At 38.4% G+C, this 72089-nt stretch overlaps 2 pseudogenes; both read right to left on the reverse strand.

Moving 5' to 3' along the window:
• Positions 1-14780: 14780 nt before the first annotated feature.
• LOC143533550 (putative carboxylesterase 18 pseudogene) lies at positions 14781-16158 on the reverse strand (annotated as a pseudogene).
• A 24141-nt stretch (positions 16159-40299) lies between these two features.
• LOC143533552 (putative carboxylesterase 18 pseudogene) lies at positions 40300-41677 on the reverse strand (annotated as a pseudogene).
• Positions 41678-72089: the final 30412 nt, after the last annotated feature.

Here is a 72089-nt window from a genome sequence, read left to right on the forward strand (position 1 = left end):
TCATTCCGATTGGTGAGGTTGCCGACATGTTTATTCGCGAAGTGGGAATATTCATGGGGAGGAACATCGCCTTTGACAAGGAAAGTTGGGCGAATGTGTCTGAAGCGGAGAAAAATGCTTTGTTCGAGCATCTTGGTGTAAGTGATTTGTTAATTTGAATATTCTTCATTTAATTATTTGTCTTTTATTTAATTAACTAATTTCTTTTAATTGCTTCTAGCGATACTTCAATTTACAAGAGATAGAGCAAGATCCACAAAAAAATCGGTTAAGGGGTGGCATTGACTTTGTGATCTCAAAGCGATATAGAGATCGAAAAAGCAAAGCAAAAGGCCATTATACGGCTGTGGGTGGAAAGGCTAATATAGACTTAACAAAGAGCAAACCCCCCACGGAGATGAGTGACGAAAACTGGAAGAAATCTATCAACCTTTTCCAGACCGTGTCACATGAAAACTGGTCGTCAGTCAACACAGCAAACCGACAAAAGCAGCAATACACAAACAGGGGGGGACGGCATCCTATAGCAGCTATGGCTACAAAAATGTAATGATTTATATTTTTACACTCACATACAAAAATTATATATATATATATATATTTATTGTCTGCATATTAATATTTAATGTTATACGGCGCCGCCTGAACGAGCTCCAAGTTTTTAAGAAAGCTCATTGTCGACGGGATGGCACTTTTGATAGTGAGGTGGCGGAGCGTCAATATGTATGTATTTATTAAAGTATATTTTTCACATATATTTATTAAAGTATATTTTTCAAATATATTAATCATATTTTGTGTTGTTATAAAATATAGAATGAATTAAGGAGAGAGATCGAGGAGCAAACTAAGCCTAATAGCGAAGGCGAATTTGAAGAAACTGATGAGCCGATTTCAAATGCGGTCGGAATATTTGAAAAGGTGTTGGGTCGTCGACGCGGGTGTACGAGAGGTATCGGGCCTAAGCCTTCTATAGCCGCATCTTCGAGTGTCGCGGATCAATATGATAAGGAGCCGACATCACAGCCATTCTTTACACTAGTAAATATATATATATATATATATATATATTTTTTTATTTTGGTAATTTGGATTAGGTAATTTTGACCCATACATGTTAGTAATTAATTATTCTTTTTACTTATAGGCTCAACTAGATCGAATTTTTAGCGACCCGGAGTTTCTAGCTCTTATGTCACAACATAATGCTTCGTCCTCATCGAACAAGGTATCAAGGAATCATGATGACCTATTCGACCAAGACGACATGGATGAGGAAGAGTGAGAGTGTAGGTTCCCAGCCGAATCTACACGGAATATCTCGTTCTACGTAGGTGCGGAATCCCTACGTAAGACGATACGAGCGTAGAAGACGATACACGATAACACGATTAAACACACGTTACAATAAACAAAGACACGTTGTATTGCAACCGGAAACACGTGATTCACTGATCACCGATTACACAAACTCAATAACTCGTAAACTGAAAACTATCTCTGATCCATAAACTCAGCCGTAACCTAACAGCTTATAAAGCACGACAACTTCGCCTAGCATGTTTAGGCGAAGTTGTTCCTAACTTCGCTTGTTCCACAAGTTCGCCTATAACAAGCTAACTTGTGAGAACTTCGCTTAATACAAAACACAAATCCAACTAACTCGATTACAGACACTATATACTGAACTACTGACATCATGTACCAACAGACTCCCCCTTGGCAGTAGCTTCATATCTCTATCTTCAAGCACGTGTCTTGTAATCTTCAACAATCTTGTATCTTCATCTTTAAGCATGAACTCCTTCTCGTACACAAACCGAAACTATTCTTTGATATTTCTTCGCTTCTTCTTTCCAAGCAGGAATATAAAATATCTTCTTCTCGTTCAGCACCTGCAGATCGGCTTGAGACAAGTTCACTAGATGCATTGGATCATACACTCTCAGCAGCTCTTGTTCATCTTCATCCTCCATTACTGCCTCAGCTGTTTCACAATCAACATACCACCACTTCAGATCTTTGAGCACATCCTTGGGCATTTGTTTCATCGGCACTTCTTTTAGACACCGGATCGGCTTATACTTCATGATCATCCAAGGCTTGCCATCTGCTCTCATTCCTCTATCTTTGTCTTCAATAAGTTTTCCCTTTTGTGGTTTCAACAGCTCGAACTTCTTTTCCTTTATACTTTCCTTCCATACTATCTTCCCAATGACTCTAGCCATGTTATCATCACTTCTGTTTATCAACCCCAATCTGGCTAAGTCCTTCACTTCATACTCAGGCAATGTATTCAACGATCTCAACAGCCTCTTGAAGTACTGAACACCATCATACCTTTTAATCACAAAGAGCCTCAAATGCTCATCATATAACCAACATATAATCCCCTTTTTCAATTCAGCATAACCTCTAATGTTGTAACTTTTCTTGGACATAGTAGGGACCGCCGGTTTCTTCATTTTTACAAACCACTGAGCGTAGCCTTCTTTCCATCTTGGCTGCTCTTCCCATTCAGTCTCATCACTTCCCATATCTTGACTCATATCTGCCTTATCAACATCCGAAATCTCATGCTCAACATTCTCCTCTACAATCTCTCCCTCTTCAATCTCACTATCAATAACAATCTCTGCACCAATCTTCTCTATCTCTTCAACCGGTAATACATCATCATCACCTATAAACTCATCATCCATCATCTCCTCATCCACGACCACCACATCATCACCCGATCCGCCAGCTGCACTTGTTGACTCCCCCTAAGATGTAGAAGTCCCAAAAGCTTGTTCAGTTCTTGGCAACTCTCCACTTGCACCTTTCGATGCATTGGGATCATCGTCTCGATCATTACGCCTCTTAGTCCTCAGCTCATCACCCTTACAGCTCGTCTCCCCCTGAGATGCCAAGAACTGTTTCAAAGCATCAATTATTTTTCCATGTTCGATCAGCTGGGACGACTGTATCTGATTCTCTGCAACGAGGCGCTGAATAGCATGGGTCTGGATAAGATTTACCCTTGATTGTTCTGCTACGACCCTTTCAAGCGCTGCTATTCGTTCCGAGTCAGATAAGGTTGCATCAAAATCAAACCTCAGATGTGATATATCTTGAGTGTACTGAGGAGGGATTTCCAATGTAACTGGGACCTCAGAAGTAGGCGTAAACGTAACCGCAGGTGGTATCGTAACCGACAACCCTGCAGTAGCTACAACCGTCGACTCAATAAATCTTACCACAACCTCCGTTGGAGTAAGAGTTGGAGGTGGCAAGGATACAATCTCAGGAGTCAATAGCTGGAATGAAGTGGGTGGGAGGCCGAATGAAGATGAGGTAGCCACCACGGGAACGTCCGTGGCGCTTGGCCTTGTAACTGGCAACGATGAAGGGACTATAGTCATACCGGACAGTGCGGGTGGAGTGAAACGAATCACTCTTGAGCTCTCACCAGCTCCCGAACCTGCACCTGTCCTCTCCCTTCTTGATCTACGAACCAACTGATGAACTTCTTCCTCAAAATCTGAATCATTGTCATCATCGGCTCTCTTTCTTTTCCCATGAATTCTTTCCTGTGTTACTAAAATCCGTCTCGCTTCAGCCACATCTTCATCTGAAGAATCTGAATCAGCCACCGTTGTAGCTGCCCTAGTAACATTCACACTAGAAACCCTTTCAACCAAGACTTGCACATTCTCTTCAGAATCAACCCGCTCCATTCAAAGAATCCTTGACCGCCAAACTCTGCATCAAGGTCTACATTCTCCTGCGGTGACACAACAGGAGCAGCAGGTATAGCTTGAGGTGCTCCAGCCTGTTGTGGTTGAGGATCCCGAAACTCGTCCCCACGAGCTGGAACATACTCTGGGTTGATCAAGTACCCGAATAATGGAGTATGTCGAGGACGGAGCTTAGGTTTGCTCCTCGCACTGGATGATCTGCACTGAGCGAAGATCCTTTTACTTACACTTTCCACATATCTGATTGGGCGGCGTTGAGGTAGCGTGGGAGCAACATGATTCAAGATCATTTTGAGGAATCTTGGATACATGAGAAATCTCTCACGCGCCACCGCTCGTCTTTGACGATCTATCTCGTAGAATACCATCTGACTAAAGCTGTAACGCTTATTGTAAGTCAGTGCAGTCATCGCCGACTGCATGGTCGCGCCCATACCATCTGTACCAGCCTTTCTCCCAGACATGCACACAATCATCATGTGCATGAGAAAGCGCCACTGGTCTAGCAAGAACCCCTTGCGTCTCTGAGTATCCCCCAAGGGACCAGAATATCCCATTCTCAGAAACGCACCATCTCGGAATGGAGCTACAAAGTCGGTAGGATCGTCTCTCGTTTCATCTCCAAACCGCAAAGCCACCCTGATCTGTTCAGATGAGAACTGTACTATCTGATTGTTGACCGTTGCACGCATAACCGGGGGCTCGACTCGACAGTCATATTCCACTGTCTGCTAGAAATCTTCAATGTTTGGCAAAGATTTCGGCAGTGTTGTGGTAATCGCGTGGAATATACGCGAGCGGAGTAGGAACGTGATGATCTCGCGGAAATCATCAACACCGCTCGCATCCGGGTCCAAGGTGATGTACATGTTATGCCCTGGGAAAAACTGTCGGTTATTGTCTCCACCTTCATCACCACCTGCACCGCCTGCTCCAGCTACAGCTGCCATTTCTGCAACAAACAAACTAAGTTAGAGAATCGTCGAAGCAAATCACAAGTTCGCCTTTTACCATGAGCGAAGTTATGATTTATTCTGTATAGGCGAAGTTAGAGGTGGGGCGAAGTTGGGAACAACTTCGCCTCAACTTGAACTTCGCCTAATAAATATTAAATAAAAAGGGCCAGACGAAGTTAATGATAACTTCGCCTAACCACAACTTCGCCTCATATACTGTTACATAATTAAATATCAGGCGAAGTTAAACCTTAGGCGAAGTTGAGGATAACTTCGCCTAAACTGTAACTTCGCCGAATATGAATAAGCGACAGATTAGACTTTCAAACGAACTGATTTGGATCAATTTGGAGAATGTTCGGTGATAAACACATGATATTATGAAGATCTAGACGATCACTATGATTACGACCACGTAATAACAAGTTTGAAAATCGGGTGGTGAGGTTTCGAAAGACCGAGGTCACGAAACGGGTCAAAATACACTTTGATTTACATCAATGACAGTGAATATTCGATACAATAACCCTACACACCTTTAATCAGAGTTGAAATCGATAAAAAATTAACACAGAGGATTCGATTCGATAAGTTCGCTTAGGGTTACGGAAGTAAGTTCGCTGGTTTATGAAAATAATAAACAGTTTGACCTTAAAAATCCTTTATATAGGGTCAAGGTTATACAGGCGAAGTTATGGATAACTTCGCCTATTGCAGGCGAAGTTATGGATAAGTTCGCCTGTATTAAAATTTACAAAACAAACCCCTATAATTTGAACAATTTGCAATTAAGTTTTAAAACATCCTTTAAAGAATTAAATGATACAATCAAGACCAAGTAACCAGGTATAAAATCATACAACTACATAAGTAGAAAAACTTTTTAAAAATAAAGTACACGGGATCAAATTTCAGTCTCGACAGGGACTACCACGTTTTAGAAAATATCCGAACAGGAATCATACTAATTACGTGACTGTCACATAGATCCATGTTCAGCTGTATTATGACATAAAGAAACAGGTTGTAAGCAGGTAAATAACTTAAAATGGTTTTCATCGTTTCTGTGATACGAATTTGGTTCAATTAAGCTCAAAACTTAAATGGGCAACAACTCAGAGATTATGATGCCTCCTATCTATTCTCAAAGCGTATTTGGCTTTCCCCAAGTCACCCCGAGTTGACCTCGACCCGTAGTGTCTGATTAAGTAGTATGTACTCTTCGATCTTTAGACTCTTCTTCCCGTTGTCTTTCTTGCATCTTGATTGAGAAGTATTAACATTATTAACTCTAGAATGTCTCAATAACACAATTTTTATTTTTATTTTTTATTTTTTTTTATTTTTTTTAAATAAATATTTACACAACTTCAGAGTAGGAAACAACTGCAAGTCCCGAATCTGGATCACTGCAGTTTCTTGACACGCTGTCTTCATGGGAATTAGAACACTCACGGGCTCGTGTATGACTGGGTAATCGCTTTTCTGCCTATCATTCGGAAAGATATATATGGAGACATGCGCAACTCTTAAGATGTTTCCACGTAAAATCGAGTAGATTTAGTTAGTATCACTTCTACTTTTACGCACCACAAAAAGCTACCATGACATACAATGACTATTCTAATGTCTTTTATAGGCCTAATAACTTCACTAGTTAAGCACACAGAATCAATATATCTATCACTTTCCAAGGTTGGATCAATTTTCTGATAAACATAGTAAAGGAACTTCTTACGAAGTAGTAGACTTGAAAAATAATTTCATCTCCCAAAAAAAATTTTAACTTCTATCGCCCCGATCAAGTCGAAGTCTTCAGGTAAATGGCTATCCTGAAGATCCTATGGATCAGCTGGACCGACCACATACGAGTATGTGTCCTTCTAACTAAGTATGAACGACTAATTTTCAGCGAAAGAATTTAAAAACACATCATAAACCGCCCCGGTCACTTTCAGTCATCTAGTTAATGGCTATCCTCATATTCTACAAGTAGAGATGAGGATCAAACAGATCCGAAGATATGTCCTTCAAACTGAGGCAACCGACATAATTCTAAGCGATAGTGATATTTTTTTTTTTAAACAAAAATGAAAAACACGGTTACTCGGGATTGATCATCCCATTCAGCTCAACAAGGTTTTGAAAACGCGTTTTGTCAAACGCTTTAGTAAACAAATCAGCGAAATTATCTAACGTATCAACCTTTTCGAGCACAATCAGTTTCTTCTCAGCACAATCCCGTATAAAATGATGACGGATGTCAATGTGTTTAGTTTTGCTATGCTTTACGGGATTGTTAGTTACTGAGATAGCAGCAGTGTTATCAATGCAAATAGGAGTATGAGTGAAATTTAGACCATAAACGCGCAATTGCTGTTGTATCCAAAGAACCTGGGAGCAGCAGTTCGATGCTGCCATGTATTCTGCTTCACAGGTTGAAATGGCAACTGAGGTCTGCTTCTTGCACTGCCATGACACTAATCTGCCTCCAAGAAACTGACATCTACCTTTTGTTGACTTCCGACTCTGATTGCATCCTCCATTATCAGAATCTGTGTAGGCGACCAACTCCAAGTCTCCTCCTCTCGTGTACCACAACCCCAGCTTAGGCTTGCCTTTGAGATATCGCAATATCCTCTTCACACCCTTTAAGTGAGATTCCTTTGGGTTTGCCTGAAAGCGTGCACAAAGACAAACTGCAAACATAATATCAGGTCTAGAAGCAGTTAAGTAGATTAAAGAACCTATGATTGCCCGATATTGGGTTGGGTCCACGTCTGCATCACTGTCTGAATCAGCACCCAGTTTATGGTTGACGCAAACTGGAGTATCAAATGGAGTGCTGTCCTCTATCTTGAAGCGTTTGAGAACGTCATGGACTAAGTATGATGAATGAACATCCCATCTTTCTTCTGATCAACCTGCAGTCCTAAAAAGAAAGTTAGTTCACCCATAGCACTCATTTTAAACCTCTGTTTCATGATGGCTTCAAACTCCTGACACATGGCGACTTTTGATGCAGCGAAGATGATGTCGTCCACATAGACTTGAACCCGAAGAAAGTCTCTTCCATTTCTCTTAACGAACAGTATACTATCTATCCTTCCCCTTTCAAATTCATTCTCAAACAAGTAATCGGATAAAGTTGAGTACCAGGCACGAGGGGCCTGATGTAGCCCATATATAACGCTTTACTTAGCTTGTACACATGATCAGGAAAGTCTGGGTCAGTAAAACCCGGAGGTTGCTCAACGTACACTACATCATCGACTTTACCGTTAAGAAACGCACTTTTCACGTCTAACTGGAACACCTTCATCTCCTTGTGTGCAGCAAATGCCAAAAACAATCAAATCGCTTCTAGTCTCGCCACAGGAGCAAACACTTCATTGTAGTCGATCCCCTCTTGCTGATTAAAACCTTTTACAACCAGCCTCGCCTTGTTCCTGATAATAATCCCTTTTTCATCTCTCTTGCATTTGAAAACCCATTTGGTGCCAATCGCATGCACATTCTTCGGTTTTACAACCAAATTCCATACCTCCATTTTCTTGAACTGGGCTAACTCTTCTTGCATGGCTTCGACCCACGAGCTGTCCTTGAGAGCCATTTGATAGTTCTTTGGTTCAATCTGGCTGATGAAGCAGGTGTACAAGCATTCGTTGATTATGCCCGTATCTTTAATGCTTGTGTAAACACAGGTGTGCTCATTCAAGCTTTATCTTGTTTATACACCGTCGGACAGATCACTTATCACGTTCTCCAAATGATGATTTTTGTGAACTCTCGTAGTCGGAACCGAACTGACTTGCAGATTGTCTTCCAAGTTCGAAGGTTGCTCATCAATGGGTGATTGTTGTTGAAAGTGAAACGGATTGAAGAATTCCTCTTCTGTAGAGGCAGCAGGGGTATCGACAGCATTTGACGAGGAAGGTTGACATTCATCATACTGCGGTCATTGCACAAAATTGTCTTCCTCATCGTAAAGCATCTTCGTAGCAATCCTCTCATCTACTTCTGCACAATCCAAGTAAGAAATGTTAAAAGATTTAAAAAGCCTATCATAGTCGAAAACCCCAGCGGGTCCCGTGCTTGGTTTTGGTGATTTGTAACTTGTGATATCAGTGTTACACACCACCTCAACCTTGCTGGTCGATGTATTAAAGACTCGTCTGTTGAGAGTCCCAACAACATATCCGACTAAAATACCTTCGTCGGCTATTTCACCAAATTTAAAATTTGTCTTTAATATCGAACACGGAGACCCAAATGGTTCGAGACCACTCAAGTTGGGCTTTCTCCCATGCATAAGTTCATAACATGTTTTATTCAATCTTTTAACAGTTAACACTCTATTAATGATATAACAGGCTGTTGCAACAGCTTCAGCCCAGAACACCACAAGAAGTTTCGAATCAGCCAGCATGGTTCTGGCTCCTTCAATTAACGTTCTGTTCTTCCTCTCAGCCACCCCATTTTGTTGCGGAGTATACGGGCGCTGTACTGGTGGTCTATTCCTTTCTGTAAGCAGAAGATCTCCATCTGATAGTTTTTGAACTCTGTCCCATTGTCACTCCTGATGTATTTAACCTTTTTTCCCATAATATTCTCAACCTTGGTAATCAAATTTATTACCATCTGAATAGTTTCATCCTTTGACTTCAGGAAATATACCCAAGAATATCGAGAGAAATCATCAGTTATCACCAAGCAGTATGATGTTCCACCTAGGCTTTTTACATTCACGGGACCGAAGAGATCCATGTGAAGTAGGTCTAGGGTACTGACGATTGAATTAACATTCTTGGTGTGATGGGATTTCTTGTGTTGCTTTCCCTTTCTGCACGATAAGCATTGGTCTTCAAAGTTGAAATTCTTCAAGGAACACCCAGCACCAGCCCATTCTTGACAATGTAGTTCATTTTCCGAAGATGAATATGCCCCATTCTTCGATGCCATAACTCGGACTCCGATTCAGTTGCTTTTGACAGAAGACAAGATTCTTCTGTTGCCATCTCAGTCGACCTCATGTCCATAACATACGTATTCTTTTCTCTTGGAGCCCTCATTACTATCCAATCCTCTGGTATCTTGAAACCAGGATACATTACGATCGCTTCATTCTTGGTAAAGTGCACTGTGTAATCTTTGTCACAGATCTGCGATACACTCAGCAGATTATGCTTTAGTTCTTCAACGAAATTCACTTTCTCTAACGTCATTTTACCATTAGTCACCGTCCCAATTCCAGTAATCCTTCCACCGCTCTCTCCAGCAAAACTTACTCTTCCTCCCTGAACAGGTTTCCATTCGTGTAACAAATTCTTGTTACCCGTCATGTGTCAGGAACAGCCGCTATCCACAACCCATAGATTGTTTGCAGCCCTGTTCAACTGTTCCTGCACGATTAAAGCAAAGGATTAAAATCTGGGACCCAACATGTTGAGAGATACATGACCTTCATGTGTTGAGTTAGCGCCCAAGTCTCCCTTTGAGTAGTAAGCAGATGATTCAGACTTCGAACTTGAACTTGAATTAACTTTCGCACCATACATTCCCGGATCCTGAACCTGATCAGTTGGTGTCTCTTTTCGAACCATGTTAAGTTCAAAAGTTCGTAGTTTGTTGACTGCGGTTTCTAAGTCATAGTCGGCAAACTCTTTATCTTCTCTCATCAAGACAGTGTACATCTCCCATTTTGGTGGGAGAGCATCAAGAAGCTTTTCAACGATCTCATCTTCTTTGTAAGCAATGGAATAATTGCTGAGTTCGGTCATCAGATGATAATATCTCGTGATGATATCATCAAGTGATTCATTCTTCAGATACTTGAACATCGAGAATTGGGTTTTGAGTAGTTTAATCTTGGATGCACGAATCCCCACATTACCCTCAAATCGGTTTTCAAGCTCTTCCCATAGCTCTCTAGCGGTTTTATACTTCCTGAAGGTGTGAAGAATCTCTTGTGGAAGAGCCATTGTAATCGCAGCATGAGCTTTGCTTTCAGCCTCATACATCTTCTTTTCTTCCTCTTCCATCTTGTTGTATTTCTTAATCTGTTCACGACCCTCATACAAAGCAGTTGGTGGAATGTATCCATCTTGAATGCACACCCACATCTTGGTATTTAACATATTGCTCAAACCGATCTTTCCACGCCACGAAATCGGTACCCTTAAGCATCTTTGGTGCCTTAGTAGCTGAACCCGCTTCCACTTCCATCTTCACCAGTTCCGTAATATTTATCGAAGTCATCTTTTACGAAACAAAAACACAAAGAAACTCGAAAAATAAAAATTTTATTCTTAACAGTACTGTAGGCGAAGTTGTGGATAACTTCGCTTAAGTCTTAACTTCGCTTGAATTCTTAACTTCGCTCCCTTTTTAAATTCGCCTGAATCGGCGAAGTTGTAGATAACTTCGCTTAAGTTAAGCGAACTTGTGAGGTAGACGAAGTTGTAGATAACTTCGCTTAACCTTATATCTTCACCTAAACCCTACAAACAGTAGCGGCAACTTCGCCTGATAAACACGATGATTTTGCAGGTTTGATTTCTGGATTTTGCGAGGTATGCGAAGATGTAATGGGTTGTTTATGATGGTGGGAGGTGAGTAGGACACAAAAACTCGGTAAACTCGTCCCGCGAATAGTCGAACGGAACGATTTCTACACCCGCGTGATAATCCCGAACCACACAATCACGAGCAAATGCTCTGATACCATTTGTAGGTTCCCAGCCGGATCTACACGGAATATCTCGTTCTACGTAGGTGCGGAATCCCTACGTAAGACGATACGAGCGTAGAAGACGATACACGATAACACGATTAAACACACGTTACAATAAACAAAGACACGTTGTATTGCAACTGGAAACACGTGATTCACTGATCACCGATTACACAAACTCAATAACTCGTAAACTGAAAACTATCTCTGATCCATAAACTCAGCCGTAACCTAACAGCTTATAAAGCACGACAACTTCGCCTAGCATGTTTAGGCGAAGTTGTCCCTAACTTCGCTTGTTCCACAAGTTCGCCTATAACAAACGAACTTGTGAGAACTTCGCTTAATACAAAACACAAATCCAACTAACTCGATTACAGACACTATATACTGAACTACTGACATCATGTATTTTGGACGATGTTTTATCTAGACGATTGTTATGTTTAATACTGTTGTTTTCGTGTTTTATCTTATTAGACGATGTTTTATGTTTATGATATATATGCGTATGAAATTTTTTGGATTTGTGTTGTTTTGAAAATCTGGAAATTATCATGAAATGTAGGAGAACGGGTCAGGAAAGGAACCGAAAATAGAGCAGTGCTGGACAGCATGCCTGCTACTATTAGCGGCGACATGTGACTATTAGCGGCGACACATGTCGCGGCTAAAACCCTGTATATTAGCGGCGAAATATATTATTAGCGGCGACAAAGTATTAGCGGCAACCGTGACTTGTTAGCGGTGACTTGTGACTATTAGTGACAAGCTATTAGCGGCGATTTTGGTAGCTATTAGCGGCGACATGTGTCACCACTAATACGCAGTTTTCTTGTAGTGAATCACGAAAGAGGATGGTTAGAGATCATGGTCTAGTTGAATTATTTCTGTCAAATTAAATAAACTTTCACCTATTATTGGATTTAGTAATGTTTTTCAAATGACGATACTATATTTCAACTTGCGCTCGGCTTTCAACTATGATAGGTTCTTTAAAAACCTAGTATTCAACTTTGTTATATTAAAAGTGACAAATTGCACTTGGGCAATTGCCAAGAAAGATAGGTCACGACTAGTTGCATACAAAACTTTTGTGTAAATAACTAATAATGCCTTTACAGTTATTAAGTGCGTAATATAAAGGCCTGTTGGCTTCCAATATTTAGCAATTTGAGTTATTTTGTCCAATATTAAATATAAATAGCTGTTACATGAAATATCTAAAAATGTTAAATGTTTATGTGTTCTCATACTCGTTAATTCATATGAATTGTAATCAAGAACGAGTGTTAACCCAAGAATATTATCCTTGCTCAGTTCCCTAAGTCAGCTTCATTCGCTTGCATGCTCAATTTATTCATTGGTGTCTTGTTTTTGCAAGCAAAAAATATCCTATATCAAACCCATTCCACTAAGCTGAATTAGGTAACTGTTTCTAACTATTTTGTTTTATTTATAATATGGGTGGTTATTTTTGTTGCATCTTCTTCCCTTGAAATGGATGTTCTTTTCGCTAGCAACAAATTAGTAATGTTCAAATGGTTGGTTGGGACATGCAGGGCTGGTTCAAGGAGTTACTTCAAAATAGGAGTTGACCCTTTTGAAAATAGTAAAACTCTACCAAGAAAGTTTATCCCGCACCACATTTGCACTTGAGAAATACTCCACTACCTCCTTTTCATGCTCGAGCCCTGCCATTTTGGCAAAATAAATAAATAAATAAATAAGCCCACACACTCTCGAATACCACTAGGACATAGCCCATTGTCTTTTGCTCACATTAATCTGATAGCGGCAAAACAATTGATTCACATAATTAAGCAAACTTGTTAAAGTAATCCCACGGCCAAAGTTGTCGCTTAAACCCCAAAACTTAGATGAAAAATGTGTTATGCTATAACTATATCCTTGCGGTAACTATATATCTATGCGATACCTATACCGTCCGACACAATACATTGCATGAACTATATCAATTCAACTACTACCATGCATGTGATTACTTAATAACATGCGAAGACTTACTTCAGTTTTTGAGAAACCATAATTCAATTTGTTACGGGTGCTCGAACCGTTTAGTCTTGTAAATAAATTAGCATCGTTACTATATTCCACACACCTCGATTATCAATCCTTTGTGGTCCTATGCAAAACCGTTAATAAAGCTTTTTAGTCGACAAGTACCTTATACCGAACCGAACCAAACCAAACCTTGTGGTTGAGATTCGATGATGTTTGGAATTAACATAAACCTTTGATATAGTTAATCTTTGCCAAACATAATCCTTAATTCTTTACTAATGAGTTTGGATACAAGAAGGGTGTTTCTAGTTTTCCTCTGAGTTTCTCTTTCTACTCTTTTTCCATAGCTTGTAGAACCGTTTTTGTTCTAACAAAGGAGATGAGGTTGGGTTGATTATTAGTAAAGTATTAGGATAGTTCCACATTACCCTCTTTAACTACCAAATCTCATTATTTTCTTTATATTTAATATAAATCAGTTGCCTCAATTAAATACTTAAAGTTTATCAAACGAAATCTCGGGATGTTACGGTTGCACACATTCATGTGATAATGATATGTAATATAAATATATACGTAAATCCTAAATATTGTCAATTATGTTAACCGGTTGTTTCAACAAATTTGTTGTAGTAAATAACTAAATGTGCCGTTTATATATTCGCATAACTGGATGGTTTTAGCCAAGAGTCAAAGCGGATCAAAGGTATTGCAAAATGTGTATAATCATACGGAGCTTATCTGGAATCTATCCAAAAGAAACATGCAAAAAACCAAATTTATGAGCTTTGAGTTGTTTGGTTGCTTACAACCTAGTTTTCCAAGTGTTTTGAGTTATGCGAATTAAAACCCGTCAAGTTGATTTATTGGAATATACGTTTTAATTTTTGAACATAGAAGTTAGAAATAATTACAACACATATATAAAATCAAATATATTCAATTTTCTTGTGATTTTAATATTTTTAAAATCAGAATAATAAATGAATTCGTTCTTAATTGTTTGTATTCAAGCTGGATTGTTCACACACACATATGAATGCCAAAAAACATAATAAAACATAATAAATAAACCAGCATGTAAATAATACTAATACAATGGAGGATTAAAGAGCGTTTATAATTCAGTTACGTACAATATACATTAACTCAAATGCACAGAAGAAGAAGGTAAATATGATACTACATATTTACAAATATTTTAGCATAAAAGCTACTTGTGTTTATTTAAAAAATGAAAAGATAATCAAAGGAAATAACATACAAATGAATAAAAGTTCATAATATTATTAGTCTTTTCATAAACCCCATGTCAATGTAAATCTTCTAAACCTGAAAGCAAGCAATATACAAAGGATAATTGAGCATGTGAAATGAATATTATGAAATACATGAACAAATTAACAGAAACAAAATATTTAGTGTTTGGAGGCTTTTCGTCAATACCTTATTTAAGACCTTGTTAATGAAGTCCTTCATATCTAACATAAGTTGATCGGATTCTGGCAACTCCGAGAAGAGAAAGAACTCATGAAATGTGTTTGGGTAGTCAATCAAGTACGCTTCCTTCCCGGACTTCTTGAGCCACTGGTAGTACCTTATATGTCGGTCCCGGAGGGTATCAAACCCAGCCGCGACCAACATTGTCGCGGGAAAATCCATTTTGGATATGTCCACGGCATTGGGCCCCGTAACATTGATGATAGGATGGTCTCGGTTGAAGGGTTCACCTAGGGGCATGAACGCGTTCCAAAACCAATCTGTCCGCTTCATTGTCACGAGAGGTACTGATCCATCCATCCGTATTTCAGAATCTGTTCGCTCCTCCCCGCCGAGAAACGGTTGGATCGCCACTAGCCCAATTACCTACAAGCCATCATACTGTTCATCAGCAATCATGCGGGTGGTATTTGTTGTTGGATTTTAGATCACTCATTTCTTCTTAATTTCTTACAAAATACAACTTACGTGTGTACGATGCTTCAATTAGAAAGATACGAAGTTGTTGATTTTTCAAACTAGGAAATTAGATATGTTTATATACGGATAATAATGCATGAATCCAGTAGCATATGTATACATATATATAGTTAAGTCGTACCTGGAGTTGCTGGAATTTGAATTGGGAGGCTCTTAGAGTCACATGATGAGCTAGGTGTCCGCCAGCGCTATCACCGACGATAAAGCACCGTGAAATGCTGGAATTCTCCGGCAGCCATTTTGACCGGTTATCTTCATTGTCCAGAAATTTCAGCACATCAAACCCATCGTCATGTTGGGAAGGGTGTCGGTTCTCTGGTGCAAGACGGTAGTCGACAGAAACAACAATGGCACGCAATTCGCTCGCGAACTTGCGGCCCACATAGTCTAATATCGCCACATCCGGGGAGAGGAAAATATATCCACCGCCGTGAAAGTACACCATCACCGGGAGATCTTCTTCAGCGTATTGCGTGGGGAAAAATACACGGAACCAGAGATTGCGAGTTGGATCCACCATGACATCGTGTGTCTTGACACCGTTGACGGGTATGGACAATGCCGGGATCTGAAAGTCCACGAGATTGAGAAGACCGCGGGGCACCGTGCCGTCATCCCGGAGAAGTGGGTCGATTGCAAGGTCTATTGCCGATAGTACAATTCGTGTTCTCAAGGGCAAGGATAGCTGAGATTTCGGAGTTTCCGCTGCTGCTGATGATTCCATAATTAATTGAAAGACTTTTGTGATCAGAGAGGTACGTATTCAAAATTCAGGTTGTGTGACAAATGCTAAACACATCAACTCTATTTATACTGCAAAATATGCGACGTTATATCACACCATCTTTGATTATTTCAATATTTCAGTCAAATGAAACCTTCACCTGCATGTTCACACCAAAAAGGTTGGTCATGGTCAGGGTCTAGTTGAATTAAAAAATTCATCTTCAGTCAATAACTAATGTCTATTACAACTTTTTAGTTTTGTCAAAAATAAAAGGCTCTATTCATGATTTTCCCCTTCGTTAACTTGTTTTACATTGAATGTTTGTCCGTCACTTTTTATTTCAGATAAGCCGTCACTTTTTTAAAAAAACTTTCAACGTTTTAGTTTTACAAATGGCAAACATTTTGTACTAAATAAATGAAAATTAATATTGACAAATGTAGATGGGCAACTGTCACGAAAGAGGATGGTTGGAAACCATGGCCAAGTTGAATTATTTCTTTCAAATTAAATAAACTTTCACCAAATATTGTCTTCAGTAGTGTTTTTCAAATGACGATAACATATTTCAACTTGGCGCTCGGCTTTCAACTATGATGGGTTCTTTTAAATTAAACCTAGTATTCAACTTCTGATATATGTATAAGTGACAAATCACATTTTGGCAATTGCCAAGAAAGATAGGTCATAACTAGTTACTTACAAAGCTCTTGTGCCAATTACTAATAATGCCGTTACGGTTATTAAATAATATAAAGGCTAGTTGGATTCCAATATTTAACAAATTGAGTTATTTTGTCCAATGTTAAATATAGGTAAAAATGTTAAATGTTCTTGTATTCCCTTAATTTTCAATTCATATGTAAAAATAGCATGCTGATTTAGTCGCTAATTTAGGTAATTTTATGAGTAGGAAGATTCATTTTTGTGACCCATTTGCGGTTTGTTATCGCTATTTTTATCTTAAGTAGGGTTCTTATTAGTTGAAGCAAAAGGCAAATGCTCTAATTAGATTTAACGAAGAAAGAAATATAATGATTGTCAAACATGGATATTATTGTATCAAATTTGAAAACGAAATTTATAATTGCTCGATTATTATGATTATTTATATACCAGTCATGCTTGCTTTTGGAATTTTCTTATGGTATTATGGGTATTACATGGAGCAAGGGTGCTAGTAGTAAGATCGTATAGTTAACGAACTAGTTTTGTTTGTATCACTTAGACTGTGAAAAAATGGAATTTTTTGTTTGTGTTCATTCATTAATAGTACAAAACAAATGGTTCATGAACATAACAACCGAACATAATTGAACATAGTTGAACGTACATAATTGAGCTAAAATCAGTTTAAAGTAATTTAAAAAATTATGTGTTGGACGTAAAGGTTTTATTAAAGCTAATATAAAATATATTAACGGACGTAAACTAACGAACTTAACAAACGTAAACTAGCGAGCGTTAATGGACGTAAGGGTCTTTAAAAAGATATATTGGTAATTCAGGCAACAAGCATATTGTTAACATATTCAATTTGGGCTTAATTTGCAGCAGATTAATTTTGGTCAAACTTAATCAGTAGCAGCCCCAGATTGGCAATTTGATATATGTGTGAAAGGGTAATTTTGTCTCAAAATTCAATGCGTTAGGTTCATTTGACTACAAATCAAAGATTAGTGTGCTATTGACTTTTATTTTAGTAAAAAGTCAGCTAGGTTTTAAGTTGTTATTTTGATTTCGTGTTAGTTTGAGAACAAAGGACTAATTTGGAATGTTTTAAAATTCAAAAAAGTTTTTTGTTAAAAGGTTCTAGCCTAATACTTGGTTTTGGTTCGACTTTTGAGAGTCAAAGCTCAAGTAAAGGTAATCTGAGAACTAACTTAAAAATTTTAATAGTATAAATCTTAATGCTAAATTTATGAACTTTTGTAATGTTTCTTTCTTTTTTCCGTTCCAACATTATCTTGATTTTTCCTACTAAGTATGCAAATTTATATATTTATAGTAATTGTAATTTTTAGTCACATTATCTGCATATAGTAAAAAAAAAGTTTTTGACTCAATAATATTAACTTCTCAAAACCGAAGTGTAACAAATTAAACTAAAATATTATACATTCATTCAGGTGTCAAATCATCCTTGGGCACTCTACCATTCGCGGATCAGTAATCTTGGGATGGGGGCGACAAGAACCTAATTCACAATGTGGTAGACTACAAGCTTTTAACGATCATTGGGTCAATTCTTTAACAATTTTTATATACTTTTTAAACGCTTCTATATCAATTTTTTTATAATATATACATTTTATAAAATTTTGGACAGAGTAACAAACAGGTGATCATGCTTCTGACTGGTTAAAGCCGAGGTCCCATGGTCTTTTCGAAGGAGCGCTCTTTTTGAAAATTAATACTAACAAATGTAGATGGGCAATCACTACAAAAAAAAAGCGTATTAGCGGCGACTTTATTAGCGGCGACGGGTTATTAGCGACGACGCCCTTGATACGCGTCTTAACGGATATGGGCCGTTGATTGTTGTGTTGATCCAAGGCTAGGGTTTTATACGAAGTTGTCGCCGCTAATAAGTGTTATAACATTGCCGGGAATATCTATCTTCTTTCCCTCTCTTTTTCAGCTCTCACACATCTCTCTTCTCTCCCAATTGTCGTCTCCAGCCACCACTTGCCGGGAATCGCCACTGCCAGCCATCACTTGCCGGGAATCGCCGCTGCTGGCCACCACTCCGTGCCCACTCCGACGCTGCCCCCCCCCCCCCCCCCGCCCCGCCGGCCACCACTCTGACACCCGGAAAATCGCCAGCCACCTCTCCGTCCACCACTCCGACGCTACCACCACTTGCCGGCCACCACTCCGACACCCGGGAAATGTATGTATTCATCTTTGTTTGTTTATAATTTTAGGTTTATTGCTGATTTTTTTATTTTATAAATAGCAAAGTGAACCGATCGGTTTATTTTAACATGTTAATTAGGACTGATGTTTGTGTTTGAACAATGGTGTTAATTAGACTGATATGTGGTGTTAATTAGTAGGGTCTTCATGGTTCGGTTTGAAACCGTAGCAAACGGTTTATCTCGCAAACCGGCTGTAAAAAACCGGACCGAACTGTAATGAATTTAGATCTATATTAGTTGGGATAAAATATTAAAGTTATATTAGTACATTATTAGTCACTTTTTTTCAATTGTGAAGTAGGATGTTTAAGTATATTAATGCACTATAATATAAAAATTAGATATCATTCGTTTTTTTATCTCACCTATCATTTGAATCAACATATAAATGTTTCTAAAAAATGCACATGTCTTTTAGTTACAAATATTTTTAGTTTTGAATTCTAATCAAAAAAGCAAACTACAAATTGAAAAACCGTGAAACCAAACCGAAAACGGTTTGGTTCGGTTTCGGTTTTTATAATAAAAAACTGTGATTAGTGGTTTGGTTCACATTTTGATCTAGAAACCGTCAAAACCGGACCACGAACACCGCTGTTAATTAGAACTGAATTGTGTTTATAAACAACGGTGATGATTATTTAAATATTATTCAAATATTATTATTTTATTATTCAAATATTATTTTATAAACAAAGGTGCCGATTATTTAAATATTATTCAAGTATTCAAAGTTTACTTATTATTTTAATATTCAAATATACTAGTGTAATGAAATTATTATAAAGTCCACCATGTAAATCATAACTTATCAAAGAACCATGAGAATCTCATGCTGCGGGCCACTCATTTTACTCATCACAAACTTAGAATACCCGCCCAAAATTGATTTAGAAATCAATTTTGGGTTGTCTTCGTTTTGGGACTGCCTTTTGAATGCTTTATCTCATTTAGGATGTGAATGTGTATTATATGATTGTTCATTTAAGAAAGATTCGGTTGTCATTTTCCTTTTGCTCCTCGGGTATATATATATATATATATATACTTGGGAGCTGCCGAATTTTTCATAAACAAACAATCGTATAACACATATTCATATATGAGATAAAGTATTAAAAAGGTGGGTTTAGCAGCCTACCCTTGTAAATACTCAATCGCCGTCTAAACAATCTTCCAATATATTCCCGTAGCCTGAAACCCTAAATTATGTTTCAGTTGTATGATCATGTCCGCCGATAAAAATTGGATTACCCCAATCCAAGCATTAGATCAAATGAGTATGGCAAATACTCCAGTCTTTTATCGAGATGTGCAAAAAGCAAGTTGATAGCAGAGGCTTTGTAAGATGTGCGTGTTAAAAATGTCGGAATTCTTTAGTAATACCTTACAAAACTATGAAAGGTCATATACGTGCATATGGATTTTGTCGGACGTATACTGAGTGGATCTATCATGGCGAAAGTTTAATTCCTCCAGTTGTGATTGTAGACGAGATTACGTAAACTAACGATATGGCTGACGTTATCGAAGACGTAATGAATGAGCGTAGGGAAGAGGATACCAACGTTGATGATAGGGACTCGGTAGCGATGTCCGTGATGATTTTGAAGAGTTGTTAAAAGAAGCCCAGTCAGAATTATATCCTGGTTGTACCAAGTTTTCTTCCCTCAACTTTTTAACAAAGCTTATGCATATAAAGGTGAAAAACAAATGGACTAATAGTTCGCTTGATGAGCACTTCGAGCTATTGCAATCTTCACACCCAGAAGGCAACAAGATTCCCGCTTCTCATTATGAAGCGAAAAAGACATTAAAGAAGATTGGCATGGGGTATGAGTCGATAGAAGGCGTACGTACTAAAGACGCGGCGACAAACACATTCTTCACAATGAAGGCGGTGCTATTATGAACCGTAAATGACTTTCCAGCTCGTAGTAGTCTATCTGGTTGGAGCGGGCAGGGCTACAAGGCATGCCCGACTTGTAATGAAGACACTCCTTCAATGCATGTAACAAATAAAGTCGTATATGTTAGTCACCGCTGATTCTTGCATGCTAACCATGCGTGGAGAAAAAGTTTGGACTTTAACGGTGAGCCCGAGACAAGATCCCCCGAAACAATTTAGTGCTGCTGACATAGAAGATCAACTCAGTCGTCTACTCTATCGTGTACCGGGCAAGCATCCCGATTATGGAGGTGTTAAGATAAAGCGAGAGGATTTCGAGTTGAACTGGAACAAATGAAGCATATTTTTTGAACTTGAGTATTGGTCCTCTCTCCAGCTGAAGCACAACTTAGATGTAATGCATATCGAAAAAATTTGTGTGATAGTTTACTGGGTACTCTTCTAATGAACGATAAAACCAAAGACACGGCAAATGCACGAGTCGAGTTGAAAAATCTAAATATTCGAAGAACACAATGGTTGGAACGAAAGGGTAACAAGTTTTATAGGCCCCACCCAAAATACTCACTAAAGGTCGGTGATCGAAAGCTTTTCTGTCAATTTATAAAAGATGTTAAACTGCCGGATGGGTTTGGATCTAATATGAGCAAGAGAGTCACAGATAACAACTCTAACATTACTGGATTGAAATCTCATGATTGTCATATTCTCATGCAACGCTTGTTACTGATTGGTTTTTGAGGGTTTTTGACCAAAGATATTTATACGCCTATAGTAGACCTTTACACGTTCTTTAAGCAGCTTTGTTCAAGAACACTATTGGTAGATGATATGAAGAAAGCAAAGAAAGCCATTCTTTTGATATTATGCAAGTTAGGTTGACATATCCTCCGGCGTTTTTTGACATTATGGTTCATTTAGTTTTGCATTTACCAGATGAAGCACTTCGTGGAGGTCCAGTCTGTATGAGATGGATGTATCCATTTGAAAGGTATATGAAAAAACTAAAACATTATGTTAGAAACAAGGCAAGGCCAGAAGGTTCTATAGCTGAAGGTTATGTTGCTGAAGAGGCTCTATCATTTTGTTCGATGTATCTTCGAGATGTTCAAACTCGGTTCAATCGCCCCGACAGAAACGAAGATGCCATTGTCAAAAAAACTAAGTTGTGGGTGTTTGAGTCTAAATGTCGCCTGGCTAGCCAAGAAGATCAAATATCTTACTATCAATGAGAAGGTCAATTTCGAATGGTTTGTCCTCGATAGCTGTCAAGAAGTTAGGGACTATATGAAGTAAGCACTCATCTCTTTAACTTTTTATAATCAACTAAGTATTTTCTCTTTCCTTATTGGGTCTATATTTTTGTCGTCGACTTAGTGAATTCAGATATGAACATCCCCAAAATGACGTTAAAACTAAATTTCCAAAGTGGTTTCTCGAGAAGGTAAACCATATAATCTATTAGGTATTTCCCTTTTCATTTAATTATGCATTTACCTGATGAAGTAATGCATTATTCTATATTTGTTAGTTATATTCAATGAATGTACAAAATTCTCCTGAATTCCACCCAGAGTTGTATGCTCTGTCAATGGATGCGGAAATAAATGCCTTACTTACAGGGCTTGCATAGTCAACGGTGTTCGGTTTATAGTGCGTGGTCATGACGTAGAACGAACAACGCAAAACTCCGGGGTTCTAGCAGGAGGAGTGAACCATGAGGAATACTATGGCCAAGTAGAAGAGATCATTGAGTTGTGTTATGGAAATGGGTATTCAACTGTCCTATTTCGGTGCAAGTGGTATGATACTCGAAGGGGTGTTAGACATGATAATAATATCACCAGTATCAACATAGAGCACGAATAGGACAAAGAAGATCAACTCATATTTGCTTCACAAGTCAAACAAGTGTTTTACATTCAAGAACCTTGTCGAGGAAACCAAAATAATAACCACCGATGGGTTGTCGAGAATGTTAATCATCGAAAAATTTGGGATCCACCTACATTAAACGATGGCCGCGTTGAAAATGCTAAAAATGTTGACAATGACTTAGTAGAAGATCTTGACGTTGTTCATAACAATTCTTCATCTAATTGTTTACTTTCCATTGCCTTTACTCAATACTTGTTAAACACGTCTTCTCATGTCACTGTGGGTGAGAAGTCAACTGAAGTTAATCCACCAACGGTTACCGCTAATACATTGTCTGATGACGAGAGTGATAATGACAAGGATGATTTTGAGTACGACACGGAGGGATAGGAGGCAGAGGGATCGGAGGCAGACACTGAAGAATTCGAGGGAGAGTTTGATTAAAATAATAGTTGTAATTTGTATTTGTATGTGGTTATAAGAAAACTTTGTATTTTTATGTAGCAATAGAAAACTTGAATCGTATTATATATTTGTATTGCATATCTTATAACTTTTCAGATCATGGCGGACGTCATGCCTCGAGGACATGGCGGCGATGGTGCTGAGGATCTGCCACCTCCAGGTGGTTTTCGGCGAGGTGTACACGAGGAGGATGGTAAGGGTTACTATAATTTATTTATTTACTATATTTTATTCATTTATTATAAATACATATATTGTTATATTTATACATGTTGTGACCAATAAATTTTAATTGTATTTGTAGCTTTACCTCCTCGACGTAAGGGACGAGGTCCTGCCAAAAATAAGAAATTGGCAGCTGCATACAAGAAAAATGGGGGGCCTTTGTCCCTCATATTTGACAGGAGTGCTACATTCATTCCGATTGGTGAGGTTGCCGACATGTTTATTCGCGAAGTGGGAATATACATGGGGAGGAACATCGCCTTTGACAAGGAAAGTTGGGCGAATGTGTCTGAAGCGGAGAAAAATGCTTTGTTCGAGCATCTTGGTGTAAGTGATTTGTTAATTTGAATATTCTTCATTTAATTATTTGTCTTTTATTTAATTAACTAATTTCTTTTAATTGCTTCTAGCGATACTTCAATTTACAAGAGATAGAGCAAGATCCACAAAAAAATCTGTTAAGGGGTGGCATTGACTTTGTGATCTCAAAGCGATATAGAGATCGAAAAAGCAAAGCAAAAGGCCATTATACGGCTGTGGGTGGAAAGGCTAATATAGACTTAACAAAGAGCAAACCCCCCACGGAGATGAGTGACGAAAACTGGAAGAAATCTATCAACCTTTTCCAGACCGTGTCACATGAAAACTGGTCGTCAGTCAACACAGCAAACCGACAAAAGCAGCAATACACAAACAGGGGGGGACGGCATCCTATAGCAGCTATGGCTACAAAAATGTAATGATTTATATTTTTACACACACATACAAAAATTATATATATATATATATATTTATTGTCTGCATATTAATATTTAATGTTATACGGCGCCGCCTGAACGAGCTCCAAGTTTTTAAGAAAGCTCATTGTCGACGGGATGGCACTTTTGATAGTGAGGTGGCGGAGCGTCAATATGTATGTATTTATTAAAGTATATTTTTCACATATATTTATTGAAGTATATTTTTCAAATATATTAATCATATTTTGTGTTGTTATAAAATATAGAATGAATTAAGGAGAGAGATCGAGGAGCAAACTGAGCCTAATAGCGAAGGCGAATTTGAAGAAACTGATGAGCCGATTTCAAATGCGGTCGGAATATTTGAAAAGGTGTTGGGTCGTCGACGCGGGTGTACGAGAGGTATCGGGCCTAAGCCTTCTATAGCCGCATCTTCGAGTGTCACGGATCAATATGATAAGGAGCCGACATCACAGCCATTCTTTACACCAGTAAAAATATATATATATATATTTTTATTTTGGTAATTTGGATTAGGTAATTTTGACCCATACATGTTAGTAATTAATTATTCTTTTTACTTATAGGCTCAACTAGATCGAATTTTTAGCGACCCGGAGTTTCTAGCTCTTATGTCACAACATAATGCTTCGTCCTCATCGAACAAGGTATCAAGGAATCATGATGACATATTCGACCAAGACGACATGGATGAGGAAGAGTGAGAGTGTAGGTTCCCAGCCGGATCTACACGGAATATCTCGTTCTACGTAGGTGCGGAATCCCTACGTAAGACGATACGAGCGTAGAAGACGATACACGATAACACGATTAAACACACGTTACAATAAACAAAGACACGTTGTATTGCAACTGGAAACACGTGATTCACTGATCACCGATTACACAAACTCAATAACTCGTAAACTGAAAACTATCTCTGATCCATAAACTCAGCCGTAACCTAACAGCTTATAAAGCACGACAACTTCGCCTAGCATGTTTAGGCGAAGTTGTTCCTAACTTCGCTTGTTCCACAAGTTCGCCTATAACAAGCTAACTTGTGAGAACTTCGCTTAATACAAAACACAAATCCAACTAACTCGATTACAGACACTATATACTGAACTACTGACATCATGTACCAACAGACTCCCCCTTGGTAGTAGCTTCATATCTCAATCTTCAAGTACGTGTCTTGTAATCTTCAACAATCTTGTATCTTCATCTTTAAGCATGAACTCCTTCTCGTACACAAACCGAAACTATTCTTTGATATTTCTTCGCTTCTTCTTTCCAAGCAGGAATATAAAATATCTTCTTCTCGTTCAGCACCTGCAGATCGGCTTGAGACAAGTTCACTAGATGCATTGGATCATACACTCTCAGCAGCTCTTGTTCATCTTCATCCTCCATTACTGCCTCAGCTGTTTCACAATCAACATACCACCACTTCAGATCTTTGAGCACATCCTTGGGCATTTGTTTCATCGGCACTTCTTTTAGACACCGGAACGGCTTATACTTCATGATCATCCAAGGCTTGCCATCTGCACTCATTCCTCTATCTTTGTCTTCAATAAGTTTTCCCTTTTGTGGTTTCAACAGCTCGAACTTCTTTTCCTTTATACTTTCCTTCCATACTATCTTCCCAATGACTCTAGCCATGTTATCATCACTTCTGTTTATCAACCCCAATCTGGCTAAGTCCTTCACTTCATACTCAGGCAATGTATTCAACGATCTCAACAGCCTCTTGAAGTACTGAACACCATCATACCTTTTAATCACAAAGAGCCTCAAATGCTCATCATATAACCAACATATAATCCCCTTTTTCAATTCAGCATAACCTCTAATGTTGTAACTTTTCTTGGACATAGTAGGGACCGCCGGTTTCTTCGTTTTTACAAACCACTGAGCGTAGCCTTCTTTCCATCTTGGCTGCTCTTCCCATTCAGTCTCATCACTTCCCATATCTTGACTCATATCTGCCTTATCAACATCCGGAATCTCATGCTCAACATTCTCCTCTACAATCTCTCCCTCTTCAATCTCACTATCAATAACAATCTCTGCACCAATCTTCTCTATCTCTTCAACCGGTAATACATCATCATCACCTATAAACTCATCATCCATCATCTCCTCATCCACGACCACCACATCATCACCCGATCCGCCAGCTGCACTTGTTGACTCCCCCTAAAATGTAGAAGTCCCAAGAGCTTATTCAGTTCTTGGCAACTCTCCACCTGCACCTTTCGATGCATTGGGATCATCGTCTCGATCATTACGCCTCTTAGTCCTCAGCTCATCACCCTTACAGCTCGTCTCCCCCTGAGATGCCAAGAACTGTTTCAAAGCATCAATTATTTTTCCATGTTCGATCAGCTGGGACGACTGTATCTGATTCTCTGCAACGAGGCGCTGAATAGCATGGGTCTGGATAAGATTTACCCTTGATTGTTCTGCCACGACCCTTTCAAGCGCTGCTATTCGTTCCGAGTCAGATAAGGTTGCATCAAAATCAAACCTCAGATGTGATATATCTTGAGTGTACTGAGGAGGGATTTCCAATGTAACTGGGACCTCAGAAGTAGGCGTAAACGTAACCGCAGGTGGTATCGTAACCGACAACCCTGCAGTAGCTACAACCGTCGACTCAATAAATCTTGCCACGACCTCCGTTGGAGTAAGAGTTGGAGGTGGCAAGGATACAATCTCAGGAGTCAATAGCTGGAATGAAGTGGGAGGGAGGCCGAATGAAGATGAGGTAGCCACCACGGGAACGTCCGTGGCGCTTGGCCTTGTAACTGGCAACGATGAAGGGACTATAGTCATACCGGACAGTGCGGGTGGAGTGAAACGAATCATTCTTGAGCTCTCACCAGCTCCCGAACCTGCACCTGTCCTCTCCCTTCTTGATCTACGAACCAACTGATGAACTTCTTCCTCAAAATCTGAATCACTGTCATCATCGGCTCTCTTTCTTTTCCCATGAATTCTTTCCTGTGTTACTAAAATCCGTCTCGCTTCAGCCACATCTTCATCTGAAGAATCTGAATCAGCCACCGTTGTAGCTGCCCTAGTAACATTCACACTAGAAACCCTTTCAACCAAGACTTGCACATTCTCTTCAGAATCAACCCGCTCAATTCAAAGAATCCTTGACCGCCAAACTCTGCATCAAGGTCTACATTCTCCTCCGGTGACACAATAGGAGCAGCAGGTATAGCTTGAGGTGCTCCAGCCTGTTGTGGTTGAGGATCCCGAAACTCGTCCCCACGAGCTGGAACATACTCTGGGTTGATCAAGTACCCGAATAATGGAGTATGTCGAGGACGGAGCTTAGGTTTGCTCCTCGCACTGGATGATCTGCACTGAGCGAAGATCCTTTTACTTACACTTTCCACATATCTGATTGGGCGGCGTTGAGGTAGCGTGGGAGCAACATGATTCAAGATCATTTTGAGGAATCTTGGATACATGAGAAATCTCTCACGCGCCACCGCTCGTCTTTGACGATCTATCTCGTAGAATACCATCTGACTAAAGCTGTAACGCTTATTGTAAGTCAGTGCAGTCATCGCCGACTGCATGGTCGCGCCCATACCATCTGTACCAGCCTTTCTCCCAGACATGCACACAATCATCATGTGCATGAGAAAGCGCCACTGGTCTAGCAAGAACCCCTTGCGTCTCTGAGTATCCCCCAAGGGACCAGAATATCCCATTCTCAGAAACGCACCATCTCGGAATGGAGCTACAAAGTCGGTAGGATCGTCTCTCGTTTCATCTCCAAACCGCAAAGCCACCCTGATCTGTTCAGATGAGAACTGTACTATCTGATTGTTGACCGTTGCACGCATAACCGGGGGCTCGACTCGACAGTCATATTCCACTGTCTGCTAGAAATCTTCAATGTTTGGCAAAGATTTCGGCAGTGTTGTGGTAATCGCGTGGAATATACGCGAGCGGAGTAGGAACGTGATGATCTCGCGGAAATCATCAACACCGCTCGCATCCGGGTCCAAGGTGATGTACATGTTATGCCCCGGGAAAAACTGTCGGTTATTGTCTCCACCTTCATCACCACCTGCACCGCCTGCTCCAGCTACAGCTGCCATTTCTGCAACAAACAAACTAAGTTAGAGAATCGTCGAGGCAAATCACAAGTTCGCCTTTTACCATGAGCGAAGTTATGATTTATTCTGTATAGGCGAAGTTAGAGGTGGGGCGAAGTTGGGAACAACTTCGCCTCAACTTGAACTTCGCCTAATAAATATTAAATAAAAAGGGCTAGACGAAGTTAATGATAACTTCGCCTAACCACAACTTCGCCTCATATACTGTTACATAATTAAATATCAGGCGAAGTTAAACCTTAGGCGAAGTTGAGGATAACTTCGCCTAAACTGTAACTTCGCCGAATATGAATAAGCGACAGATTAGACTTTCAAACGAACTGATTTGGATCAATTTGGAGAATGTTCGGTGATAAACACATGATATTATGAAGATCTAGACGATCACTATGATTACGACCACGTAATAACAAGTTTGAAAATCGGGTGGTGAGGTTTCGAAAGACCGAGGTCACGAAACGGGTCAAAATACACTTTGATTTACATCAATGACAGTGAATATTTGATACAATAACCCTACACACCTTTAATCAGAGTTGAAATCGAGAAAAAATTAACACAGAGGATTCGATTCGATAAGTTCGCTTAGGGTTACGGAAGTAAGTTCGCTGGTTTATGAAAATAATAAACAGTTTGACCTTAAAAATCCTTTATATAGGGTCAAGGTTATACAGGCGAAGTTATGGATAACTTCGCCTATTGCAGGCGAAGTTATGGATAAATTCGCCTGTATTAAACTTTACAAAACAAACCCCTATAATTTGAACAATTTGCAATTAAGTTTTAAAACATCCTTTAAAGAATTAAATGATACAATCAAGACAAAGTAACCAGGTATAAAATCATACAACTACATAAGTAGAAAAACTTTTTAAAAATAAAGTACACGGGATCAAATTTCAGTCTCGACAGGGACTACCACGTTTTAGAAAATATCCGAACAGGAATCATACTAATTACGTGACTGTCACATAGATCCATGTTCAGCTGTATTATGACATAAAGAAACAGGTTGTAAGCAGGTAAATAACTTAAAATGGTTTTCATCGTTTCTGTGATACGAATTTGGTTCAATTAAGCTCAAAACTTAAATGGGCAACAACTCAGAGATTATGATGCCTCCTATCTATTCTCAAAGCGTATTTGGCTTTCCCCAAGTCACCCCGAGTTGACCTCGACCCGTAGTGTCTGATTAAGTAGTATGTACTCTTCGATCTTTAGACTCTTCTTCCCGTTGTCTTTCTTGCATCTTGATTGAGAAGTATTAACATTATTAACTCTAGAATGTCTCAATAACACAATTTTTATTTTTTATTTTTTATTTTTTTTTTATTTTTTTTAAATAAATATTTACACAACTTCAGTGTAGGAAACAACTGCAAGTCCCGAATCTGGATCACTGCAGTTTCTTGACACGCTGTCTTCATGGGAATCAGAACACTCACGGGCTCGTGTATGACTGGGTAATCGCTTTTCTGCCTATCATTCGGAAAGATATATATGGAGACATGCACAACTCTTAAGATGTTTCCACGTAAAATCGAGTAGATTTAGTTAGTATCACTTCTACTTTTACGCACCACAAAAAGCTACCATGACATACAATGACTGTTCTAATGTCTTTTAGGCCTAATAACTTCACTAGTTAAGCACACAGAATCAATATATCTATCACTTTCCAAGGTTGGATCAATTTTCTGATAAACATAGTAAAGGAACTTCTTACGAAGTAGTAGACTTGAAAAATAATTTCATCTCCCAAAAAAAATTTTAACTTCTATCGCCCCGATCAAGTCGAAGTCTTCAGGTAAACGGCTATCCTGAAGATCCTATGGGTCAGCTGGACCGACCACATACGAGTATGTGTCCTTCTAACTAAGTATGAACGACTAATTTTCAGCGAAAGAATTTAAAAACACATCATAAACCGCCCCGGTCACTTTCAGTCATCTAGTTAATGGCTATCCTCATATTCTACAAGTAGAGATGAGGATCAAACATATCCGAAGATATGTCCTTCAAACTGAGGCAACCGACATAATTCTAAGCGATAGTGACGTTTTTTTTTTTTTAAACAAAAATGAAAAACACGGTTACTCGGGATTGATCATCCCATTCAGCTCAACAAGGTTTTGAAAACGCGTTTTGTCAAACGCTTTAGTAAACAAATCAGCGAAATTATCTAACGTATCAACCTTTTCGAGCACAATCAGTTTCTTCTCAGCACAATCCCGTATAAAATGATGACGGATGTCAATGTGTTTAGTTTTGCTATGCTTTACGGGATTGTTAGTTACTGAGATAGCAGCAGTGTTATCAATGCAAATAGGAGTATGAGTGAAATTTAGACCATAAACGCGCAATTGATGTTGTATCCAAAGAACCTGGGAGCAGCAGTTCGATGCTGCCATGTATTCTACTTCACAGGTTGAAATGGCGACTGAGGTCTGCTTCTTGCACTGCCATGACACTAATCTGCCTCCTAGAAACTGACATCCACCTTTTGTTGACTTCCGACTCTGATTGCATCCTCCATTATCAGAATCTGTGTAGGCGACCAACTCCAAGTCTCCTCCTCTCGTGTACCACAACCCCAGCTTAGGCTTGCCTTTGAGATATCGCAATATCCTCTTCACACCCTTCAAGTGAGATTCCTTTGGGTTTGCCTGAAAGCGTGCACAAAGACAAACTGCAAACATAATATCAGGTCTAGAAGCAGTTAAGTACATTAAAGAACCTATGATTGCCCGATATTGGGTTGGGTCCACGTCTGCATCACTGTCTGAATCAGCACCCAGTTTATGGTTGACGCAAACTGGAGTATCAAATGGAGTGCTGTCCTCTATCTTGAAGCGTTTGAGAACGTCATGGACTAAGTATGATGAATGAACATCCCATCTTTCTTCTGATCAACCTGCAGTCCTAAAAAGAAAGTTAGTTCACCCATAGCACTCATTTTAAACCTCTGTTTCATGATGGCTTCAAACTCCTGACACATGGCGACTTTTGATGCAGCGAAGATGATGTCGTCCACATAGACTTGAACCAGAAGAAAGTCTCTTCCATTTCTCTTAACGAACAGTATACTATCTATCCTTCCCCTTTCAAATTCATTCTTAAACAAGTAATCGGATAAAGTTGAGTACCAGGCACGAGGGGCCTGATGTAGCCCATATAGCGCTTTACTTAGCTTGTACACATGATCAGAAAAGTCTGGGTCAGTAAAACCCGGAGGTTGCTCAACGTACACTACCTCATCGACTTTACCGTTAAGAAACGCACTTTTCACGTCTAACTGGAACACCTTCATCTCCTTGTGTGCAGCAAATGCCAAAAACAATCGAATCGCTTCTAGTCTCGCCACAGGAGCAAACACTTCATTGTAGTCGATCCCCTCTTGCTGATTAAAACCTTTTACAACCAGCCTCGCCTTGTTCCTGATAATAATCCCTTTTTCATCTCTCTTGCATTTGAAAACCCATTTGGTGCCAATCGCATGCACATTCTTCGGTTTTGCAACCAAATTCCATACCTCCATTTTCTTGAACTGGGCTAACTCTTCTTGCATGGCTTCGACCCACGAGCTGTCCTTGAGAGCCATTTGATAGTTCTTTGGTTCAATCTGGCTGATGAAGCAGGTGTACAAGCATTCGTTGATTATGCCCGTATCTTTAATGCTTGTGTAAACACAGGTGTGCTCATTCAAGCTTTATCTTGTTTATACACCGTCGGACAGATCACTTATCACGTTCTCCAAAGGGTGATTTTTGTGAACTCTCGTAGTCTGAACCGAACTGACTTGCAGATTGTCTTCTAAGTTCGAAGGTTGCTCATCAATGGGTGATTGTTGTTGAAAGTGAAACGGATTGAAGAATTCCTCTTCTGTAGAGGCAGCAGGGGTATCGACAGCATTTGACGAGGAAGGTTGACATTCATCATACTGCGGTCATTGCACAAAATTGTCTTCCTCATCGTAAAGCATCTTCGTAGCAATCCTCTCATCTACTTCTGCACAATCCAAGTAAGAAATGTTAAAAGATTTAAAAAGCCTATCATAGTCGAAAACCCCAGCGGGTCCCGTGCTTGGTTTTGGTGATTTGTAACTTGTGATATCAGTGTTACACACCACCTCAACCTTGCTGGTCGATGTATTAAAGACTCGTCTGTTGGGAGTCCCAACAACATATCCGACTAAAATACCTTCGTCGGCTATTTCACCAAATTTAGAATTTGTCTTTAATATCGAACACGGAGACCCAAATGGTTCGAGACCACTCAAGTTGGGCTTTCTCCCATGCATAAGTTCATAACATGTTTTATTCAATCTTTTAACAGTTAACACTCTATTAATGATATAACAGGCTGTTGCAACAGCTTCAGCCCAGAACACCACAAGAAGTTTCGAATCAGCCAGCATGGTTCTGGCTCCTTCAATTAACATTCTGTTCTTCCTCTCAGCCACCCCATTTTGTTGCGGAGTATACGGGGCGCTATACTGGTGGTCTATTCCTTTCTGTAAGCAGAAGATCTCCATTTGATAGTTTTTGAACTCTGTCCCATTGTCACTCCTGATGTATTTAACCTTTTTCCCCATAATATTCTCAACCTTGGTAATCAAATTTATTACCATCTGAATAGTTTCATCCTTTGACTTCAGGAAATATACCCAAGAATATCGAGAGAAATCATCAGTTATCACCAAGCAGTATGATGTTCCACCTAGGCTTTTTACATTCACGGGACCGAAGAGATCCATGTGAAGTAGGTCTAGGGTACTGACGATTGAATTAACATTCTTGGTGTGATGGGATTTCTTGTGTTGCTTTCCCTTTCTGCACGATAAGCATTGGTCTTCAAAGTTGAAATTCTTCAAGGAACACCCAGCACCAGCCCATTCTTGACAATGTAGTTCATTTTCCGAAGATGAATATGCCCCATTCTTCGATGCCATAACTCGGACTCCGATTCAGTTGCTTTTGACAGAAGACAAGATTCTTCTGTTGCCATCTCAGTCGACCTCATGTCCATAACATACGTATTCTTTTCTCTTGGAGCCCTCATTACTATCCAATCCTCTGGTATCTTGAAACCAGGATACAGTACGATCGCTTCATTCTTGGTAAAGTGCACAGTGTAATCTTTGTCACAGATCTGCGATACACTCAGCAGATTATGCTTTAGTTCTTCAATGAAATTCACTTTCTCTAACGTCATTTTACCATTAGTCACCGTCCCAATTCTAGTAATCCTTCCACCGCTCTCTCCAGCAAAACTTACTCTTCCTCCCAGAACAGGTTTCCATTCGTGTAACAAATTCTTGTTCCCCGTCATGTGTCAGGAACAGCCGCTATCCACAACCCATAGATTGTTTGCAGCCCTGTTCAACTGTTCCTGCACGATTAAAGCAAAGGATTAAAATCTGGGGACCCAAGACCTATTGGTCTTGGGTCGATACATCCCGTACTTTGGTTTTCAAAGTTAGTATTAGTATGATTTCTGTAAGTCCTAAAAGGATACCTTCTTGTAGATTGACTATGAGGCCATCCAAACCTTCGTGAATTAAATGAATTATTACTAATGGTTTGGTTGTTAACAGGGAAAAACTGTGATCGATTTCTTTGAAAACCTGGATTAGTCCAATGTCTGAACTTTGATGAGTTTTCATTTTTACCATTATAGTGGTTACTGTTAGTTCTATTCTCAGTTTTCGAAGGCCTCATACCTCTGAATCTCTGCTTCAGAGGGCAATCAGCAATCAGGTTTCCTATTTGATTGCATCTGAAACAACTCCTGTGTTCAACTTTCGTCTCAATAGTTGTTTTAGATGTTGAGGCTGCATTACTGCCCATTTGTCTAACATATGGTGGGACATACGGGTTTAGTGGAGAATTCTTTTCAGTTGGTTTATTTTCCTCTCCACGTTTTAGTAACACTTCCTCTACTTTTGTCTCACTCGACTCGGATGTCTTGTCCGAATTTGATGAGACAGGACTAGGAACAGAAATCTTAACACTCGAAACAGGCTTACTCGTTTCGCCTTTACTAACTTCTGGATCTTTAATAGTAACCTTAACCGGAACTGTCTGACCAATTTCAACATCAACAGATTTCTGATTACTAGGATCATAAGTATAGCTATGATTATAAGGTGGTGGAACTTCATGATATCCAATTCCTCCCCTTTTAACTGGGGAACTTTGATCACTAACGAGGTGATCAAGTATAGCGGAGGAATTTCTAAATTGCTCAAGTTTTCTGTTTAGTTCCACCACTTTCACCTGGTGATCAGCTATCTGTTTATCCTTTTCAGTTATTAGCTTGGTTTTCTCTTCTAACACTTCATAGCTAAGATCAATTACTTGTATTTTTTCAGCTAGACTAGCTTTAAGACTTCTGATATCTTTCTCACTAGCTTTTATTTTTACCTTGTAACTATTTTCTCTAGCTTTAGTGTAATGATGATCTTCTTTTAATATTTTAAATTGAGCATCCAAACTAACAAACTGATCAGTTATAGTTGTCAATTGTTTAGATAGATTTTCACATTTCGTACAAGGGAGTTTAGTACTTACCTCGGAGAGTTGGTCTGTCACTTCTGCCATGTAAGCTTGATTTTCTCCAGTCACTTTCTCACTTCCTGCAATTTCGATGTTTGCCAAATTGGCCTGTTCGAACACTTCCTCAACATGCAGATTCCAGTTGTACTCCCCGTTCTGTCTGGATATCATCGCCCTATTCTCACTACTTCCTCCACTCTGTTGTGTAGACCTGTTCTGACTGCGTTCAACTCTATCATTTGTGCATTCCTTAGCAAAGTGGCCATTCTGTTGACAGTTGTCATACTGCACCTTTGACTTATCAAAACCTGGTCTCTCACCAACAAACTTTCTACCTGTCTTCTTCATAAACCTCTTAACCCTTCTTACAATCATAGCCATCTGCCACTGCAGATCCATCTCTTCCAGATCATCAGCATCGATCTGATCATAGTCTTCGTCTAAAGTTGCAGGGTCAACAATCTTACCTTTAATGTAATTTTCGTATGAAGCAATGAAAGATGCATAGAGAGCAAACTGCTGTTCAGCAGATTTAACACTCATGGGCATCTTAGAGTAGTTGTTGTTAGGAACACTTGAGGAAAAACTACCCTTGGTTGCTTGAGGTTTAGAAGCATTTGATCCACCAGCTACAAAACACACATCACCATTCATGTTGACAGATACATGACCTTCATGTGTTGAGTTAGCGCCCGAGTCTCCCTTTGAGTAGTCAGCAGATGATTCAGACTTCGAACTTGAACTTGAATTAACTTTCGCACCATACATTCCCGGATCCTGAACCTGATCAGTTGGTGTCTCTTTTAGAACCATGTTAAGTTCAAAAGTTCGTAGTTTGTTGACTGCGGTTTCTAAGTCATAGTCGGCAAACTCTTTATCTTCTCTCATCAAGACAGTGTACATCTCCCATTTTGGTGGGAGAGCATCAAGAAGCTTTTCAACGATCTCATCTTCTTTGTAAGCAATGGAATAATTGCTGAGTTCGGTCATCAGATGATAATATCTCGTGATGATATCATCAAGTGATTCATTCTTCAGATACTTGAACATCGAGAATTGGGTTTTGAGTAGTTTAATCTTGGATGCACGAATCCCCACATTACCCTCAAATCGGTTTTCAAGCTCTTCCCATAGCTCTCTAGCGGTTTTATACTTCCTGAAGGTGTGAAGAATCTCTTGTGGAAGAGCCATTGTAATCGCAGCATGAGCTTTGCTTTCAGCCTCATACATCTTCTTTTCTTCCTCTTCCATCTTGTTGTATTTCTTAATCTGTTCACGACCCTCATACAAAGCAGTTGGTGGAATGTATCCATCTTGAATGCACACCCACATCTTGGTATTTAACATATTGCTCAAACCGATCTTTCCACGCCACGAAATCGGTACCCTTAAGCATCTTTGGTGCCTTAGTAGCTGAACCCGCTTCCACTTCCATCTTCACCAGTTCCGTAATATTTATCGAAGTCATCTTTTACGAAACAAAAACACAAAGAAACTCGAAAAATAAAAATTTTATTCTTAACAGTACTGTAGGCGAAGTTGTGGATAACTTCGCTTAAGTCTTAACTTCGCTTGAATTCTTAACTTCGCTCCCTTTTTAAATTCGCCTGAATCGGCGAAGTTGTAGATAACTTCGCTTAAGTTAAGCGAACTTGTGAGGTAGACGAAGTTGTAGATAACTTCGCTTAACCTTATATCTTCACCTAAACCCTACAAACAGTAGCGGCAACTTCGTCTGATAAACACGATGATTTTGCAGGTTTGATTTCTGGATTTTGCGAGGTATGCGAAGATGTAATGGGTTGTTTATGATGGTGGGAGGTGAGTAGGACACAAAAACTCGGTAAACTCGTCCCGCGAATAGTCGAACGGAACGATTTCTACACCCGCGTGATAATCCCGAACCACACAATCACGAGCAAATGCTCTGATACCATTTGTAGGTTCCCAGCCGGATCTACACGGAATATCTCGTTCTACGTAGGTGCGGAATCCCTACGTAAGACGATACGAGCGTAGAAGACGATACACGATAACACGATTAAACACACGTTACAATAAACAAAGACACGTTGTATTGCAACTGGAAACACGTGATTCACTGATCACCGATTACACAAACTCAATAACTCGTAAACTGAAAACTATCTCTGATCCATAAACTCAGCCGTAACCTAACAGCTTATAAAGCACGACAACTTCGCCTAGCATGTTTAGGCGAAGTTGTCCCTAACTTCGCTTGTTCCACAAGTTCGCCTATAACAAACGAACTTGTGAGAACTTCGCTTAATACAAAACACAAATCCAACTAACTCGATTACAGACACTATATACTGAACTACTGACATCATGTATTTTGGACGATGTTTTATCTAGACGATTGTTATGTTTAATACTGTTGTTTTCGTGTTTTATCTTATTAGACGATGTTTTATGTTTATGATATATATGCGTATGAAATTTTTTGGATTTGTGTTGTTTTGAAAATCTGGAAATTATCATGAAATGTAGGAGAACGGGTCAGGAAAGGAACCGAAAATAGAGCAGTGCTGGACAGCATGCCTGCTACTATTAGCGGCGACATGTGACTATTAGCGGCGACACATGTCGCGGCTAAAACCCTGTATATTAGCGGCGAAATATATTATTAGCGGCGACAAAGTATTAGCGGCAACCGTGACTTGTTAGCGGTGACTTGTGACTATTAGCGACAAGATATTAGCGGCGATTTTGGTAGCTATTAGCGGCGACATGTGTCACCACTAATACGCAGTTTTCTTGTAGTGAATCACGAAAGAGGATGGTTAGAGATCATGGTCTAGTTGAATTATTTCTGTCAAATTAAATAAACTTTCACCTATTATTGGATTTAGTAATGTTTTTCAAATGACGATACTATATTTCAACTTGCGCTAGGCTTTCAACTATGATAGGTTCTTTAAAAACCTAGTATTCAACTTTGTTATATTAAAAGTGACAAATTGCACTTGGGCTATTGCCAAGAAAGATAGGTCACGACTAGTTGCATACAAAACTTTTGTGTAAATAACTAATAATGCCTTTACAGTTATTAAGTGCGTAATATAAAGGCCTGTTGGCTTCCAATATTTAGCAATTTGAGTTATTTTGTCCAATATTAAATATAAATAGCTGTTACATGAAATATCTAAAAATGTTAAATGTTTATGTGTTCTCATACTCGTTAATTCATATGAATTGTAATCAAGAACGAGTGTTAACACAAGAATATTATCCTTGCTCAGTTCCCTAAGTCAGCTTCATTCGCTTGCATGCTCAATTTATTCATTGGTGTCTTGTTTTTACAAGCAAAAAATATCCTATATCAAACCCATTCCACTAAGCTGAATTAGGTAACTGTTTCTAACTATTTTGTTTTATTTATAATATGGGTGGTTATTTTTGTTGCATCTTCTTCCCTTTCACATATGAAATGGATGTTCTTTTCGCTAGCAACAAATTAGTAATGTTCAAATGGTTGGTTGGGACATGCAGGGCTGGTTCAAGGAGTTACTTCAAAATAGGAGTTGACCCTTTTGAAAATAGTAAAACTCTACCAAGAAAGTTTAGCCCGCACCACATTTGCACTTGAGAAATACTCCACTACCTCCTTTTCATGCTCGAGCCCTGCCATTTTGGCAAAATAAATAAATAAGCCCACACACTCTCGAATACCACTAGGACATAGCCCATTGTCTTTTGCTCACATTAATCTGATAGCGGCAAAACAATTGATTCACATAATTAAGCAAACTTGTTAAAGTAATCCCACGGCCAAAATTGTCGCTTAAACCCCAAAACTTAGATGAAAAATGTGTTATGCTATAACTATATCCTTGCGGTAACTATATATCTATGCGATACCTATACCGTCCGACACAATACATTGCATGAACTATATCAATTCAACTACTACCATGCATGTGATTACTTAATAACATGCGAAGACTTACTTCAGTTTTTGAGAAACCATAATTCAATTTGTTACGGGTGCTCGAACCGTTTAGTCTTGTAAATAAATTAGCATCGTTACTATATTCCACACACCTCGATTATCAATCCTTTGTGGTCCTATGCAAAACCGTTAATAAAGCTTTTTAGTCGACAAGTACCTTATACCGAACCGAACCAAACCAAACCTTGTGGTTGAGATTCGATGATGTTTGGAATTAACATAAACCTTTGATATAGTTAATCTTTGCCAAACATAATCCTTAATTCTTTACTAATGAGTTTGGATACAAGAAGGGTGTTTCTAGTTTTCCTCTGAGTTTCTCTTTCTACTCTTTTTCCATAGCTTGTAGAACCGTTTTTGTTCTAACAAAGGAGATGAGGTTGGGGTTGATTATTAGTAAAGTATTAGGATAGTTCCACATTACCCTCTTTAACTACCAAATCTCATTATTTTCTTTATATTTAATATAAATCAGTTGCCTCAATTAAATACTTAAAGTTTATCAAACGAAATCTCGGGATGTTACGGTTGCACACATTCATGTGATAATGATATGTAATATAAATATATACGTAAATCCTAAATATTGTCAATTATGTTAACCGGTTGTTTCAACAAATTTGTTGGAGTAAATAACTAAATGTGCCGTTTATATATTCGCATAACTGGATGGTTTAAGCCAAGAGTCAAAGCGGATCAAAGGTATTGCAAAATGTGTATAATCATACGGAGCTTATCTGGAATCTATCCAAAAGAAACATGCAAAAAACCAAATTTATGAGCTTTGAGTTGTTTGGGTGCTTACAACCTAGTTTTCCAAGTGTTTTGTGTTATGCGAATTAAAACCCGTCAAGTTGATTTATTGGAATATACCTTTTAATTTTTGAACATAGAAGTTAGAAATAATTACAACACATATATAAAATCAAATATATTCAATTTTCTTGTGATTTTAATATTTTTAAAATCAGAATAATAAATGAATTCGTTCTTAATTGTTTGTATTCAAGCTGGATTGTTCACACACACATATGAATGCCAAAAAACATAATAAAACAAAATAAAAAAACCAGCATGTAAATAATACTAATACAATGGAGGATTAAAGAGCGTTTATAATTCAGTTATGTACAATATACATTAACTCAAATGCACAGAAGAAGAAGGTAAATATGATACTACATATTTACAAATATTTTAGCATAAAAGCTACTTGTGTTTATTTAAAAAATGAAAAGATAATCAAAGGAAATAACATACAAATGAATAAAAGTTCATAATATTATTAGTCTTTTCATAAACCCCATGTCAATGTAAATCTCCTAAACCTGAAAGCAAGCAATATACAAAGGATAATTGAGCATGTGAAATGAATATTATGAAATACATGAACAAATTAACAGAAACAAAATATTTAGTGTTTGGAGGCTTTTCGTCAATACCTTATTTAAGACCTTGTTAATGAAGTCCTTCATATCTAACATAAGTTGATCGGATTCTGGCAACTCCGAGAAGAGAAAGAACTCATGAAATGTGTTTGGGTAGTCAATCAAGTACGCTTCCTTCCCGGACTTCTTGAGCCACTGGTAGTACCTTATATGTCGGTCCCGGAGGGTATCAAACCCAGCCGCGACCACCATTGTCGCGGGAAAATCCATTTTGGATATGTCCAATGCATTGGGCCCGGTAACATTGATGATAGGATGGTCTCGGTTGAAGGGTTCACCTAGGGGCATGAACGCGTTCCAAAACCAATCGGTCCGCTTCATTGTCACGAGAGGTACTGATCCATCCATCCGTATTTCAGAATCTGTTCGCTCCTCCCCGCCGAGAAACGGTTGGATCGCCACTAGCCCAATTACCTACAAGCCATCATACTGTTCATCAGCAATCATGCGGGTGGTATTTGTTGTTGGATTTTAGATCACTCATTTCTTCTTAATTTCTTACAAAATACAACTTACGTGTGTACGATGCTTCAATTAGAAAGATACGAAGTTGTTGATTTTTCAAACTAGGAAATTAGATATGTTTATATACGGATAATAATGCATGAATCCAGTAGCATATGTATACATATATATAGTTAAGTCGTACCTGGAGTTGCTGGAATTTGAATTGGGAGGCTCTTAGAGTCACATGATGAGCTAGGTGTCCGCCAGCGCTATCACCGACGATAAAGCACCGTGAAATGCTGGCATTCTCCGGCAGCCATTTTGACCGGTTATCTTCATTGTCCAGAAATTTCAGCACATCAAACCCATCGTCATGTTGGGAAAGGTGTCGGTTCTCTGGTGCAAGACGGTAGTCGACAGAAACAACAATGGCACGCAATTCGCTCGCGAACTTGCGGCCCACATAGTCTAATATCGCCACATCCGGGGAGAGGAAAATATATCCACCGCCGTGAAAGTACACCATCACCGGGAGATCTTCTTCAGCGTATTGCGTGGGGACAAATACACGGAACCAGAGATTGCGAGTTGGATCCACCATGACATCGTGTGTCTTGACACCGTTGACGGGTATGGACAATGCCGGGATCTGAAAGTCCACGAGATTGAGAAGACCGCGGGGCACCGTGCCGTCATCCCGGAGAAGTGGGTCGATTGCAAGGTCTATTGCCGATAGTACAATTCGTGTTCTCAAGGGCAAGGATAGCTGAGATTTCGGAGTTTCCGCTGCTGCTGATGATTCCATAATTAATTGAAAGACTTTTGTGATCAGAGAGGTACGTATTCAAAATTCAGGTTGTGTGACAAATGCTAAACACATCAACTCTATTTATACTGCAAAATATGCGACGTTATATCACACCATCTTTGATTATTTCAATATTTCAGTCAAATGAAACCTTCACCTGCATGTTCACACCAAAAAGGTTGGTCATGGTCAGGGTCTAGTTGAATTAAAAAATTCATCTTCAGTCAATAACTAATGTCTATTACAACTTTTTAGTTTTGTCAAAAATAAAAGGCTCTATTCATGATTTTCCCCTTCGTTAACTTGTTTTACATTGAATGTTTGTCCGTCACTTTTTATTTCAGATAAGCCGTCACTTTTTTAAAAAAACTTTCAACGTTTTAGTTTTACAAATGGCAAACATTTTGTACTAAATAAATGAAAATTAATATTGACAAATGTAGATGGGCAACTGTCACGAAAGAGGATGGTTGGAAACCATGGCCAAGTTGAATTATTTCTTTCAAATTAAATAAACTTTCACCAAATATTGTCTTCAGTAGTGTTTTTCAAATGACGATAACATATTTCAACTTGGCGCTCGGCTTTCAACTATGATGGGTTCTTTTAAATTAAACCTAGTATTCAACTTATGTATAAGTGACAAATCACATTTTGGCAATTGCCAAGAAAGATAGGTCATAACTAGTTGCTTACAAAGCTCTTGTGTCAATAACTAATAATGCCGTTACGGTTATTAAATAATATAAAGGCTAGTTGGATTCCAATATTTAACAAATTGAGTTATTTTGTCCAATGTTAAATATTGGTAAAAATGTTAAATGTTCTTGTATTCCCTTAATTTTCAATTCATATGTAAAAATAGCATGCTGATTTAGTCGCTAATTTAGGTAATTTTATGAGTAGGAAGATTCATTTTTGTGACCCATTTGCGGTTTGTTATCGCTATTTTTATCTTAAGTAGGGTTCTTATTAGTTGAAGCAAAAGGCAAATGCTCTAATTAGATTTAACGAAGAAAGAAATATAATGATTATCAAACATGGATATTATTGTATCAAATTTGAAAACGAAATTTATAATTGCTCGATTATTATTATTATTTATATACCAGTCATGCTTGCTTTTGGAATTTTCTTATGGTATTATGGGTATTACATGGAACAAGGGTGCTAGTAGTAAGATCGTATAGTTAACGAACTAGTTTTGTTTGTATCACCTTGACTGTGAAAAAATGGAATTTTTTGTTTGTGTTCATTCATTAATAGTATAAACAAATGGTTCATGAACATAACAACCGAACATAATTGAACATAGTTGAACGTACATAATTGAGCTAAAATCAGTTTAAAGTAATTTAAAAAATTATGTGTTGGACGTAAAGGTTTTATTAAAGCTAATATAAAATATATTAACGGACGTAAACTAACGAACTTAACAAACGTAAACTAGCGAGCGTTAATGGACGTAAGGGTCTTTAAAAAGGTATATTGGTAATTCAGGCAACAAGCATATTGTTAACATATTCAATTTGGGCTTAATTTGCAGCAGATTAATTTTGGTCAAACTTAATCAGTAGCAGCCCCAGATTGGCAATTTGATATAAGTATGAAAGGGTAATTTTGTCTCAAAATTCAATGCGTTAGGTTCATTTGACTACAAATCAAAGATTAGTGTGCTATTGACTTTTATTTTAGTAAAAAGTCAGCAAGGTTTTAAGTTGTTATTTTGATTTCGTATTAGTTTGAGAACAAAGGACAAATTTGGAATGTTTTAAAATTCAAAAAAGTTTTTTGTTAAAAGGTTCTAGCCTAATACTTGGTTTTGGTTCGACTTTTGAGAGTCAAAGCTCAAGTAAAGGTAATCTGAGAACTAACTTAAAAATTTTAATAGTATAAATCTTAATGCTAAATTTATGAACTTTTGTAATGTTTCTTTCTTTTTTCCGTTCCAACATTATCTTGATTTTTCCTACTAAATATGCAAATCTATATATTTATAGTAATTGTAATTTTTAGTCACATTATCTGCATATAGTAAAAAAAAAGTTTTTGACTCAATAATATTAACTTCTCAAAACCGAAGTGTAACAAATTAAACTAAAATATTATACATTCATTCAGGTGTCAAATCAGCCTTGGGCACTCTACCATTAGCGGATCAGTAATCTTGGGATGGGGGCGACAAGAACCTAATTCACAATGTGGTAGACTACAAGCTTTTAACGATCAATGGGTCAATTCTTTAACAATTTTTATATACTTTTTAAACGCTTCTATATCAATTTTTTTATAATATATACATTTTATAAAATTTTGGACAGAGTAACAAACAGGTGATCATGCTTCTGACTGGTCAAAGCCGAGGTCCCATGGTCTTTTCGAAGGAGCGCTCTTTTTGAAAATTAATACTGACAAATGTAGATGGGCAATCACTACAAAAAAAAAGCGTATTAGCGGCGACTTTATTAGCGGCGACGGGTTATTAGCGACGACGCCCTTGATCCGCGTCTTAACGGATATGGGCCGTTGATTGTTGTGTTGATCCAAGGCTAGGGTTTTATACGAAGTTGTCGCCGCTAATAAGTGTTATAACATTGCCGGGAATATCTCTTCTTTCCCTCTCTTTTTCAGCTCTCACACATCTCTCTTCTCTCCCAATTGTCGTCTCCAGCCACCACTTGCCGGGAATCGCCACTGCCAGCCATCACTTACCGGGAATCGCCGCTGCTGGCCACCACTCCGTGCCCACTCCGACGCTGCCCTCTCCCCCCGCCGGCCACCACTCTGACACCCGGAAAATCGCCAGCCACCTCTCCGTCCACCACTACGACGCTACCACCACTTGCCGGCCACCACTCCGACACCCGGGAAATGTATGTTTTCATCTTTGTTTGTTTATAATTTTAGGTTTATTGCTGATTTTTTTATTTTATAAATAGCAAAGTGAACCGATCGGTTTATTTTAACATGTTAATTAGGACTGATGTTTGTGTTTGAACAATGGTGTTAATTAGACTGATATGTGGTGTTAATTAGTAGGGGTCTTCATAGTTCGGTTTGAAACCGTAGCAAACGGTTTATCTCGCAAACCGGCTGTAAAAAACCGGACCGAACTGCAATGAATTTAGATCTATATTAGTTGGGATAAAATATTAAAGTTATATTAGTACATTATTATTCACTTTTTTTCAATTGTGAAGTAGGATGTTTAAGTATATTAATGCACTATAATATAAAAATTAGATATCATTCGTTTTTTTATCTCACCTATCATTTGAATCAACATATAAATGTTTCTAAACAATGCACATGTCTTTTAGTTACAAATATTTTTAGTTTTGAATTCTAATCAAAAAAGCAAACTACAAATTGAAAAACCGTGAAACCAAACCGAAAACGGTTTGGTTCGGTTTCGGTTTTTATAATAAAAAACTGTGATTAATGGTTTGGTTCACAGTTTGATCTAGAAACCGTCAAAACCGGACCACGAACACCCCTGTTAATTAGAACTGATATGTGTTTATAAACAACGGTGATGATTATTTAAATATTATTCAAATATTATTATTTTATTATTCAAATATTATTTTATAAACAAAGGTGCCGATTATTTAAATATTATTCAAGTATTCAAAGTTTACTTATTATTTTAATATTCAAATATACTAGTGTAATGAAATTATTATAAAGTCCACCATGTAAATCATAACCTATCAAAGAACCATGAGAATCTCATGCTGCGGGCCACTCATTTTACTCATCACAAACTTAGAATACCCGCCCAAAATTGATTTAGAAATCAATTTTGGGTTGTCTTCGTTTTGGGACTGCCTTTTGAATGCTTTATCTCATTTAGGATGTGAATGTGTATTATATGATTGTTCATTTAAGAAAGATTCGGTTGTCATTTTCCTTTTGCTCCTCGGGTATATATATATATATATATACTTGGGAGCTGCCGAATTTTTCATAAACAAACAATCGTATAACACATATTCATATATGAGATAAAGTATTAAAAAGGTGGGTTTAGCAGCCTACCCTTGTAAATACTCAATCGGCCGTCTAAACAATCTTCCAATATATTCCCGTAGCCTGAAACCCTAAATTATGTTTCAGTTGTATGATCATGTCCGCCGATAAAAATTGGATTACCCCAATCCAAGCATTAGATCAAATGAGTATGGCAAATACTCCAGTCTTTTATCGAGATGTGCAAAAAGCAAGTTGATAGCAGAGGCTTTGTAAGATGTGCGTGTTAAAAATGTCGGAATTCTTTAGTAATACCTTACAAAACTATGAAAGGTCATATACGTGCATATGGATTTTGTCGGACGTATACTGAGTGGATCTATCATGGCGAAAGTTTAATTCCTCCAGTTGTGATTGTAGACGAGATTACGTAAACTAACGATATGGCTGACGTTATCGAAGACGTTATGAATGAGCGTAGGGAAGAGGATACCAACGTTGATGATAGGGACTCGGTAGCGATGTCCGTGATGATTTTGAAGAGTTGTTAAAAGAAGCCCAGTCAGAATTATATCCTGGTTGTACCAAGTTTTCTTCCCTCAACTTTTTAACAAAGCTTATGCATATAAAGGTGAAAAACAAATGGACTAATAGTTCGCTTGATGAGCTCTTCGAGCTATTGCAATCTTCACATCCAGAAGGCAACAAGATTCCCGCTTCTCATTATGAAGCGAAAAAGACATTAAAGAAGATTGGCATGGGGTATGAGTCGATAGATGTGTGCAAAAATGACTGTGCTCTCTTCTGGGCAGAATACCAATCGTTGCAGAATTGTCCTGTTTGTAACGAGAGTCGATGGGTTGATACAAAAACAAAGGGTAAAAAGGTACCTCACAAGGTGTTACGATAGTTTCCTTTGACCCCAGACTAAGACGTTTGTATTGTTCGAGGAACACGGCAAAAGAAATGATATGGCACAGTACCGGACGATCAGAAGATGGTATGATGCGTCATCCTGTCGATGGATCTTCATGGAAAGAATTTGATAAAAAGTACCTTATTTTCTCTAGGGAACCTCAAAATGTTCGCCTAGGGCTTGCATCTAACAATTTCAATCCACTTGGTAACATGTCTTTGGCTCATAGCACGTGGCCAGTTGTACCCACCACATACTATTTGCCTCCATGGCTATGCATGAAAGAGTCCTCATTCATGTTATCCTTGCTAATTCCTAGCCCTAAATCACCCGGAAAGGACATGGACGTTTTCCTTAAGCCCTTGGTGTGTGAGCTTAAGCATTTTTGGCAAGAAGGCGTACGTACTAAAGACGCGGCGACAAACACATTCTTCACAATGAAGGCGGTGCTATTATGGACCGTAAATGACTTTCCAGCTCGTAGTAGTCTATCTGGTTGGAGCGGGCAAGGCTACAAGGCATGCCCGACTTGTAATGAAGACACTCCTTCAATACATGTAACAAATAAAGTCGTATATGTCAGTCACCGCTGATTCTTGCATGCTAACCATGCGTGGTGAAAAAGTTTGGACTTTAACGGTGAGCCCGAGACAAGATCCCCCGAAACAATTTAGTGCTGCAGACATAGAAGATCAACTCAGTCGTCTACTCTATCGTGTACCGGGCAAGCATCCCGATTATGGAGGTGTTAAGATAAAGCGAGAGGATTTCGAGTTGAACTGGAACAAATGAAGCATATTTTTTGAACTTGAGTATTGGTCCTCTCTCCAGCTGAAGCACAACTTAGATGTAATGCATATCGAAAAAATGTGTGTGATAGTTTACTGGGTACTCTTCTAATGAACGATAAAACCAAAGACACGGCAAATGCACGAGTCGAGTTGAAAAATCTAAATATTCGAAGAACACAATGGTTGGAACGAAAGGGTAACAAGTTTTATTGGCCCCACCCAAAATACTCACTAAAGGTCGGTGATCGAAAGCTTTTCTGTCAATTTATAAAAGATGTTAAACTGCCGGATGGGTTTGGATCTAATATGAGCAAGAGAGTCACAGATAACAACTCTAACATTACTGGGTTGAAATCTCATGATTGTCATATTCTCATGCAACGCTTGTTACTGATTGGTTTTCGAGGGTTTTTGACCAAAGATATTTATACGCCTATAGTAGACCTTTACACGTTCTTTAAGCAGCTTTGTTCAAGAACACTATTGGTAGATGATATGAAGAAAGCAAAGAAAGCCATTCTTTGATATTATGCAAGTTAGGTTGACATATCCTCCGGCTTTTTTTGACATTATGGTTCATTTAGTTTTGCATTTACCAGATGAAGCACTTCGTGGAGGTCCAGTCTGTATGAGATGGATGTATCCATTTGAAAGATATATGAAAAAACTAAAACATTATGTTAGAAACAAGGCAAGGCCAGAAGGTTCTATAGCTGAAGGTTATGTTGCTGAAGAGGCTCTATCATTTTGTTCGATGTATCTTCGAGATGTTCAAACTCGGTTCAATCGCCCCGACAGAAACGAAGATGCCGTTGTCAAAAAAACTAAGTTGTGGGTGTTTGAGTCTAAATGTCGCCTGGCTAGCGCAAAGAAGATCAAATATCTTACTATCAATGAGAAGGTCAATTTCGAATGGTTTGTCCTGGATAGCTGTCAAGAAGTTAGGGACTATATGAAGTAAGCACTCATCTCTTTAACTTTTTATAATCAATTAAGTATTTTCTCTTTCCTTATTGGGTCTATATTTTTGTCGTCGACTTAGTGAATTCAGATATGAACATCCCCAAAATGACGTTAAAACTAAATTTCCAAAGTGGTTTCTCGAGAAGGTAAACCATATAATCTATTAGGTATTTCCCTTTTCATTTAGTTATGCATTTACCTGATGAAGTAATGCATTATTCTATATTTGTTAGTTATATTCAATGAAAGTACAAAATTCTCCTGAATTCCACCCAGAGTTGTATGCTCTATCAATGGATGCGGAAATAAATGCCTTACTTACAGTGCTTGCATAGTCAACGGTGTTCGGTTTATAGTGCGTGGTCATGACGTAGAACGAACAACGCAAAACTCCGGGGTTCTAGCAGGAGGAGTGAACCATGAGAAATACTATGGCCAAGTAGAAGAGATCATTGAGTTGTGTTATGGAAATGGGTATTCAACTGTCCTATTTCGGTGCAAGTGGTATGATACTCGAAGGGGTGTTAGACATGATAATAATATCACTAGTATCAACATAGAGCACGAATAGGACAAAGAAGATCAACTCATATTTGATTCACAAGTCAAACAAGTGTTTTACATTCAAGAACCTTGTCGAGGAAACCAAAATAATAACCACCTATGGGTTGTCGAGAATGTTAATCATCGAAAAATTTGGGATCCACCTACATTAAACGATGGCCGCATTGAAAATGCTAAAAATGTTGACAATGACTTAGTAGAAGATCTTGACGTTGTTCATAACAATTCTTCATCTAATTGTTTACTTTCCATTGCCTTTACTCAATACTTGTTAAACACGTCTTCTCATGTCACTGTGGGTGAGAAGTCAACTGAAGTTAATCCACCAACGGTTACCGCTAATACATTGTCTGATGACGAGAGTGATAATGACAAGGATGATTCTGAGTACAACACGAAGGGATCGGACGCAGACACTGAAGAATTCGAGGGAGAGTTTGATTAAAATAATAGTTGTAATTTGTATTTGTATGTGGTTATAAGAAAACTTTGTATTTTTATGTAGCAATAGAAAACTTGAATCGTATTATATATTTGTATTGCATATCTTATAACTTTTCAGATCATGGCGGACGTCATGCCTCGAGGACATGGCGGCGATGGTGCCGAGGATCTGCCACCTCCAGGTGGTTTTCGGCGAGGTGTTCACGAGGAGGATGGTAAGGGTTACTATAATTTATTTATTTACTATATTAAATACATATATTGTTATATTTATACATGTTGTGACCAATAAATTTTAATTGTATTTGTAGCTTTACCTCCTCGACGTAAGGGACGAGGTCCTGCCAAAAATAAGAAATTGGCAGCTGCATACAAGAAAAATGGGGGGCCTTTGTCCCTCATATTTGACAGGAGTGCTACATTCATTCCGATTGGTGAGGTTGCTGACATGTTTATTCGTGAAGTGGGAATATACATGGGGAGGAACATCGCCTTTGACAAGGAAAGTTGGGCGAATGTGTCTGAAGCGGAGAAAAATGCTTTGTTCCAGCATCTTGGTGTAAGTGATTTGTTAATTTGAATATTCTTCACTTAATTATTTGTCTTTTATTTAATTAACTAATTTCTTTTAATTGCTTCTAGCGATACTTCAATTTACAAGAGATAGAGCAAGATCCACAAAAAAATCCGTTAAAGGGTGGCATTGACTTTGTGATCTCAAAGCGATATAGAGATCGAAAAAGCAAAGCAAAAGGCCATTATACGGCTGTGGGTGGAAAGGCTAATATAGACTTAACAAAGAGCAAACCCCCCCAAGGAGATGAGTGAAGAAAACTGGAAGAAATCTATTTACCTTTTCCAGACCGTGTCACATGAAAACTGGTCGTCAGTCAACACAGCAAACCGACAAAAGCAGCAATACACAAACAGGGGGAGACGGCATCCTATAGCAGCTATGGCTACAAAAATGTAATGATTTATATTTTTACACACACATACAAAAATTATATATATATATATATATATATATTTATTGTCTGCATATTAATATTTAATGTTATACGGAACCTGAACGAGCTCCAAGTTTTTAAGAAAGCTCATTGTCGACGGGATGGCACTTTTGATAGTGAGGTGGCGGAGCGTCAATACGTATGTATTTATTAAAGTATATTTTTCACATATATTTATTAAAGTATATTTTTCAAATATATTAATCATATTTTGTGTTGTTATAAAATATAGAATGAATTAAGGAGAGAGATCAAGGAGCAAACTGAGCCTAATAGCAAAGGCGAATTTGAAGAAACTGATGAGCCGATTTCAAATGCGGTAGGAATATTTGAAAAGGTGTTGGGTCATCTACACGGGTGTACGAGAGGTATCGGGCCTAAACCTTCTATAGCCGCATCTTCGAGAGTCGCGGATCAATATGATAAGGAGCCGACACCACAGCCATTCTTTACACCAGTAAATATATATATATATATATATATATATATATATATATATATATATATATATATATTATTTTGGTAATTTGGTTTAGGTAATTTTGACCCATACATGTTAGTAATTAATTATTCTTTTTACTTATAGGCTCAACTAGATCGAATTTTTAGCGACCCGGAGTTTCTAGCTCGTATGTCACAACATAATGCTTCGTCCTCATCGAACAAGGTATCAAGGAATCATGATGACCTATTCGACCAAGACGACATGGATGAGGAAGAGTGAGAGTATTTTGGACGATGTTTTATCTAGACGATTGTTATGTTTAATACGGTTGTTTTCGTGTTTTATCTTAATAGACGATGTTTTATGTTTATGATATATATGCGTATGAAATTTTTTGGATTTGTGTTGTTTTGAAAATCTGGAAATTATCATGAAATGCAGGAGAACGGGTCAGGAAAGGAACCGAAAATAGAGCAGTGCTGGACAGCATGCCTGCTACTATTAGCGGCGACATGTGACTATTAGCGGCGACACATGTCGCGGCTAAAACCCTGTATATTAGCGGCGAAATATATTATTAGCGGCGACAACTTATTAGCGGCGACAAAGTATTAGCGGCAACCGTGACTTATTAGCGGCGACTTGTGACTATTAGCGACAAGCTATTAGCGGCGATTTTGGTAGCTATTAGCGGCGACATGTGTCACCACTAATACGCAGTTTTCTTGTAGTGAATCACGAAAGAGGATGGTTAGAGATCATGGTCTAGTTGAATTATTTCTGTCAAATTAAATAAACTTTCACCTATTATTGGATTTAGTAATGTTTTTCAAATGACGATACTATATTTCAACTTGCGCTCGGCTTTCAACTATGATAGGTTCTTTAAAAACCTAGTATTCAACTTTGTTATATTAAAAGTGACAAATTGCACTTGGGCAATTGCCAAGAAAGATAGGTCACGACTAGTTGCATACAAAACTTTTGTGTAAATAACTAATAATGCCTTTACAGTTATTAAGTGCGTAATATAAAGGCCTGTTGGCTTCCAATATTTAGCAATTTGAGTTATTTTGTCCAATATTAAATATAAATAGCTGTTACATGAAATATCTAAAAATGTTAAATGTTTATGTGTTCTCATACTCGTTAATTCATATGAATTGTAATCAAGAACGAGTGTTAACACAAGAATATTATCCTTGCTCAGTTCCCTAAGTCAGCTTCATTCGCTTGCATGCTCAATTTATTCATTGGTGTCTTGTTTTTGCAAGCAAAAAATATCCTATATCAAACCCATTCCACTAAGCTGAATTAGGTAACTGTTTCTCATTATTTTGTTTTATTTATAATATGGGTCGTTATTTTTGTTGCATCTTCTTCCCTTTCACATATGAAATGGATGTTCTTTTCGCTAGCAACAAATCAGTAATGTTCAAATGGTTGGTTGGGACATTCAGGGCTAGGGCTGGTTCAAGGAGTTACTTCAAAATAGGAGTTGACCCTTTTGAAAATAGTAAAACTCTACCAAGAAAGTTTAGCCCGCACCACATTTGCACTTGAGAAATACTCCACTACCTCCTTTTCATGCTCGAGCCCTGCCATTTTGGCAAAATAAATAAATAAATAAGCCCACACACTCTCGAATACCACTAGGACATAGCCCATTGTCTTTTGCCCTAGAGCTTGAAAGCTTTTCAATCCATTTCCACAAGAAGGTCAAATTTTGTTATTTTTTAATTTATTTTTATATATTTATTTATGTTTTTGCTAAACTACGTTTTTTTTTAAGATTTTAGGTGACTATTTTTTTTTATGTTTCAGCAGACCGTTTCAACGATTGACAATGTGGCACACATGTTTGTGGTGTTTTTTGGGTAGTATAACGTTTTTTTTTGTAGTTTTTGGCTTAAGGAGGAGACCCTTGGGCTACCATTAAGGACGAGCTAGCTTAAGCATAAATGAAAATTGTTAGCAAACATGCGTGGAAGCCTTGTGGACTTTAGATTCCCGTGCTAATAGTTGGGCATACCTTGAGAAACTATACAAGCGAATTTACTTGGTATTAAATTTTATATCTTGCAATGTCATCTTGCCTCCATTTAACGTGCGACAAAACGAAATATGCAAAAAGGAAAATTTATGGGTTGTGTACCACAATACATTTACATGCACGCTTTTGTAGTGTCGTACATCTTCCATAAGCATGTTTTACATAATTCAGCACATTTAGTCAGGAGCAGAGACCACTATTTGAGAGAAAACCTGACTACTCCACTCACTCTGCATCCGATTATCGTCTACAACTTCATGAGGGTGAAGATTATCAACTACAAAGGAAGTTGATTCATGGATCTATAACCCATGTCATCTTGTATTACAATTTTATTCAATCTTTCATGTTTTATTTCATCTTGATATTGTAGGCTACGTTGTGTCTACAAACCATAGCTTTGAGTTGTTCAGGTGTTTTTAGGAAAGTTTCGTAAGTGTTTTGTGTTATACAAATTAAAAAGCCCTGGACTAGTAGGTCTCTACGTTTATGTTTACAAATGCAATATAATTCAAAAAACTTAAGAAAATTAAAATGACATGTAGCATAATCGCTCCAAGCTTGACCATCATTCATATAAAATGTGCTAAATCCATATGCAAACTACAAAGTCCATTAACTTAATGAAAAGATTAACGTCAAGATATCTGCCATCAACCACGTAGTCTTTTATTAGTGCTGGTTATTCCCATGTTTTACCATTACAACCAGGAAACCCGGCATGCATACTAAAAGCCAGCATAGTTGACTGAGTTCTTTAAAATTCATGAATCATAGCATTACATCAACCATGAAAGCATTATACAACTACGTGACATTTAAAGAAATTATTCCTTTCATATATCACAAGTCCATTGCTTACAATATCTTGGATTGGCACACCGCCTCTTAACATGCACATACCACGAGATCATTATGACCTAGTGGCTTACTCATCCGCACTCATCTCGATACTATCATTGATGAATGAGTGACTTTCATTCCCATAACATACCCTAGTAATAGTTAAAGTAGCAAGCCACAAAGAAATCCCATACCAAATCATTCATTACCAAAACTTGCCTCTTTTGGTTTATCCGAACATCATCATACCAAGATTTAACAATGCAAATACTTATAAAAGCATTACCTTTATTTCATAGAAAAACATCATACCAACATCACGGTTATAAGCCGAAAATGTTTCCTTTCTTATAATCGTTGAATGTCTTAAAAAAACAAACATTGAATTGAAAGCATTACTATGTATACGCACCACCTCATAGTAGGTAAAGTGTATCTATAACTCAACTGTCTCTTAATATTTCACTCTGCATCCGATTATCGTCTGCAACTTCATGAGGGTGAAGTAATCGTTGTCATTTTACATTCTATATTAGGAGGCTCGAGTCGAATATGATTCGAGTGGATCTGGATCGGCTCGAGTCGAGTCGGCAAGGGACACGAGTCCCGTTTGAGTTGAGTGGATGAAGTATGAGTTCGACTCGAGTGGAATTGTAAACTCGATCCAAAGCCTTGACACGAGTGGACTTAAGATCGACTTGAACTACATTAACTCGAGCGGACTCGAGCGGTTTGAGAAAACGGCTCGAGTGAGGTCGAGCCGATTGGAAGAGGAATGGACTCGACTCGAAGTTGGGACTCGGCTCAAACAAAAAGGACAATGGTCAACTCGACTGGATCCATGGTTGGCTCGAGTCAAGCAAAGAGGTGAAGGGTTCGGCTCGATTGAATGGCAAGAGGGGTGGTTCAACTATAAACCAAACCCAAGCACCAACTTCTATCGTACAACTCCAACCTTCTTCTTCCCGTCGCGGCTGCCGGAATAGATGAACGGCGGAGGCCGGCTGTGGCAGGTGTTAAGGAAGGAGGAGAGGGGTTGATGGTATAAATATGGTGAGGGAAAGGGCTTTTTAGGTAAATAATAATAATAATAATAATAATAATAATAATAATAATAATAATAATAATAATAATAATGATAATAATAAAGGATTAACATAAAAATATAAACCAAACTTAAAGCCTGACTCGTTTAAGAACCCGACTTACTACGAACTCGACACGGACCCAACTCAAGTAAAACATGAACCGAACACGAGAACCGCCTCGTTTAGGAATCAAAGCCCGAATGTTCGTTTAGAAACCGTTAAAGCTCGTTAAAGAATTATAATAATGAGGTTAAGGTTTAATAAACTAATAAATGAAGCTAAAGTTTATTAAACTAATATAATCGATTGGATAAGGTTTTACGGGTGGTTTAGTTAACGTAAAGGATAACTCCGTTAACTTTTGAATGTAAAATAATTAAAAATAGAGGATTAATACATGCAATTTAATAAACTGTTAGTCGAGCTCAACTGAAGAAAGGAATTACGATTAACTCTGAGCGGACCCGACTACAGGTGAGTTCTAGCCCCTTTTCTGTGTTACGTTTTATGGGGCTGTGTGCATACTTGTAAGACCCCGAAACCTGGGAATCCCACAGTTGGTCATCATATCCAAAAATTCATAAAAATTTAAAACCAAACAATTCGTTTTTATTTAAAACAAGTTCAGAGTAAATAACAACGGAAAAAGTGTAATTATTTAATGAAAATCCCAAATATGGGTACAAGTGTCCAAAAATCAAATATAAATATAATATCCGTTTTATTGGAAATCCTCGACTAGAAATGCCTTCAACCTTCCGAGTAGTCCCCGGCACGTCCAAGCGATAACCTCCGATCCTTAACCTGAAAATCAATCTAACATACACACAAAGTCAGCTTGAGCTGAGTGAGTTCAAGTTTTAATAATAGACATTTAAATAAATCATTCCAAGGGTTTAAATGTAAAACGAGATTATAAAACATTCCAAGAGTTTAAATATAAAAACGGGATTATAAAACATTCCAAGAGTTTAAATATAAAAACGGGATTATAAAACATTCCAAGAGTTTAAAATATAATACGGGATACGAACAGTTAGGCCATCATCAACACTAAGTATTCGTACTTAGACATCTATATACATCCATATATTTATATCCCTATAAATACCGTCCAAATAATAACATCATGGTCGAGCACACGTACAACCCAAACACGTAACATCTCATCCAAGTAATAACATCAGGGTCGAGCATACGTACAACCCAAACACGTAACATCCGATGATGATCATGCCACAAGAGCCTCCCCCCTCACGGGCTTTTCAGGACCCGCCAGAAGATTTAAGAACCTGAGTCATATAGTTTGGCCCGGCCAAAATCACCATCCATCCGTATGCAAACACAAAGTAGGTATACACAACATCAGTAGTCGAAACGACTACAACATCGCCAAATATAGGCCAAACAATAATTTATATATATATATATATATATATACATACATACATACTATAACATTCCAAAGCCAACTATTTACTAGCAAGCCTATATAAAATAGTTTAAACGTTTCATCAGGAAAAATCGTTTAATACTAGGAATTAATACTAGGCCTAATAGCAACCTCGAGCCTAGACCACAAGTAATTTTAAAACCCAAGTAATATATTTGACCCGCCAAAATGATGATCACGCCACACGGGCCTCTCCACCACGGGATTTGAAAACCCGAATAATATATTTGACCGGCCGTGATTACCATACACACACACATCAATAAGCCCACTCACATCATTCTTATTCACGAGGAACTAAATATCATCACACAACCGTAGGCTATAAGGTAACACATACTCATACATACATACATACCTCCATACATTCATACATACATACATATATATATATATATATATATATATATCATCCCTAGACATTCCAAATTACAAGTAAGCCTATGGGCCATAAGGTAATATATATTAATCAGTCCAATACATGAACTAAGTAAATAGGTCTACTCGTATTCAATTACTACCAAGCATATTAACATTATCGAGTCTAGACCATATTCTATTCAGGTATATAACCTTAAGGAATATAAGACCATAAACGAGTCTACAATATCCTAAGGCATAAAATATAGTTCACAAATAGTTTCATAAATGCACAAATATGAATAAGGCTATGTAATATCATCCAAATAGTTGTAACGAGTAAAATCGTGTAAAATTGTATTACGGTGTGCATGCTAGCCCAAAACTTGAAAAGAGTAAAAAGGGCATCATGAACTCACCTAGAATCGATCGAACACCTGCAACGAGCTAGGAAATCCATAAGTGCACACTCACAAGGGCCTGTAAATAGTACACAACGCGTTACTAAACTAGACCGTAAGAACACTCTTGCCTAATGGGCCGTTCAAGCCCAACACTTTGGCCCAAGCCCAACACTTGGCCCAAAGCCCAACACGTTGGCCCAAGGCCCAACACTTGGCCCAAGGCCCAACCCATACCCAATTACTTTACCTCAGCCCCTAAAACCTTTCAACTAACCAAATCCACCGATTAAGCCTAAAACGAACTTATCGATTAATAACGAGTAAAACGTGTAGATTTTAGCATGCGAAGATGCATTTAATTACATAGGATAACCTTAGAAATAAATTATTAAATATTTACCAGACTTTAATAAATTTTTTAGGTTTATAAAAATATTTTTTTTATATTTTTCTATTGGACACAAAAATTATAAAAATTCCTCCAACACAGCAAGGTACGTGCAGCTATTTCAGTGCGCAACAAAATAGTTTTATTTTTATAAAATTCATTACCAAACCAAATTAAACGATTCCAATTGGGTTTGGTTCCTAACTCAAAATACTAACTTCCAGCAGTGAAACCAACCAATTTGGACCTGTCGAAAAAAGGTTATGACGTTGGGAAGACAGACCAGAATCCGTCATCCAGCATCAGCTTTGACACTCGATTTTATAAATTCATAAAAACCATTCAAATCTCGTCCAAAAATTACGTATTATGCCTTTCTGGAAACTAGACTCAAAGTAGAACATCATAGAATCAAGAATCGATCAAAAACAATGGATTATCATCGCGTTACAGACCCTACAATAAACATATACGAATCTGTCAACAAACTGTTATCATCAAAACTCAACCTTAACGACCAATAAGCGCATTAATATGATCAATTAAGGTGTAAAAGACATGGGGAATCATAAAACCGACCTTGAATTGAAGTTTTCACGGCTGAAACTTGGCTGGGCAGAATATAAACGAGCAGGGGGGTCTTGAGGCCGATCGGTTAGGGTTTTTCTTTTTTAATATTATGATATAAAATAAATTACACTCTAGTCCCTCCAGTATGAAGTGTGTAGCAACTTGTGTGGAAAGTCAATTAATTCAACTTACGGGTATGACAAGGAGGTCCCCGAAGTAAGCCGATTCAAACCCGATAAATATACAAACTCTACAACGTGCATGCCGATAAACGAAAATGTCGGGTGCTACATACTAATATAATACTTTAAGTCGTAAGAGGGGATGTTTTGGGAAAAAGGATGGACAAACGGACTTTTAAAACGTATTACAAGGCTCTAAATTAGAAAGATGAAACCCCGGCTTTTTGACAAACATTTATTTAATGATCGAGCCGATTAACGAAATTTACGGGCATTACAATACTACGACGTGTTAGATTAATACACTTACCTTAAATGGTAAGTGTATATTAGGCACAATTTTGTATGTATGTGAACGTTATTGAATGATTAGTTAGTATGCCCGTAGTTATAATTAATTATATTATAATTAACTGATAAAGGTAAGAAACGAACGAATGTATGATTGTATGGTTGAACGGTTAATGAAGGTTGCAGACCCTAATAATATCTACGAAGAATAGAGGGTTGCGGACCCTAATAATATCTGCGAAGAATAGAGGGTTGCGGACCCTATTAATATCTGCGAAGAATAGAGGGTTGCGGACCCTAATAATATCTGAGGGTTGCGGACCCTAATAATATATGCGAAGAATAAAGGGTTTGGGACCCTAATAATATCTGCGAAGGTTATAGGGCGAAAGGCTCTTTAAAATATAGAAGGGACACGTATGTATTAATTAAAGAAAGTCAGATAAAGTATGGAAGATTGTATGTATGTATGTATGTATGAATGTTAGAAGAACGGGTAACTAATTAATACGTATCCTCGGACGCGTATTAATAAGTAAGTGGATGCAATGTATGTTAGTTAACTAGAACTCACTCAGCGTAGCTGACTTTTAGTATGCACGTAGGTGACTAGAACGAGGCAGGTTGCTTAGAGGGGGACACGTGGCGAATAAAGGAAGACTGGCATCGAAGAAACGAAGAGTCACGTGTTATTTATATTTAATATTTAAGACTTATGTTATTTCCGTTTAAGACAAAGTATTTAAGTTATGTAAGAATGGTTGACTTTTATTCCGTGAAATGTTTTAATTAACTATGATTTTCCGAATTATGTGAATGAGTAAATCAAACCAGCGTGAAAGTAGGGTTCCCAGGAACAGGGCCTTACAATAATAATTATCAGTTTGTCATTATCAATATGTGCCATTGATTAATGTAATCAATGGTCTAGTTTATTTATCACTCTCGCACTAATATAACTTATCGCCTTAATCATCATCACAAACACACACACACACACACACACACACACACATATATATATGTATGTATGTATGATATATGAGAAAAGGTTAAATTAAAACACCTATTTTTTAAGTTTTTACAACTTGTATAAGGTACATCTCATATAGTATGTAAGATAGGGACAAATATGCCAATTAGAAAACATACATAGAAATAGTTATAACATTGTCCCCTCAACTTTACTCAACTTTTGTAAATTTTGGAAATTCATCTTAACCCACATATTCCTTTAATTTTAGTTGTAAACTAACTTCCCACCAATGAATTTTCAACGACCATAACATTTTCATGCGCTAATATTTAATAAAAAAAATTGCGCTATAAAGATGAGCACTATATTATCTTTAATTTGGGTATAGTATTGCTATAATTTTTTTTTCAATTAAAAAAATTAACATGTTACGTATGGATGTTCACAATTCAGTTTTAACGGTTTCTATGTTAAACCGTGAGCCAAACAGTTGATTCGATTTCTTTTCAATGAAAACGGAGACTGAACTGTTGAATATTTAAACTGAATCGCTACTAATAGTTTGGTTTGAACTGTTGAATATTTAAACTGAATCGCTACTAATAGTTTGGTTTCACACATTGAGCTTAAATAATAAGTTTACCGTCCGGTCCGGTTTTATATGGCCGATTTTCGGTATAAACCATAAACAAGACCGTTTGCTATGGTTTGAACACCGGCTGACCAAAAATGATGATTGGTTTAAACATTTTAAAGGTTTCAAACAAACTTTGAACATCCATAATTGTTACATAATTAATAGGATTTTTGTTCCCCGTCACATCACACGAACACATGTCTAGTGATATTAATACAATAGAGGTTAAACAACACTTAAAATTCCATTGCGTACAAATTAAATTAACTCACTAATACAAAAGAAGAAGGTAATAATGAATTACATATTAACAATATTTCAACATAAAGCAACTTGTATTTATTTCAAAATAAAAAAAATAATTAAACGAAATAACATACAAATAATGAATTAAAGTTCATCATATTATTCGCCATTTCATAAGCTCCATGTCATTGTAGATCTTCTAAACCTAAAAGCAATAAACAAAGGTTATAATTTGCCATTAAAATGAATATTATAAAATACATAAACAAATTAGCATAAACAAAATGTTTAGTGTTTGGAGGCTTTTCGTCAATACCTTATTTAAGACCTTGTTAATGAAGTCCATCATATCTAACATAAGTTGATCGGATTCTGGCAACTCCGAGAAGAGAAAGAACTCATGAAATGTGTTTGGGTAGTCAATCATGTACGCTTCCTTCCCAGACTTCTTGAGCCACTGGTAGTACCTTATATGTCGGTCCCGGAGGGTATCAAACCCAGCCGCGACCACCATTGTCGCGGGAAAATCCATTTTGGATATGTCCACGGCATTGGGCCGGTAACATTGATGATAGGATGGTCTCGGTTGAAGGGTTCACCTAGGGGCATGAACGCGTTCCAAAACCAATCGGTCCGCTTCATTGTCACGAGGGGTACTGATCCATCCATCCGTATTTCAGAATCTGTTCGCTCCTCCCCGCCGAGAAACGGTTGGATCGCCACTAGCCCAATTACCTACAAGCCATCATACTGTTCATCAGCAATCATGCGGGTGGTATTTGTTGTTGGATCTTGGTGTAAGTGATTTGTTAATTTGAATATTCTTCATTTAATTATTTGTCTTTTATTTAATTAACTAATTTCTTTTAATTGCTTCTAGCGATACTTCAATTTACAAGAGATAGAGAAAGATCCACAAAAAAATCTGTTAAGGGGTGGCATTGACTTTGTGATCTCAAAGCGATATAGAGATCGAAAAAGCAAAGCAAAAGGCCATTATACGGCTGTGGGTGGAAAGGCTAATATAGACTTAACAAAGAGCAAACCCCCCACGGAGATGAGTGACGAAAACTGGAAGAAATCTATCAACCTTTTCCAGACCGTGTCACATGAAAACTGGTCGTCAGTCAACACAGCAAACCGACAAAAGCAGCAATACACAAACAGGGGGGACGGCATCCTATAGCAGCTATGGCTACAAAAATGTAATGATTTATATTTTTACACACACATACAAAAATTATATATATATATATATTTATTGTCTGCATATTAATATTTAATGTTATACGGCGCCTGAACGAGCTCCAAGTTTTTAAGAAAGCTCATTGTCGACTGGATAGCACTCTTGATAGTGAGGTGGCGGAGCGTCAATATGTATGTATTTATTAAAGTATATTTTTCACATATATTTATTAAAGTATATTTTTCAAATATATTAATCATATTTTGTGTTGTTATAAAATATAGAATGAATTAAGGAGAGAGATCGAGGAGCAAACTGAGCCTAATAGCGAAGGCAAATTTGAAGAAACTGATGAGCCGATTTCAAATGCGGTCGGAATATTTGAAAAGGTGTTGGGTCGTCGACGCAGGTGTACGAGAGGTATCGGGCCTAAACCTTCTATAGCCGCATCTTCGAGTGTCGCGGATCAATATGATAAGGAGCCGACATCACAGCCATTCTTTACACCAGTAAAAATATATATATATATATATATATATATATATATATATATATATATATATATATTTATTTTGGTAATTTGGTTTAGGTAATTTTGACCCATACATGTTAGTAATTAATTATTCTTTTTACTTATAGGCTCAACTAGATCGAATTTTTAGAGACCCGGAGTTTCTAGCTCGTGTGTCACAACATAATGCTTCGTCCTCATCGAACAAGGTATCAAGGAATCATGATGACCTATTCGACCAAGACGACATGGATGAGGAAGAGTGAGAGTATAGGTTCCCAGCCGGATCTACACGGAATATCTCGTTCTACGTAGGTGCGGAATCCCTACGTAAGACGATACGAGCGTAGAAGACGATACACGATAACACGATTAAACACACGTTACAATAAACAAAGACACGTTGTATTGCAACTGGAAACACGTGATTCACTGATCACCGATTACACAAACTCAATAACTCGTAAACTGAAAACTATCTCTGATCCATAAACTCAGCCGTAACCTAACAGCTTATAAAGCACGACAACTTCGCCTAGCATGTTTAGGCGAAGTTGTTCCTAACTTCGCTTGTTCCACAAGTTAGCCTATAACAAGCTAACTTGTGAGAACTTCGCTTAATACAAAACACAAATCCAACTAACTCGATTACAGACACTATATACTGAACTACTGACATCATGTACCAACAGACTCCCCCTTGGCAGTAGCTTCATATCTCTATCTTCAAGCACGTGTCTTGTAATCTTCAACAATCTTGTATCTTCATCTTTAAGCATGAACTCCTTCTCGTACACAAACCGAAACTATTCTTTGATATTTCTTCGCTTCTTCTTTCCAAGCAGGAATATAAAATATCTTCTTCTCGTTCAGCACCTGCAGATCGGCTTGAGACAAGTTCACTAGATGCATTGGATCATACACTCTCAGCAGCTCTTGTTCATCTTCATCCTCCATTACTGCCTCAGCTGTTTCACAATCAACATACCACCACTTCAGATCTTTGAGCACATTCTTGGGCATTTGTTTCATCGGCACTTCTTTTAGACACCGGATCGGCTTATACTTCATGATCATCCAAGGCTTGCCATCTGCTCTCATTCCTCTATCTTTGTCTTCAATAAGTTTTCCCTTTTGTGGTTTCAACAGCTCGAACTTCTTTTCCTTTATACTTTCCTTCCATACTATCTTCCCAATGACTCTAGCCATGTTATCATCACTACTGTTTATCAACCCCAATCTGGCTAAGTCCTTCACTTCACACTCAGGCAATGTATTCAACGATCTCAACAGCCTCTTGAAGTACTGAACACCATCATACCTTTTAATCACAAAGAGCCTCAAATGCTCATCATATAACCAACATATAATCCCCTTTTTCGATTCAGCATAACCTCTAATGTTGTAACTTTTCTTGAACATAGTAGGGACCGCCGGTTTCTTCGTTTTTACAAACCACTGAGCGTAGCCTTCTTTCCATCTTGGCTGCTCTTCCCATTCAGTCTCATCACTTCCCATATCTTGACTCATATCTGCCTTATCAGCATCCAGAATCTCATGCTCAACATTCTCCTCTACAATCTCTCCCTCTTCAATCTCACTATCAATAACAATCTCTGCACCAATCTTCTCTATCTCTTCAACCGGTAATACATCATCATCACCTATAAACTCATCATCCATCATCTCCTCATCCACGACCACCACATCATCACCCGAACCGCCAGCTGCACTTGTTGACTCCCCCTGAGATGTGGAAGTCCCAAGAGCTTGTTCAGTTCTTGGCAACTCTCCACCTGCACCTTTCGATGCATTGGGATCATCGTCTCGATCATTACGCCTCTTAGTCCTCAGCTCATCACCCTTACAGCTCGTCTCCCCCTGAGATGCCAAGAACTGTTTCAAAGCATCAATTATTTTTCCATGTTTTATCAGCAGGGACGACTGTATCTGATTCTCTGCAACGAGGCGCTGAATAGCATGGGTCTGGATAAGATTTACCCTTGATTGTTCTGCCACGACCCTTTCAAGCGCTGCTATTCGTTCCGAGTCAGATAAGGTTGCATCGAAATCAAACCTCAGATGTGATATATCTTGAGTGTACTGAGGAGGGATTTCCAATGTAACTGGGACCTCAGAAGTAGGCGTAAACGTAACCGTAGGTGGTATCGTAACCGACAACCCTGCAGTAGCTACAACCGTCGACTCAATAAATCTTGCCACGACCTCCGTTGGAGTAAGAGTTGGAGGTGGCAAGGATACAATCTCCGGAGTCAATAGCTGGAATGAAGTGGGTGGGAGGCCGAATGAAGATGAGGTAGCCACCACGGGAACGTCCGTGGCGCTTGGCCTTGTAACTGGCAACGATGAAGAGACTATAGTCATACCGGACAGTGCGGGTGGAGTGAAACGTATCACTCTTGAGCTCTCACCAGCTCCCGAACCTGCACATGTCCTCTCCCTTCTTGATCTACGAACCAACTGATGAACTTCTTCCTCAAAATCTGAATCACTGTCATCATCGGCTCTCTTTCTTTTCCCATGAATTCTTTCCTGTGTTACTAAAATCCGTCTCGCTTCAGCCACATCTTCATCTGAAGAATCTAAATCAGCCACCGTTGTAGCTGCCCAAGTGACATTCACACTAGAAACCCATTAAACCGAGACTTGCACATTCTCTTCAGGATCAACCCGCTCCATATCAAAGAATCCTTGACCGCCAAACTCTGCATCAAGGTCTACATTCTCCTCCGGTGACACAACAGGAGCAGCAGGTATAGCTTGAGGTGCTCCAGCCTGTTGTGGTTGAGGATCCCGAAACTCATCCCCACGAGCTGGAACATACTCTGGGTTGATCAAGTACCCGAATAATGGAGTATGTCGAGGACGGAGCTCAGGTTTGCTCCTCGCACTGGATGATCTGCACTGAGCGAAGATCCTTTTACTTACACTTTCCACATATCTGATTGGGCGGCGTTGTGGTAGCGTGGGAGCAACATGATTCAAGATCATTTGGAGGAATCTTGGATACATGAGAAATCTCTCACGCGCCACCGCTCGTCTTTGACGATCTATCTCGTAGAATACCATCTGACTAAAGCTGTAACGCTTATTGTAAGTCAGTGCAGTCATCGCCGACTGCATGGTCGCGCCCGTACCATCTGTACCAGCCTTTCTCCCAGACATGCACATAATCATCACGTGCATGAGAAAGCGCCACTGGTCTAGCAAGAACCCCTTGCGTCTCTGAGTATCCCCCAAGGGACCAGAATATCCCATTCTCAGAAACGCACCATCTCGGAATGGAGCTACAAAGTCGGTAGGATCGTCTCTCATTTCATCTCCAAACCGCAAAGCCACCCTGATCTGTTCAGATGAGAACTGTACTATCTGATTGTTGACCGTTGCACCCATAACCGGGGGCTCGACTCGACAGTCATATTCCACTGTCTGCCAGAAATCTTCCATGTTTGGCAAAGATTTCGGCAGTGTTGTGGTAATCGCGTGGAATATACGCAAGCGGAGTAGGAACGTGATGATCTCGCGGAAATCATCAACACCGCTCGCATCCGGGTCCAAGGTGATGTACATGTTATGCCTCGGGAAAATATGTCGGTTATTGTCTCCACCTTCATCACCATCTGCACCGCCTGCTCCAGCTACAGCTGCCATTTCTGCAACAAACAAACTAAGTTAGAGAATCGTCGAGGCAAATCACAAGTTCGCCTGTTACCATGAGCGAAGTTATGATTTATTCTGTATAGGCGAAGTTAGAGGTGGGGCGAAGTTGGGAACAACTTCGCCTCAACTTGAACTTCGCCTAATAAATATTAAATAAAAAGGGCCAGACGAAGTTAATGATAACTTCGCCTAACCACAACTTAGCCTCATATACTGTTACATAATTAAATATCAGGCGAAGTTAAACCTTAGGCGAAGTTGAGGATAACTTCGCCGAATATGAATCGGCGACAGATTAGACTTTCAAATGAACTGATTTGGATCAATTTGGAGAATGTTCGGTGATAAACACATGATATTATGAAGATCTAGACGATCACTATGATTACGACCACGTAATAACAAGTTTGAAAATCGGGTGGTGAGGTTTCGAAAGACCGAGGTCACGAAACGGGTCAAAATACACTTTGATTTACATCAATGACAGTGAATATTCGATACAATAACCCTACACACCTTTAATCGGAGTTGAAATCGAGAAAAAATTAACACAGAGGATTCGATTCAATAAGTTCGCTTAGGGTTACGGAAGTAAGTTCGCTGGTTTATGAAAATAATAAACAGTTTGACCTTAAAAATCCTTTATATAGGGTGAAGGTTATACAGGCGAAGTTATGGATAACTTCGCCTATTGCAGGCGAAGTTATGGATAAGTTCGCCTGTATTAAACTTTACAAAACAAACCCCTATAATTTGAACAATTTGCAATTAAGTTTTAAAACATCCTTTAAAGAATTAAATGATACAATCAAGACCAAGTAACCAGGTATAAAATCATACAACTACATAAGTAGAAAAACTTTTTAAAAATAAAGTACACGGGATCAAATTTCAGTCTCGACAGGGACTACCACGTTTTAGAAAATATCCGAACAGGATTCATACTAATTACGTGACTGTCACATAGATCCATGTTCAGCTGTATTATGACATAAAGAAACAGGTTGTAAGCAGGTAAATAACTTAAAATGGTTTTCATCGTTTCTGTGATACGAATTAGGTTCAATTAAGCTCAAAACTTAAATGGGCAACAACTCAGAGATTATGATGCCTCCTATCTATTCTCAAAACGTATTTGGCTTTCCCCAAGTCACCCCGAGTTGACCTCGACCCGTAGTGTCTGATTAAGTAGTATGTACTCTTCGATCTTTAGACTCTTCTTCCCGTTGTCTTTCTTGCATCTTGATTGAGAAGTATTAACATTATTAACTCTAGAATGTCTCAATAACACAATTTTTATTTTTTATTTTTTATTTTTTTTAAATAAATATTTACACAACTTCAGAGTAGGAAACAACTGCAAGTCCCGAATCTGGATCACTGCAGTTTCTTGACACGCTGTCTTCATGGGAATCAGAACACTCACGGGCTCGTGTATGACTGGGTAATCGCTTTTCTGCCTATCGTTCGGAAAGATATATATGGAGACATGCACAACTCATAAGAAGTTTCCACGTAAAATCGAGTAGATTTAGTTAGTATCACTTCTACTTTTACGCACCACAAAAAGCTACCATGACATACAATGACTGTTCTAAAGTCTTTTAGGCCTAATAACTTCACTAGTTAAGCACACAGAATCAATATATCTATCACTTTCCAAGGTTGGATCAATTTTCTGATAAACATAGTAAAGGAACTTCTTACGAAGTAGTAGACTTGAAAAATAATTTCATCTCCCAAAAAAAAATTTAACTTCTATCGCCCCGATCAAGTCGAAGTCTTCAGGTAAACGGCTATCCTGAAGATCCTATGGATCAGCTGGACCGACCACATACTAGTATGTGTCCTTCTAACTAAGTATGAACGACTAATTTTCAGCGAAAGAATTTAAAAACACATCATAAACCGCCCCGGTCACTTTCAGTCATCTAGTTAATGGCTATCCTCATATTCTACAAGTAGAGATGAGGACCAAACATATCCGAAGATATGTCCTTCAAACTGAGGCAACCGACATAATTCTAAGCGATAGTGACGTTTTTTTTTTAAACAAAAATGAAAAACACGGTTACTCGGGATTGATCATCCCATTCAGCTCAACAAGGTTTTGAAAACGAGTTTTGTCAAACGCTTTAGTAAACAAATCAGCGAAATTATCTAACGTATCAACCTTTTCAAGCACAATCAATTTCTTCTCAGCACAATCCCGTATAAAATGATGACGGATGTCAATGTGTTTAGTTTTGCTATGCTTTACGGGATTGTTAGTTACTGAGATAGCAGCAGTGTTATCAATGCAAATAGGAGTATGAGTGAAATTTAGACCATAATCGCGCAATTGCTGTTGTATCCAAAGAACCTGGGAGCAGCAGTTCGATGCTGCCATGTATTCTGCTTCACAGGTTGAAATGGCGACTGAGGTCTGCTTCTTGCACTGCCATGACACTAATCTGCCTCCAAGAAACTGACATCCACCTTTTGTTGACTTCCGACTCTGATTGCATCCTCCATAATCAGAATCTGTGTAGGCGACCAACTCCAAGTCTCCTCCTCTCGTGTACCACAACCTCAGCTTAGGCTTGCCTTTGAGATATCGCAATATCCTCTTCACACCCGTCAAGTGAGATTCCTTTGGGTTTGCCTGAAAGCGTGCACAAAGACAAACTGCAAACATAATATCAGGTCTAGAAGCAGTTAAGTACATTAAAGAACCTATGATTGCCCGATATTGGGTTGGGTCCACGTCTGCATCACTGTCTGAATCAGCACCCAGTTTATGGTTGACGCAAACTAGAGTATCAAATGGAGTGCTGTCCTCCATCTTGAAGCGTTTGAGAATGTCATGGACTAAGTATGATGAATGAACATCCCATCTTTCTTCTGATCAACCTGCAGTCCTAAAAAGAAAGTTAGTTCACCCATAGCACTCATTTCAAACCTTTGTTTCATGATGGCTTCAAACTCCTGACACATGGCGACTTTTGATGCAGCGAAGATGATGTCGTCCACAAAGACTTGAACCGGAAGAAAGTCTCTTCCATTTCTCTTAACGAACAGTGTACTATCTATCCTTCCCCTTTCAAATTCATTCTCAAGCAAGTAATCGGATAAAGTTGAGTACCAGGCACGAGGGGCCTGATGTAGCCCATATAGCGCTTTACTTAGCTTGTACATATGATCAGGAAAGTCTGGGTCAGTAAAACCTGGAGGTTGCTCAACGTACACTACCTCATCGACTTTACCGTTAAGAAACGCACTTTTCACGTCTAACTGGAACACCTTCATCTCTTTGTGTGCAGCAAATGCCAAAACAATCGAATCGCTTCTAGTCTCGCCACATGAGCTAACACTTCATTGTAGTCGATCCCCTCTTGCTGATTAAAACCTTTTACAACCAGCCTCGCCTTGTTCCTGATAATAATCCATTTTTCATCTCTCTTGCATTTGAAAACCCATTTGGTGCCAATCGCATGCACATTCTTCGGTTTTGCAACCAAATTCCATACCTCCATTTTCTTGAACTGGGCTGACTCTTCTTGCATGGCTTCGACCCACGAGCTGTCCTTGAGAGCCATTTGATAGTTCTTTGGTTCAATCTGGCTGATGAAGCAGGTGTACAAGCATTCGTTGATTATGCCCGTATCTTTAATGCTTGTGTAAACACAGGTGTGCTCATTCAAGCTTTGTCTTGTTTGTACACCGTCGGACAGATCACTTATCACATTCTCCAAAGGGTGATTTTTGTGAACTCTCGTAGTCGGAACCGAACTGACTTGCAGATTGTCTTCCAAGTTCGAAGGTAGCTCATCAATGGGTGATTGTTGTTGAGAGTGAAACGGATTGAAGAATTCCTCTTCTGTAGAGGCAGCAGGGGTATCGACAGCATTTGACGAGGAAGGTTGACATTCATCATACTGCGGTCATTGCACAAAATTGTCTTCCTCATCGTAAAGCATCTTCGTAGCAATCCTCTCATCTAATTCTGCACAATCCAAGTAAGGAATGTTAAAAGATTTAAAAAGCCTATCATAGTCGAAAACCCCAGCGGGTCCCGTGCTTGGTTTTGGTGATTTGTAACTTGTGATATCAGTGTTACACACCACCTCAACCTTGCTGGTCGATGTATTAAAGACTCGTCTGTTGGGAGTCCCAACAACATATCCGACTAAAATACCTTCGTCGGCTATTTCACCAAATTTAGAATTTGTCTTTAATATCGAACACGGGGACCCAAATGGTTCGAGACCACTCAAGTTGGGCTTTCTCCCATGCATAAGTTCATAACATGTTTTATTCAATCTTTTAACAGTTAACACTCTATTAAGGATATAACAGGCTGTTGCAACAGGAAGTTTCAAATCAGCCAGCATGGTTCTGGCTCCTTCAATTAACGTTCTGTTCTTCCTCTCAGCCACCCCATTTTGTTGCGGAGTATGCGGGGCGCTGTACTGGTGGTCTATCCCTTTCTGTAAGCAGAAGATCTCCATCTGATAGTTTTTGAACTCTGTCCCATTGTCACTCCTGATGTATTTAACCTTTTTCCCCATAATATTCTCAACCTTGGTAATCAAATTTATTACCATCTGAATAGTTTCATCCTTTGACTTCAGGAAATATACACAAGAATATCGAGAGAAATCATCAGTTATCACCAAGCAGTATGATGTTCCACCTAGGCTTTTTACATTCACGGGACCGAAGAGATCCATGTGAAGTAGGTCTAGGGTACTGACGATTGAATTAACATTCTTGGTGTGATGGGATTTCTTGTGTTGCTTTCCCTTTTCTGCACGATAAGCATTGGTCTTCAAAGTTGAAATTCTTCAAGGGAACACCCAGCACCAGCCCATTCTTGACAATGTAGTTCATTTTCCGAAGATGAATATGCCCCATTCTTCGATGCCATAACTCGGACTCCGATTCAGTTGCTTTTGACAGAAGACAAGATTCTTCTGTTGCCATCTCAGTCGACCTCATGTCCATAACATACGTATTCTTTTCTCTTGGAGCCCTCATTACTATCCAATCCTCTGGTATCTTGATACCAGGATACAGTACGATCGCTTCATTCTTGTAAAGTGCACAGTGTAATCTTTGTCACAGATCTGCGATACACTCAGCAGATTATGCTTCAGTTCTTCAACGAAATTCACTTTCTCTAACGTCATTTTACCATTAGTCACCGTCCCAATTCCATTAATCCTTCCACCGCTCTTTCCAGCAAAACTTACTCTTCCTCCCTGAACAGGTTTCCATTTGTGTAACAAATTCTTGTTACCCGTCATGTGCCGGGAACAGCCGCTATCCACAACCCATAGATTGTTTGCAGCCCTGTTCAACTATTCCTGCATAATTAAAGCAAAGGATTAAAATCTGGGGAGGGTCGATACATCCCGTACTTTGGCTGTCCAAAGTTAGTATTAGTATGATTTCTGTAAGTCCTAAAAGGATACCTTCTTGTAGATTGACTATGAGGCCATCCAAACCTTCATGAATTAAATGAATTATTACTAATGGTTTGGTTGTTAACAGGGAAAAACTGTGATCGATTTCTTTGAAAACCTGGATTAGTCCAATGTCTGAACTTTGATGAGTTTTCATTTTTACCATTATAGTGGTTACTGTTAGTTCTATTCTCAGTTTTCGAAGGCCTCATACCTCTGAATCTCTGCTTCAGAGGGCAATCAGCAATCAGGTGTCCTATTTGATTGCATCTGAAACAACTCCTGTGTTCAACTTTCGTCTCAATAGTTGTTTTAGATGTTGAGGCTGCATTACTACCCATTTGTCTAACATATGGTGGGACATACGGGTTTAGTGGAGAATTCTTTTCAGTTGGTTTATTTTCCTCTCCACGTTTTAGTAACACTTCCTCTACTTTTGTCTCACTCGACTCGGATGTCTTGTCCGAATTTGATGAGACAGGACTAGGAACAGAAATCTTAACACTCGAAACAGGCTTACTCGTTTCGCCTTTACTAACTTCTGGATCTTTAATAGTAACCTTAACCGGAACTGTCTGACCAATTTCAACATCAACAGATTTCTGATTACTAGGATCATAAGTATAGCTATGATTATAAGGTGGTGGAACTTCATGATATCCAATTCCTCCCCTTTTAACTGGGGAACTTTGATCACTAACGAGGTGATCAAGTATAGCGGAGGAATTTCTAAATTGCTCAAGTTTTCTGTTTAGTACCACCACTTTCACCTGGTGATCAGCTATCTGTTTATCCCTTTCAGCTATTAGCTTGGTTTTCTCTTCTAACACTTCATAGCTAAGATCAATTACATGTATTTTTTCAGCTAGACTAGCTTTAAGACTTCTGATATCTTTCTCACTAGCTTTTATTTTTACCTTGTAACTATTTTCTCTAGCTTTAGTGTAATGATGATCTTCTTTTAATATTTTAAATTGAGCATCCAAAT

The sequence above is a fragment of the Bidens hawaiensis genome, unplaced genomic scaffold (assembly GCF_021521415.1).
Source record: "Bidens hawaiensis isolate Kalapana, Puna unplaced genomic scaffold, B.hawaiensis_p1.1 tig00000760_1, whole genome shotgun sequence".
Lineage (NCBI taxonomy): Eukaryota > Viridiplantae > Streptophyta > Magnoliopsida > Asterales > Asteraceae > Bidens > Bidens hawaiensis.